Source organism: Amblyomma americanum, chromosome 3 (genome assembly GCF_052857255.1).
Source record: "Amblyomma americanum isolate KBUSLIRL-KWMA chromosome 3, ASM5285725v1, whole genome shotgun sequence".
In the NCBI taxonomy this organism is placed as follows: Eukaryota; Metazoa; Arthropoda; class Arachnida; order Ixodida; family Ixodidae; genus Amblyomma; species Amblyomma americanum.
In genome coordinates, this window is record NC_135499.1 from 194,316,298 (window position 1) to 194,377,245 (window position 60,948).

Below are 60,948 nucleotides of genomic sequence, written 5' to 3' on the forward strand. Positions count from 1 at the left end.
ATAAAGCTAAAATTATCATCCTGCCTGTCATAGAAGTTGAGTTATAGAATTTTGAAGTCACTACAGAAACAGGAAGACAAATTTTTCCTCCCGTATGTGAAGTATGAAGTTCAAAACCCTGTAACTCAACTTCTGTGATAGGCAGGATAACAATTTTACCCTTATTACATAGCTTGTTGTCAAGATAAGCGGATGGCATACATTCTAGCAAGTTCCGTGCAGCGAAATTTCGTTCAAGCTCTCCACAAAAAGTTACATAACATATTGCATCAAGTCCACAAGGACTTGTTGTATATTAAATTAAATTCCATATTTGGGATCAGTGTGCAAAAATACATGTTCCCTGAAGATTTCATAATTGTGACTTAATTAATAAAAAAAAATTTCTAAGACCAGCTTCCCCCCTTAAAGGTACTGAAGTCAACTGCGTGAAACTATGAAGTTTTTTAGCTTGATTTTTTTTTAGAAGGGTGTTACTTTTCATGATCAAATCAAATGCTGAAAGAGTCAACTGGCACATTCAGTAGGAAGTGGACTGATTCAAAGAAAAATTTCTTTGGTGACAGGACCAGAACATTTCTGCTGAGGCATTTGCTAATGATTGTCCCCTTGCCATGTTTTGGTTGCCACCTATTTATTGTTATAGTGGTAACCTTGCTAATGCGACAGTTGCAAGTGAAGCTGATGTCAGCCATTGAGTAGCCAGTGCTCTGTCTTGATGAAAATTAGCATATAATTCCAGTGGGTCGGTGAACTAGTAGTTCGTGTGTTCCGGTGGCACCTTGCTTTCTTTAACGCTCTCTAACCTCTGTGTATGGTGGCATTAACCTTGCTTTTCCTGCATAACTGGACTCCTGTTTTTTTCCTTTCCTTTTGTTTTGCTTATCAGTTAAAGCTGTTCATTCACCGTCTTGTGTATGTGAACTCACTTTGCAGATATCTATCTCTAGACTTTGCATAACAGCTTTCTATTGTGGGCTGTCTGCTGATTTACAAATTCATTTATGCTGGAGCTTCGTATACCTTTTTAATGCACAAAGCTTTTTAAGCACATAGCTCCAAAGTTGTATAATATGTACTAGGTCTTATATGCCTTTTCGTGCTGGGAATAGCTGCAATATTCATCCTTGCCCACTTGCTTTATAAAAAAGGCACAGAAGCTGCTCACAAGTGTAACAATTATAAGTTTTCTATGCATGAATTCTGGCCATTGTGCCAATAATTCAGCACAATGCTTCTGATTTATTTTGTAGAAACCCATTTTATTTGTGTATATGCTGTGTCATATCTGTGTTGTTAGCTATTTCTGTACCAGTCCTTAATACTATTAACGACTTATTTTTCATGACTAAATTTTGGCTGGTTCATACAAATAGGTTATGCTTTGTGAGAATTGTGTTGTCCAAGTGCCAAATTTCCCTTCGGCTAAAAGATACAAAAGGTGCATACAAGAAACCTAGTATTTATATGCAGGAACACTGCTGGTTTTGTTGTGAGCCTTTAAGCATGGATTTTGTGCAAGACAGTGCTACTACTGGGATTTTCTGAATGAGTTGTCTGAAAGCAGTTGAGACATCAAAATTTTTTTTTGTGTGTAAACATGGATCGCAGTGTGAAATTTGTCTGCACTTAGTAAATAATATAGAATTTAATTTCTTCTTCCATACAATTTTAGTTTTGATTTTAGTAGCCGAACGATGGTTGCAACGTCACAAAGGTGTCTTTCACAGTATATTGTTTGACATGGTATATGTGTTAGCTTTTCAACGTCCACTGGTGTAAATTATGCATACATACTCTTTAAGATTTTACTTAACAGTGTACCAGACTTGACTTTTTTGGAATTTATTAAGTGTAGTTGACACTGGTGTTCCATTCTTTTGGTTCATTTCAGCTGCAGCTGTTAACAGAAGGGATGACTTCTTTCCACTTTCTGGCTTCCCCATACCAAACCTTGGCTTTCCTGACATCTTTGGTGGATTTGATGGGTGAGTTACTGCTCTTTTGCTGACCTCGAGCTAATAATAACCCTGTTAAGTGCACAGAATTAAGTGCACTTGCAGGAAGTCGCTCGATATAAGTGCACTCTGGCAGTGCCACACTGCCCATTTGGAGTGTCACTCACAGAAGAGCGCACTCTGGTTGAAGTGTGTTAAGGAGCAGACTTCGCTGGCCAAGTGTGTAGCCTTGCTGGCAGAATTTGCAAGGACCCATAATGTAATGTATAAATGAAAAGCGCACACAGGTTTATGTTACTTGTGTAATAGTTTTTTTTTTAATTTTGTGTTACTGCAACACACAAAACAGGGCAGCTAAAAAGCAAGATCAGATACAGCTCTTTTGCATGCTGCCATGCTCTTTATCAGGATTCTGGATATGCAAGGTGTTCATCTTGGATGGTCTTGGCTTGCAGTACTAATTGTTTATTTCTTGTCTTCGTTTTGTCAAACAGTCATTGCTCCAAATTTTTTGCTTTCTCTTCTCCTTTACAAAACTCCCACTCATCTGTTGCCATTTTTGCCACTACGGGTGACATTCAGCTTCCCTGTTTAGCACCACATGCACCTAGTGTCCTTAAGGGCCCATCCACACTTCCGAGTCGCAAAGGGCATACGACCAGCAGTCGATTGCGACCAGGCAGCAGATCGACAACACCGTTGTTCACACTTTGCAGACACGACCTGCAGGTTGCCTTCTCGTTAGCTTCTCATTTGAAGTGAAAACTCTTGGCAATGACGTTCACGCGCTTTCGAGAGTCATCTGCTTTGGCCACACCTCCTGCACTCGCACTCGGTCCTCTAAACTGCTATTCGCAATGTACTATGACAATCTGAGCGAAGAGGAGGATGTCGTGATGGCTTTGATGTGCATCGCGGCCACACAAGCGTCATGGCCACAGGGGTGCGCTTCTAGGGCCAGCCTGCCAGCCTGTATGCTGGCCGCCAGCGTCGCAAAATGAACTATTATTGCTTATTTGTACTCATAGCAAGCCCTGGGGTAAAGGTCGATACCGAGTTGCTGGCAGAAGTAATAACTGCGATACAACAAATATTCTTTCCATAGCCGTTTTGCTGCTGCTGCCCAGATCCACTCGCCTGTTGTCTGCTAGCTCCGCTGCTGAAGGCATCGCAGAAATTGAGCATATCTGTTTTATTACGAGACTGAGTTCATGTAAAGTGGCGACAAGAGTAGCACCTTTATTACAGCGCTGGCCAGTTCCAAAGTGCACTCAGCTGCGGCATTGAACCGGCTATGCTTAGCGACAACTAGGGCATCCAGGGAGCAACGTAGTTCGTCGGCCGACGTGCCCGCGAGCAACGTCATTGCCGAAATCTTGGCTCGCTTGCTGATTGGTTCAGCAGTTTGCGACTTGCAGTTGCAAGTCGCAAACTGAGCATCGAGCGACTAGCCTGTGACTGTTGCTTTTCGACCAGTGCGACTGTTTGCAACTGTTGCTTTTTGACCAAAACGGTCACACAACCTCTGCGACTCGCAAGTGTGAATGGGCCTTAAAGGTGCACGAGCGCACTGTCCGATAATGCACTTATCTTGCATGCTTGACAGAGCTATTAGACTAAGTTGCGCAGATCATTTGGTGGGCTGTGTATTTGCGGGGTAATATTTTCTTAGCATTCTATCCACACAAGTAAGAACCACTTTATTCGTACCATACCTAACAGTTCGATGTGTGGATGTGCAGTATATAGTTATGAGAATTACACTGATTTTGTTGTCTTTGCTTCCTGTGCTCTTTTGTCGACACCTTCACAGATGCAGCCATCCTACATGCCTGGTTAGTTTAAGGGAGCTGCCCTTATGAAGACGTCATCCTTTAACCAAATGTATGCAGTCTGTAAATGCTTGCTGATGTGATCTGCAAAACTAGAACACCCTCTGACAAGAAAGAGTCGTTAAGAGGATTATAAGGCAACAGGGTGTTGTCCTTATGGAATGTGCAATGTTGGCAGATGGCATACATAGACTAGGGCACAACACACTCAACTGACAGGACCCTACCAGCAACACACCCTGAACAAATGGGGAGCCTCATGTTAGAGGGCCTGTTTCTTATTTTCACCATATATGTGGTTTAGTATTATAGCTGTGCATGTGCAGCAGTATCCTAATGCAGCCTTTGCAGTTTGGTGCATACAAGGTGTTTCACCAAAAACTCGGGGATTTTTAAAAATAGGCTTTTTGAGTAAGTGTTTTTTCCGGCATAGCATTGCCAGCCATGTAATGCATCAGAAGATGGCTAAGACATGCTAACTGGCAGGCTGGTTAACTATTTCATTTCATTTCATTTTAATACCTTAAAGACCCACTGGGGGTATTACATAAGGGGTGGGTACATACAGTCAAATGAACAAGTGTTATGTTGAAAAATGGTTGGTAACAGCTTCGGCGAATGTGGATGGGCATGAGATGGTAGCGATGTCATTGGAGAGGTCGTTCCAGTCTACAGAAACACGGTGAAAAAAAGAAGCGGCACAGGTAACAGTACGGGCACGGGGGCGAAACACTTGGAAAGGATGACGAATGTGGTGGGATATGCCGGCTGGCGGGGCAATGTAGGGAGCGCAGCGCAGCGAACTATGGAAAAATTTATGGTATAGGCAGAGGCTAGAAATACGACGACGAAGTGAAAGGGGCGCTAAACTGGATTCCGCTTTTAAAGATGTTACACTGATATCGTGCGAATAGGAGGAATGAATGAATCTGGCTGCTCTGTTTTGAAGTGACTCGAGCGCATTGATAAGGTAAACTTGATGAGGGTTCCAAACTGGCGATGCGCAATCTAACTTTGACCTGACAAGAGTTTTATATGCTAGTAATTTTACCTGTTGTGGGGCGTGGCGAAGATGACGTCGTAAGAATCCGAGAGTTTTATTAGCCGAGGAAATGACGTTAGTAACGTGTGTAGCCCATGATAAGTTGTTATACAGTGTGACGCCTAGGTATTTGTATGATGAAATGGACTGCAGGTGAACGTTAGCGACTACATATGGGAAATCAAGCGGGTTACGGCGGCGGTGGAAGGACAAACGTTTACATTTATGAGGGTTCAGTTCCATTAGCCAACGGTCGCACCATTCCTGTATGCGGTTTAGGTCACCTTGAAGGTATGTTGGGTCGGAGGCGTTAGTAACTGTGCGATAAACGACGCAGTCGTCCGCAAACATGCGAATATTAGAGCACACATTGGTCGGTAAGTCATAAATATAAATTAGGAATAGAAGCGGGCCTAGTACAGAACCTTGAGGGACGTCTGATGTTACTGGTAGCGGATTGGAATTTTGATTGTTAACAACGACAAACTGTGAGCGATTAGTCAGGAATTCTTCTATCCATTTTACTATGTCGGGGGGCAAGTTCAAACGGGAAAGTTTTAGGATTAAGCGTTTATGAGGTACCTTGTCAAATGCTTTTGCAAAATCCAGGAAAATGGCGTCGGTCTGTAGGTTAGAATCGAGATTAGCATGTAAATCATGAATGAATAGGGCTAGCTGCGTTTCACAAGAAAAACCTTTCCGAAAACCGTGTTGAGACGAATGGAAAAAATTGTTTGAGTCGAGGAAGTTTATAATATGAGTATAGATGTCGTGTTCCATTAGTTAGCAGGGCACACTAGTAAGGGAAATGGGTCGGTAATTTAACGGCGAATCTTTGTTACCTGATTTGTAGACTGGAACGACCTTTCCAGTTTTCCAATCGTCCGGTAGTTGTCCTGCTGAGAGTGACTGGGTAAAAAGTAAGCATAAGAACTCGGCACAAATATCATTAGTGTTCTTTAGAAGTTTCGAGTTAATATTGTCTACACCAGATGAAGATGAGATTTCCATGTTTCTAATTAAGGACGCAATACCCAGTGAGGAAAATGCGACTACCGGCATAGCATGCTCAAAGAGTAAATTGTTGAATATTTGACGTTCTAACTATTACTGTTAGGCTCCTTGCTGATTGAGAGGCCTGTAGCACATCGTAAGTAAAGTCTAAGGCCCCTAACTTTCTGCGGTGGAAAATTATAAATTCTGCAGATGCAGAAGTAAGAATCCACGAAATTCTGCGGGAAGCATAACAAGAGACATGCATGTTTATTTTTTGAGCATTGCAACTTGCATGCTGCAAAGGCCCCTCTTCTAAAATTGAAGGTAGTCGTGTTGGAACTCAGCGTCAAGTAAGGTTTTCCTGTTGTCTTCACTCAAAGAATGGCGCTTTTTTGATGCTACATCTCTATAACGAATTAATGATCCCTCTGGATCAACAGAGTTGATTGTGACAGACGTATTTGAGAGTAACTGAAGATTGTTGCAAGAAAGATAGTGCATCGAAGTCCCCACTTTGTTCGTCTTGCTTAGAAAGAAACTGCGAGGTCTGTCACTAATTTCAGTTCATGAGCGGTTTCCAGATACACCTGCCACTCAGCAGCTAGGACCGATGATTCTCGGCTAAGTCCAGGCATGCTTGCAAACTCCAGCCATTTTCTGGTAGAAACCTGACCTGCAGCGAATCTTCCTTCGACTACGGTTTACCTGAACAGCTTGGAATTTCGTTTTAATTGTAATAATATTTCTTCAAAAATTTTCGTGTGGTCTCAGCTCCTCCCCTCCCCTCTTTGTGTTGTTTGTGAAATAAGGGTAAATTAGTCATTTTCTCTTTCCCTACTGAAGGCTGGAACACTGAAGTCTGTTTAAAAAAAAATGAGAATTTCGCTGCCAACACTAAATTTAGTGAAAAATGCTTAATTCCGTGATTTTCACGGAATCGCAGGAAACTAGGGGCCTTAGTAATATCCATATAATTTTGGATCTTTGAAAATGCCATTTTAGTCACCACTGTAGCAGAGCTATTTTTGGGCCACACATGGCTGAAACTAAAAGTATGTGACGGGGCGCTAGCCATGCCTACGAGCGTGCGTTATATCGCGGTGCGGGTGTCACATGTCACGTGCTCCTTCCACAGTGCCTGACTGGGGGCGGCGAGCAGGCAGAGAGCATGTGATGCATGCACCAATGTGTGATGCGCATTGGTAGGCATGGCTAGCAGTTTCAGTGTAGTCTTTGTGCAGCCCCAAAATTGTTTGCAGTGCAATGGCGGTAAGAATGGCATTCTCAATAAATGCCTCTCAATAAACAAGGACCCTAACAGTGATAGTTAAGAAAGTAACTATTCACTATTAGTTAACCACTTTGCTGGTTAGCACGTCTTAGCCATATTCTGTTGCACTACACCACTGACAATGCTATGCCAAAAAAAGCACACTTTTAACTCTATTTTTAAAAATCGCTGACAGTTTTGGGCGAGACACCCTATATATCTTGGAGCATTGCTTTATTTGGTCAAGACTGTGTGCGTGCATCAAGGGTTTGGAATCATTACGCCTGTTCCATGTTAGCGCGCAGCTTCTGTTGGGTGTAAAAGAATCTTATGTTTGAAGCATGACAGCACCTGTGGATTAGGGTTGTACAGTAGACATGTGAATCTTGCCTTAGTAAATATGTACCTTGGTATTTTACAGCTTCACATCGGTAACAACGTCCACATTCAGCACAGATGTGGGAGCGATGCGGCCAGGAGTGCGCAAGACGACAACCTCTACACGATTTGTCAGTGGCAAGAAGATCGAAACCAGAAAGTGAGTTGAACAACTGACCTGGCATTTGTTTCTGACTAGGCTGCAGCAGGAGGAGCATCTTATGTCTAGACGGGAGCATTCAAAGCCTGTGTAATGAGCATTTGATTGAACTAGTTGTTTGTGACACTGGCAGTGATGTAAAATCGTAGCCAGATTTGGTCAGCACGCTTAGCTCACCTGACAGCCATTCTGTGTTCTGCAGGTGACATTGGGAAAGTGTAGAAAGAGTAACCTTGCTGTTCAGGAACAGCTCAATATAGGGCTGTATCTCGGTCCTGCCAGCAGCCTTGGCCACTGTCTACTGAGCAGCGTTATCGGTATAGGCTAGTAATGCAAGCCTAAAAAGGCACCAGTAAAAATAATTGCAGTATATGAAACTTTACCATCGTGTTTGTGCCACCTTGTTAGCGCACCTTGTTGTTTTTTGTCTCTTCATACTGCTCAGCCCTGTGGCGGTTGTACGAGAAGCATTCTATAAGTAATGCAACACATTTTTTTCTAGTTAAATCTTGAAATTTTTTGCGGGTCATCCTTAAACCTTCCCCTCCAATAGATGCTCCAATAGATGGGAGCACTGTAACCAGCTTTCAAAATGGCATCTGTAACTGAGATGCATCCCAAACAGAGCTGTGATTTAATTCCTTTTGGTGGAAAACGAGACCAACACAAATACCCACAGGTACATTTGACGACAGATTTTTCGGGCTCTCTAGGGACCGTGAAAACGACCGAAAAATCAGGAAATTTCACAAAACACATCAAACTTATCAATATGCGGAGGAAGGGCTCAGTTGTACTGCACACATTCTAAAGCTCCTCATGACTAAATTTTGCCGCGTGACATGTGCACAGACGACGGGCGGCGACTGCTTTCACGAGCTCGGCCTGGCTGTGCTGGCCTTGTCACGTCGCCGATGAACGCACGGGTGGGGGCTAAGTCTAAACGGGAAAGTGAATTCACCGCTGTGAGAACTGCGCTGCGCCCGCAGTACGATGGGCCCGGAATGAGAACGCGAAGATGGCGAAACAATAAGAACCAAGAAACAGCCGAAGCAATCGCTTTGTCGGCGGTGGCCTTCGCCATTAGGCCTAGTGACTAGAGCCAAGATCGGCATCGTATTCGGCGATATGCACTCTACGGTGGCTTGCGCATAATGAGAGGCGTCTTGCCTGTCATTGAAACACTAGTTGTTCACGGTTTTACGATAGAAAAGTCAGGGTTGCAGTGCGTTTTGCCCCGGTACGCTGACCTCTCTTTAAATTGCACCACCGTTTCCTCCCGCGCTCACCGTCTCCGTGAAGCCGTATGCCTCCCACGTGCTTCGCTGCTACCTCTTTCCGTATTCAGGACGAAAGACTCGCCACAGATGAGTTCCGCGAACTCTGACTACTATTCAAGTTCATGCGGTGGAAGACATTCGAGAACAGTACGAATTCGAATCCACGTGGGTGCAAGGTACCGACTAGCGCAAAATTTCAGCATTGCAAGTTAGGATGCTCTATTTAAGTTTGAATTTCATTTTGATCATGTTTTCGATCTCTCCTGCAGTTTGAATTAATGAGGTTCCACTGCACACATTATATGGCGGCTTGGGTACTGGCGGTGAGTGTGATCGTGGTCCGAAAAAGTGAGCAGTCAGTTGCGGTGCATTCGAAATTTCGGGCGCTTTTATACATTGACCCCATGGGCCATGTCGCGGTGCCGCAAAAAAGTTTGAATAATCAAGCATGTCCGAAAAATCAGGTGTCCGAATTGTCGGTCGTCGACTGTACTTGCAGAATGTCTACAGAGACCTAGCAGTGGATAAAGGTACCGTAAGTTGTTCAGTGAAGCGTCTGTCATTATCAGAGCAAGGAAAAGAAAATCCCTCTTCTCTTATGCACCGGCCGGCCACACACAGCTGTGACTCCTGCAGCTTTGCAACGTGCGGACTCTTATTCCTAGTGATAGACAAATCTCAACTTATTGGACGAGTATACAACACAACTGTCCAACAGGAAGGATAGGTTTGTGCCCACTGGGTCCCTCGAAGCCCAACAAAGAATCTTTAAGAACAGAAGGACCATCTGTGCCGAATTGCTTGCTTGCTACGAGGCTGATAGTGACTCTTTCTTGTCAAAATTCATCAGGGGCAATGAAACATGGGTTTATCACTTCTAGCCTGGAACAAAACAGCTATCAGTGGAGTGGCACTGCAGTCTCCCCAGAACAAAATGGCACCCTCCACTGGCAAAATCACGGCTACAGTCTTCTGGGACTCTGAGCGGTCTGTTCTGATCAATGCACTCTATCATGGTGAAACGGTTGGCTCCAGAGCTTACTTGTCAGAAATTGAAGAAATGATTCATGCTCATGTGGCGCCACAAAAATGTGAGCAACCATTTCCTTCTCCATATCAATGCGAGGCCGCAAACAAGTCTGCACATCCTAGAGAAGATCGCAAAACTTAAGTGTTCTTTTCTTTTTCCCCCATCCACTGTACAGCCCAGATCTTACACTTCTGACTTCATGTTTTGGCCTAATGAAGGAGGTACTCTGTGGGAAACAGTAGCGCATGGATGAGGAAGTTGATGAAGTAAGACGTTGGGTGAGACACAGACCAGTAGAGCGGTACATTGAAGGCATACAAGCTCTCCCAATCAGGTGGTGTAAGTTCATAGACCTGAAAGGAAATTATGCTGGTTTTGTAATCTGGTTTTGTAGCCAAAGAGGTGCAGAATGATATGGTGCATTTAAATTTGGGCTAAAAAAATCCTTTTATAAAAAAGTGTTGCATTACTTGTTGAATGACCCTCGTTTTAGTAACATGAATGTGGAATGCCATTACATGCGCTCTTGGAACAGAACTTCTTATAACCTTTTGATTTGATTAAAATACAACTTTTTTGATAGTTGCTGGCATTTTAAAACTTCTCTGTAGGCTGTGAACCAAACATTTGCTAGAACCTTGGAGACTTTCTTGCTTACAACAGTAATGGCGAATTCACTGGTCTACCCAGAGCAGTTTTTTTTTTTTTTAAGGTGTGCACAGTACTAAGGCTTTTTTCTTCCTTTCCCACAGGGTCATGGAGAATGGTGTAGAGACAGTAACAGTGCACGAGGATGGAGTTCTAACAAAAAAAACTGTCAACGGCCAGGTTCAAGCCCTTGGTTACAAGCATAAGTGAACGGAACTTGCGTACATGCAACGTGCTTTGTTGGCCCTTTGTGCTGCACCACACCTTTTGTTTTTGAGTCTCTTCTGACAAAAGCAGTACGGGCAGCACCATGCAGCAGTTGGACTTCAAAGCCTCAAGAATCTGTGTCAGACTGTGCCCGTCTCTTGGTGTGTGCATGCTCTCCGGTTTTCTTCCTTTTTTTGCATCTGTTCATTTTCTTCTCGCCTCTGCAGAAATTTTTTTTCTCTTGGTACTGTCGTACTCGCTTAAGTAACAGCATTGAAAATTGTCTGCAGTCACCTCATATTGTATGGTTCATTTTTGTCTGGTTGATTTCAGGGGACCAAGATTTTCCCTGTTCTTTTTTTCTTGTAATTTTGTTTTTGCACATTTGAGTGCAAGCCTTAAAAGGAAAGGTGTGAGCCGAATGCATCTTGTACCAAGCTACACCCACAAAGGAAAAAGTGCTCCTGTGCATTAGTTTTTCTGTTCTGACATGCTGATGGTCTGCATTACTAAATGTGAGTGAAAAATTTATAGGATGTCAGCTTTTACTGTAGCTTCAAATGCCTAGGCAAGGCACCGCTACAGTGATCTCACACTGTCTTGTCTCCTTGCAAGGCAGTACCTAAATGTCGCTCACACAGTGTAGTAGCAGCAGTTGCGCTTGCTGCATTGGTGTAAAAGCTTTGCCTATATATCTGGTTTCTAGTCCCGGATAGCCTTCCACTGTCACTAGCAACATAAAATTTGAAATGGATTTGGCGTTCAAAGTTGTTAGGTGTGGCTCAAGTTTTTTTTTTTCACTTGCCCTTCCTCTACCTGTACAAATTCTGAGATGATCTAGGGTTTTGAACCTGTTGTAGCTTGTTGAAAAAAAAATAAAGCTGCTTTCATTTACTTGTCCTCAGTGTGGATGTTAGTGCATGGTATAGGAAATGTCCCTTGTGCCTAGCTTGCATGAGTGGAAAACTACTGCGTGCACTTTGGGTTAGCTGCAAGACAAATGTTTGAACAGTGCTGTTTTCAATTGGAGCTAAATGAATGGGACCATGCTTTGTTGTGGGCTTCATTCATTGTTGTAAGGACATTTGATCTTGCGGCTTGTTTCAGAGTAGGTGACGAATTGGTGGATGTGGTTCTTATATATGTCCTTATTCTTTGTCATTCGTTTCACGCTTTGTGTTCTGACTGGTGCGTAATGTGTCACAAATGTTGTAGTCTCATGGTCCCCTTTTATTTTGTCTGGTGCTTTGTAAGCATCCCTGAAATTGCCTGTCTGAAAACATTCCAAACTGCTCCTTGTCTAAACCTTGTACGTGCTTTGTGGAGCTGCGTGTCTACACTCTGGGTTTCTTGTAGTCAGTGACATATTTCGTTTGTGATTGTAGTTTATTTTTGGAAAGAGATGTGGGGGGAGATTGCGAGGGCACATTTGTTGAAATTGTCCTTGTGTGTGTGTAAATACGTGTGTAACCTGTGTGAAACTAGCTGCTTTTAAATTATATAATGCAGTTCATTGTTGCACACACCACTCAACATGTATGTTTTAGCCTTTTTGTCAGTTGGAGGTGTGTTCAAAACTGTAAATAAAACTAACATGCCATCCAAGACTGAAGCTTCCTAGTTCCTCATTTGCATTCTCTGGTGGAAGCCAACTCTCTTCTACAGTTTAAAAGGCTTTCTGGTATGTTTCAAGGAGAAAATTCCTGAGCAGTGATAACATAGGATATAAATAGGAGTTGGACTTTTCAGTTTTAACATTGAAAGTTTGGTTGTCTATTTCAGAACAATTTTTTTTCTGCAATTATTTTCGAGGAATGAAATACTGACGACATCATTTGACAATCCTCTGTTGTCAAAAGGCATGTGGTTGGGAGTCTATCTCTGTGTTTTTGTCAGCATAACCAGCTTATTTTGCAGTAATTAACGTACAAATGATAGTACTTGGAAATGTGCTTGTGGAATGAATTGCTATTGTCTTTGAAAAAGTAAGGTAAATGAGAGAACTGGCTGACAAAATTGTAAGTGGAAGGTTACTTCTAAGGACTATGTTGACAGTTACCTTGGGGTTGTCACGCTGGCCTGACAGGGTTAGGCCATCACTTGGTTGATGGCAGCAATGGAACGGCCATTGGGGTTGTCACGCTGGCCTGACAGGGTTAGGCCACCACTTGGTCTGCGTGTTGATGGCAGCAATGGAACGGCCATTCAATCGTCATGCCAGCCATAATATACTTTTTTCATGACACTCCCATGCATGGTTTCATGTGGGCTGTCTTCGTGCAGTTGATGAACGTGTTTATAACTTCTTTAAGCAAGTGATGAAAGTGAACAGTGTTTGTTTTAGCAGGCAGTGAGGAAGTGGTGCTTCCCGGTCTGCAGAGGCCTATAAGCTAGAAGAGCAGTACCTCTAATCGCACAGTTGCACTGCTTAACAATACCACTGTCTTATTGTGCCTCTGGCTTCCCTACTTTTTTCATTTTTAACTTTGAGGGCATAACTCGTCTTCAACAGCCAGCAAGCTATGCCTTGCATGCCAAAGAATTCAGACTTCTTTCGGAAACAAAATTTTAAATCAATTCAACTCACTTATATAGTTTTTTTTTTTTTTTTCAGTTTCAAGCCATTAGTTCAACCCTAGGGCTTTGTGTGTTTCAAGTTTGCCAAGGGAGATTCTGTGTGGTCAAAACTTACGGTTGCATGTTGTCTGTATCATGTACTATAGGGCTCCAATGAAACCTTAATAGGTTGCCCTTTCCTGTAAAACTGGTGTGGTGCTTACCTGTGCCTGAAGCTTAGTGCTTGGAGCATATTGATCAGATTTCAATGCGTGCAACAGTGCTGTACCACAGGCCGATACTGTTTTACATTGCAACCCAACCCTGCAGGTTAAGGCAGTACCAGTAATATATTTAGGGCAGGCTACTTTACATAGATAGGGACTGTTCAAAAGTGACTGAACTTATTCAGGCAAATCGATTTGTGTTTAAAATAATGGTGGAATTTGACAGAGGTGGTTCTGGTGTTGCTGAGAAAGGTCTGTTGCTACTCAAGATTTGCTTTTGGCTGGAGGTTTATATCCTTTATGAAAACTTCTGGCCTATTAGCACCAATGTATTGTGGACAGATTAGCACATAAAAGGCTTGAGAAGTAATATAACATCGACAATAGCCAGGATTTTTTGGAATCGAGAAACTGCTGTCGGCTGCAGCTTTCAACGGCGAAGCAAGCAAAACGGCGGTATGGCAGGACGGATGGATGGATGTGTGCATGGGTGGGTGGATGGACGGATGGATGGAAATTTCCAATGTTTGCAAGGCTATGGAGCGCAGTTGGCCGTGGCAGTAAATTTCTCATCCCTTTCAAGGGAACAGTGAGTGAACATGAATGTGAGTGGCCATCAGCGTGAGTGAGTGGTTGTGATTTGTGAGTGTGAGTGACTGGTTGTGAAAGCGAGTGGTTGTGAGTGCGAGTGCATGGTCATGAGTGTAAGTGAGTGGTTGCGAGTGTAAGAGCCACCTCTCGTGGTGCCGAGGTATGGCTACACATCCATCGCCATCATTTGAACGGTTGGTGAAACTAAAACCGCGTCAAGAAATTCAGTTATAAATCATTTTGCAGTTGTAGGTGGATATCACGCAGTTATCTATGTGTACTGATGTCTAACACATCATTTGAAAGAAGAAAACACACAAGCAAAAATGCTCCAGAATTTTATACGGTTGTGAGCCATCAAATATTTTGCAGTAGCCCTCTCATGCTGAGAAATATATTGTGTCAATTTATGGAACTGGCATGCTAATTACCACAGGTCTGTCTGAAATGGCTGCATTTCTTGCCTATTGATGAAAAAGCAATCAATACCCGTTTTGTGACTTGATCCTTCAGTGAGATGTGTTTTCCTCTGATATGCATATATAGCAGTGTGTGATGATAATGTCCTGGATGTCATAACTAACAACTGTCCTGTTGCAATAGTCCGGGTCTTTATTTAGTGTGTCACCTCTTCTGCGTTCACCAAAAATTTCCCATCTGGCCCACCCCCAAAATTTGGCAGTTGGCCCACCTGACATGGGTTAAGTGGACTTGCAGTTTTGGTGTGAATGGAGTCATGTGAAAAGGCCGGCGTGTCAACTGGTTTTGGTGGGAAGCGGTGGCTTATCTAAAGACTTTTAACACATTTTCCCTCCTCAACCGCTGGCTGGTTTAAGGTGAAACTGCGCACAGAGTTTGGGTATTGAGGTAACTTTTTTCTCCTAGTAAGTTTGACTACGGCACTTACCTGATTCAGCCACCCTAATTGATGCAAGCCTTTAATTGTCTGACAAACCAAAAGCCACAAATGCCGTGTTTTGTTTTTTTTTTTCTGCTAGAGGGCGATGGTAGCGCTATTTGTTGCCTGCAGGTGAAATCGCCACAACGCGAAACGTGATGCGAGCGTTGCAAGGCGCGCAGGTCCTTTGATGGTGCCTCCACCTCCCCGCTTAGTTTTACTGCAAAGAGCTAGCCGTTGCAGCGGAAATTTTTGAAGCAAAAGCTTTACCTAGCCTACACTAGGCAAAGCAGTCGTCGCGTAAGACCTAATAATGACCTTGAACGACCTTCAGCCCAACCACGTTAGCTGTGTACGACCGTGGTACGGTTATGGTGTCGAATCCTTAACCCATGACCTTTAGCTGACTTTTGACATTGTGACCTTTGGGTTGACCTTAAGAACATTCGATAGGATGATGCGAAGCCACGTGATGTCATCCGTTGATGACATCTGATGGGGGTGTCTTTAGACACCATGTGATACCACATCATAGCCACGTGGTCGGCGTGTGGGTATATATAGAACGGCTGTCGCGAGCGTGTAGCGGAGCTGCCAGCATGACGAGCTTCAGATAGCAAGCGTGCTTGCTTTTCGCTGAATTCAGGGTTAGCCAATTGTTAAGCCCACTGCAATTTTTTTTAGAAGTTTTCACGATAAAGGTGCACAATGTACCGACTGTTGCATAAATCGAGAAAATCGAAAAAAATTCCCTTGGCCTAACTGCTCCGCTCGTTAGCGCTCAAAATTCGCACAAAGGTATGTGTCATTTGGCAGTCACTTTTGTTTTATGTTGCGTTTTGGGTGGAGTACCTGCCTGATTCGGGTCAAAATTATTCGGAAATCTTCATCGCCTGTTGCGACGGCGAACCAAAACTGCGAGCTTTCGCAGATGATGATGTATTGACTCTACCCTTTGTATTGGGTTGTAATTATAGTGTACTAGAATGATGCCGGTAGCGCCATCATGTGCCCTCCAGACGAACGAGCACTCTACCGTGCAGGAAGGTTGTGGAGAAACGCAAGGTGTGGGGAGGGGGGCAGTTGCTTGCAACCCTTGCAACAGCCTTTTTTTTTTAGGCCAGTTTTAGAAGCGAAAAGCTTCACCACGCCAGCTTTTCGAGCCGTCAGTGGGGCCGCAAGTTCGACCTTCAATGTAGCTAGAGGTCAAAACCATGAGCATAACTGGTGGTAGCCAGGTTCGGCACCAATTAAGGTGGTCCATATATGGTCAAGGTCAAAGTTGAGATAGTTGTGTAATAGCCGCTGGTGTCGCTGCCGTAGCTGACATGGAATAAATAATGGTGCTGAGTATCTGACAGAGCATGAAAATATGTAATGAATAAAGCTAGTAGGAATGCAGCTGTCATAAAAAATTGGGCACTGTGGAGTTACAATAGGTATGAGGTGGAAAGAGGGATCTGGAAAGGGGTGATGGTTCCTAGCCTGACTTTCAGTAATGCGGTCCTGTGCATGAGACCAGATGTTCAAGCAAGGTTAGAAATTAAACAACATGGCGTAGGGAGGCTAGCTTTGGGAACACATGGCAATACACAAAATCCGGGGCTACAGGGTGATATGGGATCGGCGTCGTTCGAGACCAGAGAAGGTAGCAGTAAGATAGCATTTGAGGAACGAGTGAGAAAGATGGAGGAAAAGCAGTGGGCTAGGAAAGTTTTCAGATACCTGTATATAAGTAATGTTGACACGAAATGGAGACAACGAACTGGAAAACTGGAAAGCAAATATCTGACAGCAGCAGGGAGGCAAATCAGCAATTATCGGTCAAGAAAAAGTTTACAGAAACAGAGAGAGCTCTGTGAAAAACAGGGATGCTGACGAAATCGGCAACTGGGAACATACACCATCTTTAAGCAGGTAAATTGTCAAAGAAAATATCTACGATAATTGTAGGGGAAGCTCTTTGTTGTTTTTGGACTAAGACGTATACAGTCAGGTACCACGACGATAGACACGTTGTGCGTTTGCGTTGCGGGGAGAGGAGGTGGAAACGGCTGAACACTTGATACTTTTCTGTAAAGGGCTTCACCCTACAGTGGAAAGCAGCGGGGCTGATTTATCCAAGGCATTGGGGTTTAAGAACAGTGATGGGAAAGTAGATTTTAGAGCGGGTAGAAGTAATCAAGCGAAGGTTATCTGATTGGTGGCAAAAATCAATACGGGAGTAAAATTTCATAAGTCATGGCTAGGTGGCTTGAGCCACTGCCCGATTTAAAGGTTCAGCCGTATCAATCCATCCATCCATCCATCCATCCATCCATCATATAAAAGAGGAGGAGCAAGAAGTGGGGTATATAAGTCGATATATAAGCGTTACACGCTCGCGACAGCCGTTCTACATATGGGCTCCGTGCGCTGGTATGGTGGCGCCAGCAGCGACCACATCGTCCAGCGCCGCCTCGTGGCACTCGCCGCGTTAACCGGACGCTCAGTCACGGACGGTCTCTCGAAGGGAGAGCACGCGCGCCCCCCTCGAGACTGGCCGTGGTGGCCCTGCGCCGCATAGCAGACGCGCACTGACCGCGATGCCATTCTAAGTCAACGCCTTCTTCTCTGCGGATTTCAACGCACTGAAAGCCTTGACGCCACCACTGCTGCATTTCGTTTCAATTGCTTTCAGGTTGGGCTGATCACCGATTCCGAGCAACCATGATTGTGTTGCAGTCCTGACGGCACTGCAATATCTGCCAGCGCAGTTCAGCTTATTGAGATTAATTAAGTACCTTTACAGTTTGAGAAACAAGGCTCTGATCCAAATAATGAAATCAGCTATGTAATTTACATCCACTGTGACATCGACTATGTGAATGGTCGGCTAGAAATGCGAAAAACACAAACTTACTACACATATATATCAGATGATAGTGCTCTACATCCTGCAGGATCGACACTTCTTTACTTTGTGTATTCCTCTCAGAGAAGCATAGCTCTAAGCATACAGAAAGACGATGGGTTTCTTGCTTAATATCTTCCACAGGACTTTCATTTCAGGAATTTCATGAAGACACCAATTACATGAATTATTTTGGTCGCATTTCTCTTTTGATAAATATTTAACTATAGAAAGGCCGCCGCGGTGCTCAGTGGTTATGGTGCTCAGCTGCTGACCCAAATGACTCGTGTTCGATCTCTGGTTGCGGCGGTCGCATTTCGGTGAAGGCAAAATTCTAGAGGCCCGCGTACTGCGCGATGTCAAACTCCAAGTGGTTGCAATTATCCGGAACCTCCTACTATGGTGCCCCTCATAGTCTTCGTTGCATTGGGACGATAAACCTAATTAAAATCAGAAGATTAATTCCCGAAATTAAGGTTTTAGTGATGTTGTGAAATCCAAGAAATATATATAGAGAGAAATTTAAACCACTCTCTATTTTTCTTTTTATTCGTCTAGAACAGGATTTGAGATCTCATAAATGCAACAAATAAAGATACAAAATTTTAAACCACTGAAGGAAATAAAATGATGCAAATAAATACACAAAATCTTAGGTGAAACCTTGAGAAAAACGACATAAGCACTCTCAGAAGTACGACGTCGCTCCCACTGCATACACACACGCACGAAAAAAAAAACTAGAAACAAAATTGACACGCTGAACCACAGATGAGCATAACAAACGAAGACAAACTTCAGATGCTAGCTCCAAGAACTTCACCGTAGACCATTTCCTGTGACTGACTGAACGCATTCCTTCGCTCTACATAAAGACATAAAGCAGCTCCTACCAATGATGTCACGTTCGAAACACCCCAGTCAATGTAAACCCTTTCCCAGTTCACTGTCATGAATTTAATTCCACAGTGCACTCATTTCCAGCGTACCCTCTGTGCATGAGCGAGCATGCACGATGTCCAAGAAAAGCGTTTAAATATATTCGGTACTTTGACTGCAGTGTTTTTATAGCTGTTATGACATTGAGTAAACACAGCAGTAGGTAGAGCACCCATAATTATCCAAGTTTGTTTTCGCCTTCGGACGAAACACCTCACCGCTCGCCTCGCTCACTGCAAATTGAACCAGAGAACTGCGTTGGCTGCGTCCGCCTTTCGCCACCGCTGTTAACCAGGTGGCGCCACTCGCGCGCGCCAAACTGCAGCGCACGGAGCCCATACCAGTGCTGTGGCATGTTGCAAGTTGCGCGTCCGCGCCATAAGTGTCGCCACGGTCGGAACGATTGCAGCGATCCTGGTATCTGGCAGCAAACGCGGCTGGAGTCAATGACACAACGCGTCTGCGCCGCCAGTGCCGCCGCGGGCAACGCTGCAGCGCAGTGGCAGCAGACGACAGCGACCGGCGCAAGCATAGCGAGCAAAGTTTTGAGCAATTTATGTTTTTACCGCCAACTCCCAGGCACCGCCACCGTCGCATTTCAAAATCGTCCCCATTGGCTCTACGGGAATGTCACACCCTTGCCCATACCCACACGACCACGTGGCTATGATGTCACATGGTGTTTTACGACACCCCCATCAGAGAGGCGGAGTGCTTGGCTTGAAGCACTTAGTGTTTCTGGGAGCATATACAGGAACACTAGAAGCACTCTGGCACGGGTCGGCCCGGCATTGCACTGCCTCTGGGATCGGCCCGGGGCATATTAGTGCGCGCCTTTTCTTTCTATCTTTGCTCTCCCATCCTTTAACTCTCCTACTTTCAGCACGCGGCAACGAGCGTGGCTCGGCTTGAGCCAGTAGGCAGGCCCGTGCACTTTATCTTTCTTTTCTTCCTATCAGCAACAGCAGCAGCAGCAGCGTCGCAACAACAACAGCAACAACTGCACCAGACGCCTGTGGCGATGAACCGAGGAAGAACATCCTGCCGTAGCCGCACGCCGAGAAATCTATGGAAACCGCCAGTCGCTCGACCACATACGTAGCCGGGAAGATTAAGCTGTTCGCTTTCGACCAGGGTTAACCAGAGCTAAACCACCAGAAATTTTTGATAAAATAGCCGACAAAGCGCTTTCAAACCAACCGCACAGCACTGTCGTTTCGCACATGTTTCTCCATGGAGTGCTCGTTCCTTCGGCAAGCACAGACGGCGCTACGGGTACGATTGCTGCGAAAGCTTCTCGTTTCGGTCCGCCGTCACCGCAGACCATAGAGTTGCTAAATATAACCTAAGGAAGTCTATGCCGCAGACAGTGGAGGTTTTAGATGAATTCTGACCGAAGCAGGCAAGTACGCCACCTAAATGTAGCAAAAAACAAAACTGACCACCTTGCAGATGCCTTGAGCTGCCTACTGAGCCGACACAAGTTGGCAGTAGCACTGGTAGGTAGCACTCCTACTCCTCCAGCACGCCAGAATTTTTCACAGAGGTAGCGGGAAAAAATAGAGGGTGCTATGACCAGAACCTCACGGAACGGGAGGCCGCATGTCGGTGCCTCTCTAAGTGATTATTTGTGTTAATTTAATCGCAGAAACGATATTGGAGTTATAACCTGCCAGAAAAACCGAATACCTAAATGCTATCGCATTTTCTTCGTTGTCAAGAAGACTCCAAATTTTCTGGTTTCAGTTTAGTGGATCGATTTCTGACTTTTTGTAGATGTGTACTTCATAATTAGCTCCTCGTGAAATAAAGGGTCTTCGTCTACCACTCGACCGGTGAGCATGGTAGAAACAGCGCTGACACACAGGACGAAGCAAGAATACGCACAACATATGCGCTGCGTTGTGTTCTTTCTTCGTCCAGTGTCAATGGTGAGGCTCACCGGGCGAGTGACACCTGTGTTGAGTTCTTACTTCGTCCTGTATCAGCGCTGTTCCTACCATAATCTTAAACCAACAAGCCCAAATCTTGGAGACCCTTCTGTGAATTAATCTCGCCTCCGTTCTTCGAGGTCCGGGTCCCGGGCCCCAATTCTACAGAAAACTGACCAAAACTCATGCCAAGACACTGTACCGTGCTGAACAGGCGTACTTTAGCGCCAGTGCCAGATAGTGTTCCGCACATATACAAGAACACTAGCGCCAGGGTGCTTGTAGCGTTTTCACCCTAGCGGCAAAGAAAATGAACTAGTACTCTGGTCTGGCGTGCTGGAGGAGTGGGAGTAGTGGGAGTGCGGCTCAGTAGGCAGCCAGAGGCAGCTCAAGGCGACTAGCGCGCGTGGTCTGCACTCTGCAGCGAGTGTTCTCGTGTGATCGCCACCGAGAGGCCTACGCATGCTGTTGTGTCATTGTGTTGTAGTGAACGCGAAACAGGTACTGTTTTATTTAGTGCTGTCCGTCACCTGCTGAGCAGTGTCTGTGAACATGTCGCTGGTAGCGGAAGTTCTGCAGCCTAAGGAGCCTTTAGAAAGGGGCGACCTGAAGGCTGCCGTTGCCCAGCTGTCGCGTAAAATTGACGACCTGAAAACGGATATGCAAAAAGAGCTGGTCTCTAAATACGACTTTTTCTTGCCATACTATCGGGACGCCGAGCACTTGTCGCAGTCCCTGCAGGCTGCCGTTAATGAAGTGGAGGAAGTGTTTAAGAAGATTGAGAATTACGTCAAACCACGGCTTGCCCAGTCCACGTCTGAGTTCGAGTTGCTGTCGCGCGAACTTGACACGATAGAGCAGCAGTCTGCGCAAGTACGTCGTTATGCACGCCTTCACGAACTGCTGGAAGAGGCGGAAGCTCGCTTCGTCGCGGAGGATCTCCTCGCGTGTTCACAGCTCTTAGAGGAAGTCGGCACCGTTATGAGCGAGCTCGAAGGTGGCCCTGAAGTGCAGCTTGTTGAAGCACTTCACACAGAGCACATAGTTCGCAGCGAGCGGCTCATCTACAAGCTCTCGGAGGTCTGGAAGCGCTACATAGCCTGGAAAGTAGGCCGAACACCGCATGTCACCGAGGTGACAGTGGCCACAGTGCGTGAGGAAGATGCGGCCGCGTTTGCTAGACTCGTGGACGCTGTTCAGAGGCAAGGACAGCTCCGTGAAAAAATGTCCCGATTCGGCCGGTCACTGTTAGCCGACATGGTCACGCCGATGGTAAAATATGAGTCTGTCATCGTCACATCGCCGGATTCCTCGACGTTCCGCGTCGAGTTCAACGAGTCGAAGGCCCCACTTGTGAAGGACGTGCTTGCGAATTTGTCGACGCTCTTTACTTTCCTCACGAGCCGTTTGCGTGCGCACCAAGTTGTGTCTGTAGACCTGATGAAGGTTATGGGCAGCGTAATCGGCACGGAGTTCTCCGACACCGTCGCCAAGTGCTGCCTGGAGCCTGCTGTGCCGAGCGATGGAAGCCGCCTGGACAGTTATCCGGCCAGCGCCTTGCTTGACTTCCACAACCAGCTCGTCGCAGTGAATTTTTTATCAGCGGAGAAAACTGGTTTCTCCAACCTGATCACCAACCTAGAGGCACTGTGCATAAGCAAGCAGAGCCAGAGCATTCTTCTGCAGGCAAGAGCGATCATGAAGCAGGAGTTGCACGCTACTGTTGTGGTGGGAGAACCGCCTTTAGATAGAAAGGAGATGATGTCATTGGAACATTGTTTGGATGGAAGCCCATTCAAGTTCCCCAAATGCCAAGTGAGTAAATTTATGGAAGAGCTGGCCGGTTTGCTGAAGACAATGGTCGACGAAGCCAAGGACAGTTCTGATGGCAGCTGCGCTGAGCAGGCATGGCAGGTGGGTGCAGTGCGTGATGTTTGTGAGCTTTACTGCTGTGTGGCTCCTCTCCATCACCAGCATGCCATTGAGACTATCCCACAGCAGACAGCAATACACCACAACAACTGCCTGTACTTGGCACACGAGTTACTCTGCTTAGGAGTGTGGTTTCACGGACGTACTACACTTGTGGATGTGGCCTCAAGAATCCGTTGGATAGGAAGGGTTGCTTTTTGCCAGCAGATTGACAGCCAGCGGCGATACCTCTTGGACTTTTTGAATGAAGTGCCAGTATCAGAAGACAGTGATAGCCTTGATGCAGCATTGCGGCGTTGCTTGTTTCACTTGGAGCAGCTCAAGAGAGTCTGGGCAGAAGTCCTGCCAGTCACAAGCTACTTGGAAGCTGGGGGCAGCCTCCTCAACTCCGTGCTTGAGCATGTCATCAAATGTGTAGTCAGCATGGAGGACATTGCATCCACACTTTCAGAAGAGCTAGCTCAAGTTTTTGAAAAGGTTGCTGATCAAGCTGTTAACATATTTGACATACCAGGTTGCTCATCAGATGCGAGGATTCTTGCCTCAGACTATGTGCCCAAGTGGAGGAAATTCTGCGAGCTGAAAAACCTCCTGCGTTTCAGTTTGAGAGAAGTAATGGACAGATGGGCTGATGGAAAGGGCCCACTAGCATGCTTCACACCAGAGGAACTGAAGCGGCTGATCAGGGCACTTTTTCAAAACACTGACAGACGGGCCGCTGCACTGGCGCAGATTCGCTCTGGAAATGTATACCTGGAATCTTAGTCCATCCCATCTAACTAAAGTGACATTGTTTCATTTTTGTTGTGGTAGAAATTTCTGTTGAGTGCATTGGAGAGTGTTATGAAAAACACTGGTGAAAATGTACCAGGAGCGTGTGCACTGTGCTTTCACGGTAATTTGTTTCTGTTTGGGGCAGAATGATGAAGCTTTTCGGTGCCTTTTGTGGTTACCACATGTTGGGAAAGTGCTCTTCATTATCAGTAGATGTGAATAGTCTTTGTAGTTGCTCATACATGTTCAAAATTTATTATTTTTTCATTGTACTTTTCATCACATCAATTAAATTGCCTTAACATCAACAGTTAGGTGCTTAACACACATGGCTGAGCATGGGAAAGCGTAATCAGTGTTTTGTATGGGTACCTGTTGTTAAAGCCTGATATTTACTGCAAGAAATCTGTTCTCTGCCTAAATGCTAAGTGCATTAGCAGTGCCTTTGAATAGCTGTTGTATATGAACTGTTCAAAGACAATCTGCACATTGCAAAAACTTAGCTGTGACAAGAATAAACAATATTTAGTTTTGTACCAGTTTTACTGACAATAATGTGAAGCAAAAATAAGCGCGGAAATTCTTGGCATAGGATTCCTGTGTCTGTGTGGCATACTGTCCAGTCTTCCTCCCGAGATTTTGTGTGCATGCATGAACTGCTGATGGTGAAGTGGGCGTATTCCTTTAGCTAACTAAAGAAAAGTGCCCTCAGGTCAAACCAGTCGAGGTTGAGGCACATGTGTAAGGTACGTATATGCATGTGGCGTGGATCCGTTCTCTGAAAGACTCAGCAACACATAATTGCACAATTGTAGTTATGTTGTTCATTGGATTAGCACTACTTGTGTGATGTGCATAATACTGCAGTTTGTCTTCGCTTGCTAGGCTTTTGGTTTTGTTTTGTTCTTGGTATTGGTTTTGTTTTTGGTTTAAAAATTGTCAACGCATTAATTATCTCTAGTGTGTATTACCATTTTGGTTGACTGTTAAGATGCTTTTGAATCTAAACTGCGTATGGAAAGCTCTGAGAAGAGCTGCAAGGCATAACAAAAAGCTGTGGTTCTGTGTCTTTGAGAGAACAAAGTTATATATGCATGTTTGTGTGTGATGGTGGTGTTTTCAGCCACCTGCTCAAACATGTAGATATGCAGAATGGTGCACTACCTTTTGGCAGTTTCCACTTATGTTTTGTTGTGCCAGGCAACAACTACTCCATCTAATTTTCGTTCTCCATAAAATTGATGGCTCTTTCTTGCCATATTGACATGCATCCGACAGCAAAACACTCATTTATTTATTGCCGAGAAAATTGGACTTAAAATCTGCCAAGTGTTTATGCTCAGCTGCATAATGCACTAAACTCAGTGAAAGCTCAAAGGTAATGCATTACTGTGCTGCCTTGTGTAGAATCTAGAACAAGAGGGGCCTTGTGGTGTGTGAAATGAACACTTATGCATTCTGTTGTGCGACACACTATCCCACCTTGCCAAATTTGAGCTAAATTAACAATACGAGGCCTTCGGTGTCATACTGTACATACCTGAGGTGCCATGCCATTAATTAAGCCATTAGCCATGTCCTCATTAATGTTTTACATGTGAGGCTTTCCTGTGCAGATCATTATGAGTGCCCCATGCGGCCTATGCACTAAGCCGTGAAGATGACAAAACAGCCACGGGTGTACGAGGTTTGCTTGGCCTAGCCTTATAGTCTTGCTTGAACAACGACGCTCAACAGGGAACAAGTCATTAAAAGCATGTGCCCTGCATGGGCTCTACTGTGAGCCGAAAAGAAGACTGGCGCATGATGAGTGCTCAGTCTGTGCTGCCAACTGTGCTGATGGGCTGCAATAGTACTCCGCTGGGTTGGGCTGCATGTAACAGCTTTCATTGCAAAATTTTCCCGCCATGCAATTCAAATTCATGAAGCTGAGACCAAGAAGGACACCGTGATCGCCGTTTGGAAGTGAATGCGGGTATAGCCTAGCGTCTGGCATCCGCACACAAAGAACTCTTGATGCATCATAGTTCGCTTGTGAAAATGGTTGGTGGTGGTGATAGCTGTATTTAATTTTTTGCCTTTTATAGTTTATAAAAGCTGCATTTGCAGTGAAAGTGGCATCTTTGCCATTAGAACGCGGTAATGTATCGGTACAGGCAAACTTCGGTTCATGCTTAGCGTCCCTTTATATGTGGGGGTGGGGGTGGGGGGGAGGGGCTTTCAAATCATGAAAATCTAGCAGAAAGCATAACATCGTAATGGCTTTATGGATTTTCATGCAGTTTGTTGCATTGTGTTCCTTGGTAAATTCTTTATGCAATGACGTTCCTATATTTCTGAATTTCTCATTTTTTCACTCTGTCACTAATTTCACGTGATAGTAATGTGTGCATTATGAAAGCAAGGGTATAATGTTCTGTGTAGAAACGACCCCGGTTGATAAAAAGATATTTGAAAAATGACACTGCATGAATGATTTCTTTGGCTATAACTTGAGAATGACTCTAGGCTCCTAACATGTTTCGTTGTCACGGCAGGCTTTCGGCAAGTTTGGTACAGCAGTGAGGCACGCAGAAATTTATAATCTCAAAACTACTTGAGATATATGAGTGAAAATTTGTATTTATTCGTTTAGAGCACCTCCAAATAATTGCCAAATTTCATTTCTCTATGCCAAAACATTTAAAAATTCACCTCCGAAACCCGTATCCCCTTTTAAAATATTCTGAGTTGCATTCAGTATACATGGCCTTCAACTGTAATTCAGAATAGTCTCAAGAATTGGTCTTGTGATTCCGCCAGTAGTCGGCAATAGCTGTTGCATACAGTCCTGCCTCGTTCACATGTACAGCTCTGGCCTTGCAATAAAGTACACACATAGCAGTCAAGCTACTCTTGTGTCTTGTCTTGCAAAAATAACGGATACGTAATGCATACGCTAACAAATGCTGCTGGTGCATTAGTATATAAGCCCTACAAACTTTCCTATTTCCTCTTCGAAGCGCATGAGGAAAGTTGAAATGTCGAAGTATGCTCCATATTATTTTAGCCGAACCTGTACCAGCCTTGGCGACATGCACAATGAACTTGTTTTGTGTTTGAATTGTCGGTGTAGTGTACAGAAGAGTAGAAAAGGACATGAACCTTGTGTCGGCATGCATTTTTCGTATCCGTGCATGCACTGCAAGGAATGCATAAACAAAAAACTTGTCAGGAAAAAGAAAACTGGAAGTATATAATAGGGCAACACCTAGGATATTCAACAGTGCCTTTGCTCTGCCTTCGAAGGCAGCAACTTGCTGCTGCTGGCACACTTCAGTCACCCCTGAAGAAGGGACCGAGTTGGTCCCGAAAGCTGGGTGAAGTTAAAAATATTCGTTGGTGTCGGTTTTCTCTTAACTATCTCAAGGACCCAACCAGACGAACTGCCGCGAAGATGTTTTCGTTCAAATGCTGAAACCATGCGAGGAAAAAATAACCCTGGAAGCATTGGTTTGGCACTGAATTTTGTAAACCACCAAAGCATGGTATAGGTGGCACGAAACAGTGGGATGGTAAGATCTACAGTGGGCCACCTACGCCAGTAAAGTTTATACACTATAGAGTAATTCATCTAGTATGCAAGCTCTGTGCATTTAAATTCTCCCAAACCAGGCTATCTTTTGTTGCTGCAATACTAAAATAAGATAATCATTGGTGCACTAGTGAGTGGTGAGAACAGGGCTGATCTTGGCTGCATAGTCTGCGCTGCCTTACTTTTACTGTGTCCCTGTTCTGCTCAACAGCAAAGATAATGAACACTAGAAAAGAATATTGTAAATTGTGGGGTTTATCACCCCAAAGCAAAGCGTGCACTATGATGGACACCACAGGACTACGGTGAAGGGCTCCGGATTAATTTAGGCCGCCTGGGGTTGTTTAACGTTCACTGGCGTCACGCAGCACATGGGCTCCTTTTGCGTTGTACCTACATCTAAACAAGGCCGCAATCAAACACGAGTCCTTTGGCTCAATAGTCGAGCACCTTAACTGCCAAGTTAAACTGAAATATATAGCATTTTACACCAAAACAAAAAAATGTCAAATGGTGCTGCTGAGCCCATGGTCTTGGGACCAAATACTGGTCGCGGCAGTAGCATTTTGATGGAGGTGAAATGCAAACAGCTACATTGGCAATGTTTTGTAACGTGCAATACCAGTGCATGTTACAAAAAACTCCAAGTGGTCGAAATGAACTAGGAGCTTTCCACAAAGACGTTGTTGAAAACTTTATTGTATACATAAATTCGGAGGGGAAGGGTGATGGGGGTCAGGCAGATGGTAGCCCAGGGGCTCCGGCGGCCTCCGCAGCCCATTTACAGGCCGCCGCTTGGACGTCTGTGTCTGAGCTGCACATCAGTGCCTCCCACTGCTACATATTTTCAACAAAAAAGACTCATTCTTTTCTATAAGATTATGAACAACATGGTACATATCGATAAGCAGCGATACATGAGCGAAACTACTTCACGTATCACTCGGGGTAAACATTGCAGACACGTAAAAGAACAAAAGTTTTCTAAGCACTGCTACAAGCATTCCTTCTTCCTGTCCACAGCGAGAGAATGGAACAGACTGCCAGAGAATGTGGTGCTCGCATTGGGTGTGGATGTGTTCTCTGCCGGAGTTCGTGATTGTTGGTATAGTGCCTGATATAATGCGCCTTGCATTTGTGTTGGGCATGGTGTTTTCACATTGTTTTCTGTTTCGTTGCAGCGATATTTTTGCGCATTTTTATTTGTTGCTTAGAGGTCAGTTCCATTTTTGATATGTTAAAACTTGGCACCGACTGGATGGTGCTGGTGTTTTGTTTGTCGTGTTCCGCCTTTGTAATCTGTACCCTGTATCGCTCCTATCTTGGTCCTGACCGGACTGATAGTATCTCTAATAAATAAATAAATAAATAAATAAATATTGCTATGTCTGTCTGGAAGATTTGAGCAACCTCATAACGAAGCTCACGTGCAGGTTCAGCGCTTCAGGAAGGGACGTCGTGTGATCCTATGTACTACGTCACATGATGAGCGACTGGAGTTCCACGGTTTAACCATCCATGGGTTCAACAGTTTAGTGCCGCTAGTTCGTGCTGACGTCCGCAAGGATTGTGCCATTCGGATAATCAAATGACGGGGAAAGCGACAATATTTTGAAGCGAAAAGTTTCACTAGGTTCGTCAACACCGGGCTTCGCGTGAGCCACACTACAGATTTGCCACAGCTGCGCATGCGCGAAACCGAGTGACGTCACGCGGAGCGCAGGTGGTCGCTGCTGCCGCAGCCGTCGTAGCCACCGCGCGCTGACTCCGTCGTCTGACCGTGAAACCGAGTGACGTCACGCGGAGCGCAGGTGGCCGCTGCTGCCTCCGTCGTCTTACCTTTCGCCATGGGAGGAGGAGAAGAAGACCCAGAAGTGGTAGCGTGGGAGTTGGCTCAAAAGCAGCGAATATATGAAAAGTGCAAGGCTAGACAAGCGGCTGAAACGCCAGAATCACGAGAGGCACGCCTTGCTAAACGGCGGCAAAAGGATCAAAAACCAAACAAAACAAGTGAGCCGACGGCGTTCATAGAGTTCATTGGCGTTGACAACTTTGCAAACTCCGTTCATTGTCACGAAACGAAAGGCGCAATACCGGCTCCGTGGGTCAGTGGAGACCTCAATCTCGCTTTTCGCTTTTGGACTAATGCACTAATCCATATTAATTTTTTTGTAACACATTTTTGTGGCGTGTGACCTCATCTTCAGAATGCGGGTGATGTTGATTTGTTTTTTGTCTCTTGTCCTATGCTATTGTATTCTGTGCGGTGCGCCGTAAAGGCTCATGGGGAAGAAAACAAAGAAAACGTGAAAAGAACATTGCTACTTGCTTTCGCGCCGCCCTTGCGCTGCCTGGCATGCTGGTGGTAACTGGTGGCGCGCTTGACCACCCTTTCCCCTCCTTTCCTATTTTGACGTGCTCTATCCTAAAGACGTCGCTCGACGTCGCCTCTTGCGCGCGGCGAATAGCGCTGCGTCGCTGCGTTCCGCGTTTGCGGAGTCAAAATCACAGGCACTTGGAAACGAGGGGCGCAATCACGGCGGCTTGAAGTGTGTCTCCAGCTGTTTACACGTAAGTGTGTCTTTCTACGTAAGCATCGTGCTTAGAAACAATGAGGTGCGACGCAGAGCAGCGCAGTGCGAAGTTCAAAATCCCGAGGCGTAAAAGCGCTTCGCTGCACCGTGGAGGTAGATGCACTTTTGACTGAAGAAGCGCTGACGCTTGAGCTGCTTGGTTGAAGCTCGTTGCTGGGCGCTACATCATTGTTCACCATCGTAACGGTAAGTTATGAAAACAGCGTTTATTGGTGAACGTTTTGTTGGGAGCTGCCGCAACGTTTCCAGATTTGTCAACGCCTCTGGTTTCAGAAAGCGCCTCAGTTGTGGTATCTCACAAATTTACACGGCTCTTGGCAAAGCCGGATGTGTGCAAACAAACAAAACGCCACTTGCTGATATGACAACGTTATTTGTGCTTGACGTACTGTTCGTATTGTACTAGGCATTGCGTAACGTTTTGTGATCGAAAGGTTTATTCGAATGTTTTTAATTATCATTAACGGTTCTTCTTGAGCCTGGAACTGTGCCGCGGTCTGTACTTCAGATTTAAATCTGAGTACACGAGCTGCAGCCGCGCCTTAAGTTAGTGACAAAACTATGTCGTCGTGACGAAACTCGCGTAGTTGTAGTATGAATTTGGAGACTAAACTCTTAAAGCTGTAGAGTGCTTACACAATCAGTCCTGCAGGCAAGCACGGGGCCCGGGCCCCGCCACCTGACGCACAATCCGTCACGAGGGCTGTTCCGCTGCTTTCGCGTTTTTTTTTATGCATACACGGTTTTGTTGCAGACTTAATTGGTAATCGCTCCATTGTCTCAAACGAATGTAGTAGTAGTAGTAGTAGTAGTAGTAGTAGTAGTAGTAGTAGTAGTAGTAGTAGTTTATTTATTTTTAAAAATAAATTAAAAAAAAACGGTAGGAAAAGAATGTTGCCGGCCGCGGCAATTGCTATCTAATATCCCGAGCTGCTGCCGGCGGAGGTGGAAGGGAAAGGGAGAGGATAGCTAGGAGATGTATAGAGGGGAGCGATAGCAAGTAAGGACAGGGGAGAGCTTTGTACGCTATTTACAAAATACATAAAGCAGTCAAGTCCGCGCCGCTCGCGCGCTAATGTTTAGGCTCTAAACGAATGTACCGTATGTCTGCATCTTTTTTTTTTTTTCTAGCACTAAAAACTTCAGCCTTTCCCTTCTCAGCAGAACTGGCCTTTGAAGTTCTCTTCATTTTCCTAGCAATTTTACCAGTGTGCTTGTTACTCGAGCTTCGTGTATGCATTCATGGCCCCTTTTGTTTTGTTACCTCTCTGCAAAACTCGCTCACATCTAAAACGGCATGTATCTGTAGTATATATTTGATTTCATGCCTTGATATGTTCCCTGCTTGATGGAATAAAGCTCTTGTATACCTGAAAAGGTTAGCTTCACTTCAGTGCCATTTGATTTATTCTTGATTGTTTATAATATAAAAAAAACTCAAACAAAATTGTTTTCTCCAGGAATAAAAAGAGTCCCCAGCCCTGCTAAAGGAATGCTGAGAAGAACGTTCTGGCTATGTCAGTGTTTGTCTGTCAGCAAAAGAGGAATTTATTGCTGAGAAAGTTGCATATAACAATTTTTCCACCACTTGATTCAGACTCGTGACAATGTTTTGAAGTCTGTGATGGTTAGTCTAGCGTGTGGAATCCGTGCTAAAAAGAAAGTCTACACACGCAGTTTACTTGAGAAATTGGCCAGCAATGGCGCAAAAGGGGGGCAGGGGGTGCAGCTGCCCAGGCCCCCTTAATCATCTAAAGGGGGCGCCATGTCTGCCTCATACCTTTACTCTGCTGGACCTGTCCCATCATTGTTAATGGTGCAGTGTTATCGCCATGCAGGTTTTTTGACAGTACTGGTGGCCAAGGACCTGTGATGTGTTCCAAGAACTGTTTACTTGCTGGGTTGCTTTCAGGCAGTTTTATGTTCTTTTTTGCAGTTAAAGAAAGACAGATGATTTATATATTTTCTGTGGTTTAAAGAGAATGGAGATTCCTTCAGAAGCGCATTGTTAAATTGATATGCCTCAGCGGAGCGTAGACTGCCTTCCTCTGCTGATGTTACTCATGAAACTAAAAACTACTGCTCAATAATATTTGACATATTTTGCAATTCCATCACATTCAAAGCAATTGTAACCATTCCTCTTCTTTGCATTGCGTTTTTACCGTAGAAGCTTCGTTGGGAGGGGTTTGTGTGAGGGTTGGGGTGGGGGGGGGTTTGCGCTGCGGTGAAATTTGGCTCTCCCTAATGGAGAACCGTGTGCATACCTGTGCCTGCATCTCATTTTGTTTTGTTTTAGAAGCATGTTTTCTTATTATAATTTGGTAATCCATTTATACAGACCAACTTCAATTTGTCTTCAATGTGCATTTAATGTTGTGCCAGGGAGAGTTCTGAGGAGTGGTGTCATAGTAGCAGACTGTGGAGCTGAAAGTTCACTCCGTACAGAACCAGACATTTGCCAGTAAACTGTGAAGGATCTGTCTCTTGTGACTTGAATATAGTCTCTGATTTTTATTATTGAATCACAGAATGCATTGTGGAGGCTATTACAAGATTTTAGTTGTAGTCAGTTGCAGTGTATTGCATGCCATTGAATGGCACTAAACATAGTTTTGTCAGGGAGAGAGGGCAGCTTTTTTTTGTGTGTGTGTTTCAGATGGACGGATAAGTGCTTCTGACTTGCAGGGTTGAGCAGGAGGAGGAAGTTGCTAGCATGGCAGAGCGGCTGGCATCACTTCCAGTGCTGGACCTGGGAACCACCACAGACCTGGACAAGTGGCTCATTTTCAGTAACCTTGACAGGACCTTTGTGTCCAAGCTACGCCTGGCATGTGTCTTTGGCAGCTCGGGCAATGAGGCCTTGATGGTTACTCAGGATGATGATGTGTATGCACTTGGCTCCAACTCGAGTGGCTGTCTTGGCCTTGGAGACACTCATGGAAGCCTTGAGCCTCGGAAAGGTATGGGCTTTTGTTGGTGTCTAGCAACGCCCTATGTCATCTGAATGGTGGTCTGTGTATGGTTGCTGCTTAGCATTTTCCACTAATTCTTGTTTTCGACAAAGCCCATTGCATACAGGTACTGTGGTGTTTTCTGCAGCTGTTACTGGGCAGAGATAGTCTTACATTTCCCTTCTTGTTTAGTTCTTTTCCTCAGTACATGTGACCTCTTTACTGTCTACTGATGTGTTTGGAGTATACATTAACATTTTTCTAAACGAGACTGATCAGCTGGCGGAGGTTTTTTTTTGTTGTATCCCTGTAATGTCTTCTTCCAGTTAATGCTGCCCACGTTTTAGCAACACGTCTATTGCTGCTTACCTGCTGCGTGACTTGTATTCCCACTGCAGCTGTGCTTCTGCAAGCTGCTGGTGGTTGCCAAGAGATGGAGTAGCATACTATCTGCATGTCTATATCTGGTGGTGGCAGAAGCAGCGACAGTGATTTTGTGCCAATTGCACTTGGCACACACTCATTGTGGTGTGCTACTTCAGGTTTTCTTTAATTTGCCTGCACCTACCATTTACGTAAACTGCTGTAAGGCATTATTACTATGTGAAAAGAAAAATGCATTGCATTCTTTTTTCAGTGGTTCAACTTGTGATCTGGTAAGCAGCAATAGCACATGATGAGCCCTTGTGAGATACATGTGGGTTCAGTATATTGTTCTATTACACAGCAAAGATGCATGCAGACTACATTGTGCAAACACATAATACCTTGTTGCAACACTACAAAGTAAAAGACAACTGGCTGAAGGAGCTGCATGAATGAAATGTGCAAGGTAACTGAAATAGTTCTTGCCATTTATGTCGCTCAAGAAAAATTAACACTGGTACAGAAACAACTGCCTCGTTTGCTAAAAAGGTGCTTGGGGCATTCGTAGAAACATTGGCCACGACTAATACACTTGTGTTGCACCTTCACAGCGGTCATAGCTTGAGCAGCAGCAAAGATAACTGGAACTCTTGCATGAGAGTAGCAGAGGTCTCCCGGTGTGAGGCACAGGGTCCTGTTATGACAGGCAATATCAGGCACAATAGGGAGTTTAATACAAGGCACACTTTATATCACTGGTGAGCACTAGATTGAATATGGATGAGTTGCAGTCCAGGAAGAGCAGTGTCAAACAGGTTGTTGTCGTTCATTGTGGCTTGTTGGCATATGGCAGTGTGTGGAGTACCCACTTGCTCAATTTGGATACCTTCCCAATGCAGTGCAGGCAAAGTCTGGTGATTTCGTTGGAAACTTGGACGTGTGTGGCAAGCTCACATTTTTGGCTGCTGTCCTCTTCTATGACCACCTTGAGGGCCTCTTCATCAAGCATGCATGTTCAGCTACTGTGGGATGCACAACTTTCGGAACCAGTGCTTGGCAGTGTATTCAGTAATTAACAGCATTATTCCTAGAGGCACGACATACTCAGACAGCTCCGAATGTGCTGTTTCGTTACCTCCATTGCTCTTTGCCACTGCTTTAGCTATATGGACGCTTTGAGGGTGCAACGTGCGTGTGACTGTCGTTCAATGCTCCCGTATCCAGCTTGTCCATTTTTTCAGTCCACGAGACAGTTATTTTGATATCAGTGTTCACTTTTTCCATGCAATATCGGAAGCAGCAAAAAGTTCCTTGGTTATATTGTAAATAGGGATTGGACTTTTGGTTTAAACGAAAAAACACATAAAAGTACACCAAATTCATTTTTTTTTAAATTTAAGTTTTAACTGAGAAAGGTTAATATTTCTAGCATGTATGTCGTAACTAGTTGGCTGGCTATTAAGGACTAGTTATAATGGGTCAAAGGAGAATATTAAGTGCTGGAGCCGAGAGCACGGTGAGATATAACAGTATTTTTGGTGTTAGAACCGTGGTCGTGAGTTTTCAGGCATTGCTCTGTGAACTCGGACACACCGTTGCAGATCGGGAAGCTCTCAATCATAGTCAGGCTTTGGTGGCCAATGTATAGCGCTCTTTGCTCAGACTTATCATCAGTGTAGGGCTATTGTTGGGTCAAGTAGGTCAAAGCGCTAGCTGTTAAGGTGAAGGGTCCGGGCCTTTGTGCTGCAGTCGTAGTTGTCAGCGTCAAGTGCTTGCACATAAACTAGATGTAGCTTGGGTGAACACTAGAGGAAATAGCGCGAGGAGGAGTAGAGGAAAGGGCGTGCCACATATGCAGGCGCCGAGTCACCCAGATGCGCCGAGGGATAGAGCAGTGGCGACAACAGCCAGGAGTGGAGACCGATTGGCGTCTTTCGAATTGGGTCGAACAAACGCGGTGGTGACGCAAACTTTCCCATATTGCATTGTATACAGGTGGTGCTTGTGAAAATTTTCATCCAGCGTTGAAGTAACATGTTAATATAAAGCGTGTAAGACAGGCTGTCGCTACGCTGAAAGTAAATTCTGGCATGCAGTGTTTGCATGCAGCGTCTGCATGCAACACAGTACAGAATAGGAAATATTACGTTGACACTGTGTTCATTTTACCTAGTGTGAAAGACATTAACGTTGGGTCCACTCCTGGTGGCTGTCGCTTCTTGAGTCTTATGGTCTAAATTCATGGTATTTAGGGTCAACCAAAGTATGGTGGCCTCACATAAGTGCAGAGTTCTAAAGCTGAGACCAAATGTAAGGCGTGTGTGATCCCCAAGGTGCAGGCGCGCAACCTCCAAGCCACCCGTGCGAGATGGCAAGATCTTCAAGTATGGGCTTGCCAAACAAGCTTCCCGTGAAGGCACTAGGATCCTCAAGTTCTGGCCTGTGAGACAGGAGCCACCTGTGGAAGGCTACTGAAGGAAATTTTGCAATTCGTGTAAAACTATAAATTGAAATTCATCAATTGGAAAAAGCACATGGGGAAACTAGCTAGCCGCTCATCATCCGCATTATCATGAATGTCCAGCTGCCATATTTTCCACTGCATCTCAGGACACTGTCAACATGAAACCATGCATAAACGGCACAAAAGTATCGCATCCTAGGTTCCACGAATGTTAAGTAGCATTTCCATCGCTGTCGTCAGGACATGACCATATAATGTGCAGTTCACTCCATCAACGCAGAGTTCAACTGGAACATAACAACAGTGTTTTAGAGCTAGACTTTCACTTAAGTATTTGCATCAAGGCCTTATTATTTAACATCGACACTTTTACTTTTTATTGCAACTGTTCGACTTCCTTCTTCAAGAAGAGCTTTTAAAGGGGCTCTGGAAGGGGCCCTCAATAAAGGTGCAGTATTCCTGGGATGTTAAAAGACGCCGCTTCATGAATATCCTCCAGCAAGGATTTTTTAAATCCGTTTTGTAGAAGCTGAGTAATCTGTAGTCGGAAATTGAATTTCAGCGTCTTCACGTCTTTCCCTTTTCTCTAGCCACCTTTTGCATGCTCAAATGTCGATGCTGCTTTGCCAGTCTAACCGCCGACGCAGGCAGGAATTTTCCAAGGGGTGAGGAGCGAGCTTTCTGACTCACCGGAGCAACGCTGCTGACTGGCCGGGGCCATGGTAGCTGCCTGATGCCTGAAAGAATCTAACCAATTGCGGTCTCTGAGCACATTTGCGGTCTCAGCACAGTTACACTGGAGCGTGCAACGGAGGAGGGTGCGAGCATGTAAAAGTCGCTGGAAAGGACTTGCCAACTTTTGAGCATAGTTGTGGGTTCTCTGCAGCATGTAGAAGTGCATTATTTGGCTCAGGTTTTCATGACGAGAGAATGGAGCGATTGAGCGAGTTAATGTACTCTCCTCAGAAGGTGTTTCAGAGCCCCTTTAATACTATTTGTGTTCAATTACTGCTACATAAGCTGCTCAAAAAGTGAAAGTTCTTGCGTAGAAAATAGTATTAGGCAAAAAAAACAACAACAAACAAACTAAAGTTTGGTTTTGAAATAAACAACAAAATAAGTCTGCCAAATTTTCAAAAAATAAAAATCGAAAAGTCCAACCCCTGCTCATAAAACAGGTGCCAGGGGGTTAGGAGTTATGTAGTTGCAAACTCCAAGTGTTGGAACTTGAGCAGGTGGAACTGCTACATAACGACAGAATGATTACTTTTCACTGGTATCCACCCAAGCGCAGCCATGCTGCTACAAAAGAAAGCTATGCAGCTTCCACATGAAATTTGTAGAAAGAAAAATTCGTTCTGGTCTGGAGTTGGGGTTGAAAGCCACATCCCCCCCTTAAACAAACCTGAGTGTGTTTGTGGTGTGTGTGGGCACGCAGTGGACGCACTCTGTCGGCGTGGTCTTCATTCCCTGGCCTATGGCAGTGGTCCACACGTTCTGGCTGTGACTGAGAGTGGAGAGCTACTGAGCTGGGGCCACAACGGCTACTGCCAGCTGGGTAACAATTGCAACACGCAGGGCTTGGTGCCGACCTCCATTTCAGCAGGCCTGTCTCACAGAGTGGCTCAGGTGGCCTGTGGTTCACACCACTCACTCGCACTCACCACCAACGGCGAGGTGAGCCACTGACAAGGCATTTGATACTCTCTTTCCTCTTGCCTTGTTGTAAATGTTTCATGGAGGGGCTTACCTGGCAAAGCTGCAGTGCTGGCATTACGGGGCCCACCTTAGCAACACTGATATTCATGGGACTGTCCATTTCTTAACATTTTAATCTGATTGTCCCCGACCAAACAAGATTTCGTCCAGCTCTCGACTTCACATTGGGAATACTGGGCCTTCAAGAGCACTGGAGTAAGCAATTAAATAGATTCTAAACCCCTCTTTCTTGCCCGACCTGACTTGGGTTGGAAGTCAAACTGAAGGGAACATCGCCTCCCCTTAAAAACGCCCCCGCAGGGGGGCGCCTGCAGCTTGCAGGCGTCGCGACGGTGATTGGCGACACCGCGGGTTCCCGAGCATCCGCAGGGACATCCCCGCAAGGGGATGATGGTGAACTGTGCATCACCACGGACCCGAGCACCCGCGCCTCGCCGTGCGTGGCATCGCCGTGTCCGGGGAAAAGGGGATCCTGGTGGTTGAGCTGATGCCGAGCGTTTGGACCCTTAAGGCCCCTTAGCAAAGGCAACACACCACTTTGGCCCCAGCTTCCTGCAGACGGCACCTCCGGCCTGACCCGACCGGGGGGAATCGGCAGTCGCCTTTTCCTATCCTCCTCTCCATCTTTCACTTTCCTATCTCTGTCTCACAACTCTCCTATATCCTACTCACTCCTTGGTTTTTCCTGTTTTCCTGGCGGCGAGGGTTAACCTTGTGTGACCAACTACCCTGTGTTGAGTCATATTTGGTTATAGTTGAGGTGTACAGCTGGCGTGGGCAGGACTTGCGTTCAAGTTCCAGTCCCGTCCCCTTGTTGGACTCCATGGTGGGTGGCTGGCACCATGACTGAAAAACTTCATTTTTTATGGCTCCCCCACTTTCAAAACCCGATCGCTCTCTCAAGAGAGGGCGGAACGAAGCAACAGACTTTTTCCCGAAAAAGAAAACAACCTTTCCAAAGTTCCATGTCATATATAGTACAGTAGAAGGAAAACAGGCAAGAATACTATCACCCTTTCTTGTGTCAAAGTGCCTAACAGATGCACTGGGCCCCGGATATAAGCTATCGAAAATGGCCAGTGGCGACTTATTACTAGAAATCCGTGACCATACCCAAAACTCCAAGATCTCAGACATTCTCTCTATTGGAGACATCCCAGTCTCCATAACAGCCCACAGATCCCTCAATACCGTCCGTGGTGTCATTTCAGAAAACGACTTCATTCATCTAACAGAAAAAGAAATGCTAGAAGGTCTCAGCGACCAAAATGTCACAGATGTCTATCGAATTAAAATCCGCAAAGACAACAAAGAAATAGATACTAAACACCTGGTACTCACATTCAGCACAAGCACATTACCTGAAACCATCGAAGTCGGATACCTTAAAGTTAATGTCAGGCACTACATTCCTAACCCACGCAGATGCTTCAACTGTCAGAGATTCGGGCACGGCTCTCAGAGTTGCCGCGGCCGCAAAGCCTGTGCGAAATGCGCTTCTAAGGACCACAATTCAGAGGAATGTGACGCAGCACTGCGCTGCGCAAATTGCGAAGGAGACCACGCTGCGTACTCCAGGGCGTGTCCGTCCTGGAAAAAGGAGAAAGAAATTATCACCATAAAGACCAAAGAAAACATTTCATTTAAAGAAGCCAGGAGGCGTTTTGCACTAAACAACACATTCTCGTTCACAGCGAAACCAAACTTCGCTGATGTGGTGCGCAGGGGCGTAGCACCACACAGCACTCCGGCACCTGCCGAGGCCACTTCCACCGAGCCTATGGCAGGGCCATCCACGCCCCAGGCAGGGTCAGCGAAAGCTGCCCTGCCATTTTCACAGCAGGGAGCGCCGGTCCATGGGTCGGCATCCCGCAGGACTTCCCCCCGTCAGGGGAGGCCTGAAACTAACACAACCGCGGCTGCGCGGTCCTCCAGCACCTCTGGCGAGGTGATGGATACAACTCCCAGTCCGCCCGCTTTGCAGCGGCGGAACAGCTCTCTTGAGCGAAAAAAAGACAGACCCCTCATAACGGGCCCTGAGCATAAGTAAACGCCTTAGCGTTCTCACCCCAAAAATTAACATGGCTTTCTTAATTCAGTGGAATTGTAGAGGAATTATGCGGAACTACAGCGACGTAACACATATTTTAGGGTCAATGCTACCCACAGTTTTATGTCTTCAGGAGACCAATCTTGGTCCACAACATGTGCATATCCTTAAACATTATAACATTTTTAGACGCGATCGCGAGCAGGCAAATCGACTCTCGGGAGGCGTCGCGATTGTCCTTCAAAGCGGCGTCCCTGCTCAAGAAATCAAACTTTACACAAAACTTGAGGCAGTTGCAGTTAGCGTCGTTACCTACAAAACAATAACAATTTGCTCTTTATATCTCCCCCCACACATCACATTAACAATACAAGATTTAGAAGGCCTGATCAATGAATTGCCGGAGCCATATCTGGTAGTTGGAGATTTTAACGCTCACTCCCCGTTTTGGGGAAGCGAACGCTGTGACTCTAGGGGCAAAATAATCGAAGATTTTCTACTCTCAAATAATGTCTGTCTTTTAAACACAGGAAAGGCCACATATTGTTGCCCAAGCTCAGCAAAAATGAGCTTCCTTGATTTAGCTTTCACATCACCGTCCCTTTTTACCGATTTTAAATGGGATGTTTTAAATGATCCTCTGGGAAGTGATCACCTACCCACTGTCATCACGCTCTCGTCTTCCACTCCACTCATCCCCACAAGACCACGGCGCTGGAAATTTCACCTCGCCGACTGGTCACTTTTTACAGAAAGTGCCACTCTAGATAAAGAATTTTCTGAAGACCTCAGCATAGATGAAATTAATGAAAGATTTACTACATGCATAATATCTGCTGCAACACTCGCTATACCACAAACAACAGGACTCGTACAGAAGAAACACAAAGTATGGTGGACAGAAGAATGTACATTTGCAAAAAAACAGCAAAATAAAGTATGGGGCACCTTGCGCCGGTACCCCACTGCAGAGAACTTACTCATTTTTAAAAGGGCCAAGGCGAGATCGCGGTACGTGCGCAGGAATGCTGAGAAAACCTCCTGGCAGAAATATGTGTCCTCTATAAATAGTTCAATACCATCGAAGAAAATGTGGGACAAAGTTCGTAAATTCACTGGTGACCATACTTCCTTCACACTTCCGCTTTTGACAACACCCGGTACTCAAACAACATTAGAAGAACAGGCCAACATATTGGGTGAGCATTTTTCCACAGTTTCAAGCTCATCCAACTATACACAAACATTTCAAAAGCACAAAACAATAGTAGAAAAACAAAAACTTCCCTTTGGAACATGCATACACGAAGACTACAATCAGGTTATTACATTGCAGGAACTAAACACAGTACTAACATCCGGTAAAATGACAGCACCAGGCCCAGACAATATACATTATGCCATGCTTGCTCACCTCTCTGAGACTGCCATAGAGGCTCTCCTAAAATTTTTCAATAAAATATGGATGAGTGGAGAAATCCCCCAAGCATGGAAAGAAGCAATCATAGTACCCTTCCTAAAACCTGGCAAGCCACCAACTACTCCCACCAGTTACAGGCCAATAGCACTCACTAGCTGTATAGCAAAATCATTCGAAAGCATTCTAAACATCAGACTAACCTTCATACTTCAGTCCCGGCAACTTTTAGATATACACCAGTGCGGTTTTAAAAAGACATGTTCCACAACCGATCACATCGTTCGCTTTGAGAACACAGTTCGGGAAGCGTTCATCCACAACCAGCACTGTATCGGGGTCTTCTTCGACATGGAGAAGGGTTACGATACCACGTGGAGGTTCGGTATCCTCCGTGACCTAGCCGACCTAGGTATCCGCGGCAGGATGCTGAGCTGTTTGAATGACTTCCTAACCAACCGCACGTTCCGAGTCCGCCTAGGTGCAACCTTCTCCAACACTTTTACACAAGAAACTGGCGTACCCCAGGGGTGCATCCTCAGCACGACCTTATTCATCATCAAAATGAACTCAATAGGAAAAGTAATCCCAAAATCCATAATGTACTCTGTTTACGTAGACGACCTCCAAATAGCATGCACGTCATCCAGCATACCCACCTGTGAGCGACAGATACAAATAACAATAAATAAACTGGCTACCTGGGCAGATAGAAACGGATTTAGATTTTCCCCTCAGAAAACAGTAGCGGTTCTGTTCTCTTTGAGACGAGGCCTACAGGCCAACCCCACAATATATCTAAACCAAACCCAATTACCTGTCAAACAAGAGCATAAATTTCTAGGGATAACTTTCGATAAAAAGCTCACTTTCTTACCACATATAAACACCTTAAAGAAAAAAGCTTCCCAAGCCCTCAATGTGCTAAAACTACTGTCAAGAAAACGCTGGGGATCTGATAGGGCATGCCTATTACATATATATCGTTCTCTGGTTCGCTCTAAGTTAGACTATGGGTGCATAGTATATGGCTCAGCAAGACCGTCCTACATAAAACGACTAGATCCTATCCACAATCTTGGTTTAAGGTTGTCTTCTGGTGCTTACAGAACTTCACCAATAGCAAGTCTGTATGTGGAAACGAATGAACCTTCCTTAGAAGATCGAAGAACTGCACTAACTTGTACATACATCCTCAAAATCCTTTCTCACCCCAAACATCTCTGTTACTCAATCGTCACGAAATGCCCATCCAGAATACTCTTCAACAACAAGCCTCACGCAATTAAGCCGTTGCTCTTGCGCTTCGAAGAAAAATGCCAAGCACTAAACATACTAAATGAAATTAAAAATATTGCCCCAAGATGCGAAGCGCTACCACCGTGGTACACTCTTCCCACAGTGTGTGACGTCACACTAACACGCCTCAGGAAAACTTGTACACCACACGACCAGATAATACAAGAACATCTAGCACTACAAGAAAAATACAGAAATTACACTCCATTTTATACTGACGGGTCAAAAACTCATGCTCATGTAGGAAGCGCAGTAATACAAGGAAAAAATGAAAATGCAGTACGACTTCCCTCATGTGCTACAGTTTTCACCGCGGAGTGTTATGCTATTAGTGTTGCGGTGCAGAAAATAACAAATGAAAACATCAAAAACAGCATCATCTATACAGATTCACTGAGCGTCCTTACAGCATTAAACTCTAAAAATGCCACGGAGCCACTGATTGGAAGCATCATACATAATATAGTAAAGGTCACAACACAAAAACATGTTATAAAATTGTGCTGGGTTCCCAGTCACGTTGGCATTCAGGACAATGAGAGAGCCGACATGTGTGCTGCACAAACCAGAATCATGGAAATAAAACATGTGAATTTGCCTCCTAGGGATTACATGAAGTTAGTGCATAGCAGACTAAGAGACAAGTGGCAAGCTTCTTGGGAAAATGAAGGACACAACAAGCTGCATACCATAAAGCCCATTATAAAAGAATGGAAATCATGCCACCATAAAGAGCGTTTTATCGAAGTAATTTTATGTCGTTTACGCATAGGTCACACACACATCACCCATAACTTCTTATTAACAAAAAAAAGACAAACCTGTGTGTGAAATGTGTGGTGAAGAGCTCACAGTAAATCACATTTTAATTTCTTGTTCGCATCTCGAAGAACTTAGACAAAAAGTTTTTACGGTATTTTACAATGAACACATTCCATTTCATCCCGCATTGCTTTTAGGCGAGCAAACACTCGTCGAATTTTCACTTGTTTGTAAGTTTCTAAAGAAAGCCAGTGTTTTAAATCTATTATAATGTAACCTCTGTACACTTGACATAGCATCATCTAACCTTGTGTTTGGCGCATGATAGCCATAGTTGCTTATGCGCCATAAAACCCCATACAACAACAACAACCTTAAAAACGCAGGAAAAGAATATAGTTAAAAGTTGGGTTTCTGGCTATTCCAAAATAAAAGTGTTAATTGATGCAGTATCTAAAAAAGGTCCCAGTGCTTTTTGGAAAGCTTATGCAAGTGACCAGCGCAGGATGCCTTGCAGCTGTGCAATGCTTTGCATTAACGTCTTTCAATCTTTCAATTTTCATGTTTTTTTTATTGTGCACCTGGCTTTCTAGGCCCACTACATTGTGGCAGTCATCTGCAGGCGCACATGGCCTAACAATTGGACCATTGTATCGTACCTTCTCAGTTGTCAACGCACTTATGTGGGCAGCGCTTTTGTGTCCACAGATGCTACACCTTCTATGAAATTGGTGGAAAGTCCGTTGTCAGCTTGAAAATTTCTTTGCTTGACATCTAGGAGAATGTAATACACTAGAAAAGCCCAACGTTTACACCAAGGTCAATGTGTCAGAGAGTGTACACTTAAGGTACAAATTTATGCCGTATATGCTATTGATGGTTGCAACTGCAAAACTAGTAACTAGCTGCTTTATTGTTAGGTGTATGCCTGGGGCCAGAACAACTGCGGTCAGGTGGGCTCGGGCTCAACCACAAATCAGCCTACTCCCCGCAAAGTGAGCTCAGGGATTGGTGAGTAGACTGCTGGTTTTCCTTATCTCCGATGAAAACTGTTGAAAACCTTGGCATTCTGTTGACCTTTACAACGTTGTTGTCATTTTCATCTCAACTAACAATTGCAGCAGCAAAATTTTTGTACACAATTATTGTGTACAGTTTCTTCGTTTAGGTAGACTTTCTTTTGTTGCACGAAATGAGCAGTGCCGTGGGCGCATTGTTATTAAACCTCATTCTAATGGGGGGTGAAGTAAATGTATCTGTGCTGTAATGACAGCACCTTGCCTCTAAACAGCATCCACCATTGGTTACTTATACCCATGACTAATTTAATAAAATTCGGGACTAAAGAATGCTTTTTTTGCATGTATTGCTGCGTAGCTGCTCCTTTATATAAGGACACCTTTCAAAACTGTTGCTGTGGTTTGTTTTTGTAGAAGCTAGTGGAAATAGCGCACAAACTGCCTCGAGCACTGTTTTTTGGCATGATTGCAACATTTTGGACTGGAAGATTGCTGTTTTTATTAAATATGGGTCTAGTATAGGCATAAGAGTTGCTGTGCTCAAAAAATTTGTACTTGGATGAAGCTAAGTTTCTTTCCTGAATGAAAAAAGCAAGCACTGGCATTTAGGTAGCACTTTGCATTGTGTCTTTCTGCCTTTATTGGTGATTAACAGTTTATGGTTTATGTGGTTTAACGTCCCAAAGTGACTCAGGCTATGAGGGACGCCGTAGTGAAGGGCTCTGGAAATTTCGACCATCTGGGGTTCTTTAACGTGCACTGACATCGCACAGTACATGAGCCTCTAGAATTTCGCCTTTATAGAAATTCTGCCGCCGGTGAATAACAGTGCAAATATAGTCAAGAAATCTTGTACAGTGATACTAAGTGGATGAAGTAGAATGTTTGTCATTTTGGATGTGGGCAAGCTATGATAACTTGGGTTAGTTTTTTGCCTTTTGACAGTGCCCTCTGTTGGCTTGAATTACAGCTTATCCCTTTCAGACATACATTCTGTTCTACTGTCGAGTCGAGAAAAATCTAAAAACTTGCATGTGTATATTTCGAACCCCCTGCTTCACAAAAATAACGTTAATGGCTCAAAAATTTCAGGAATTCACACAAGGCACACATTTTCCCGCTCACGAAATTGCAGCCCTATTCTGGCAAAAATTGTCAAAAACAGATTTATGCCCAATTAATTATTTTCTTTATCATCCGAAACTGCATGGAAAATTCAGCTGCACTGTAGTGTGCTTTAGTAAAACAATCCGCCGCGTTAGAGATGAAATAAGCTGCAACTGCAGGCAGCACTTCTTTGGTACATCATATAACTTCACAAAATCTATCTTTATTTCTTGTTTTTGAAAAGTGAATTTTTTTTCTAGGCACGAAATGGCCCTATGTCAGGCAGGCATTTCTAACGTAGCTGACATCACTGACTTTGTGAAAACATCTGTAGGTGCTCTGAAAAAAAAAAAAAAGTTTTAAGTTGCATGCGCAATCGCAGACGCCATGCCACAAAGGGTTATGCATTTGAATAGCTCATACCATGTCTTCTTGACGGTGACTCATCGGAAGCGTTCCTTTTAACTTATCCAAATAATTCATGTGCATCTTCTAGGTGGAAGACGTTGCATTGGTGTAGCCTGCGGGCAAACATCTTCCATGGCCGTCATGGAAAATGGTGAGGTAAGTAGAGAGGTCGGATGAGAATTGCACCACTGTTCCATAAAGTCAGGATTTCTGCGGTTCTAAATGTTACCTGCCATTCTTAGTCTTTGTCACATTAGTCAGCAGCTGTGTAATTGAAAAGTTGCTGCATTCACTTTTGTCGCTCCAACCATTAGGATTGCCTAGATGTGAGGTTCCCAGAAAATTTCTTTTGCAGAATTGTTGCGAGAATAGCCGAGTAGTACCTGAAAGACAGCACATAACTATGTCTGCTTGCTGCCTAAATTCGCTGCATGTTTTCATCTTGTGAAATTAGCTCTACCTACATTTGGCTCTGCTGTAGCACTTTTACACAGATGTGACCAAGTGCTGCAGTGATAACATTGATTTCATTGCAAACAGAAATAAGGCTTTTGTCATATTATGTGCCAGAATGGGTGAGATGCTATTGTGTTGGTTTTATCTGAGAAAGGGAAAAGCTGTCATTGTCTTCCCATTGTCTACAGGTGTTTGGCTGGGGCTACAATGGCAACGGACAGCTTGGCCTCGGTAACAACGTCAACCAAACCAGTCCATGCCGTGTCACTAACTTGCAGGGAGTTGTCATTCAAAAGGTCTGTGTGTAAATGGCTGCTATGTGGTTTACTGTGAAAACTACTTGTGCCGCTGTGTAAATGTGGGCATTTGTCTGTAGCCTCGGAGAGTGAAGCCTCCACCTTCCGTAAGCACAAGCAGTCTCTCCACTGCACCTTAGTTAGGGGGCTCATGTTTATCTTGCTAAGAACCTGTAGTGCTGTACATTGGTGTTCATTTCAAAATGAATAGGTATTGTTAAGCCACCATCAACTGGGATGAGTCCACTGCTGGCCAAAGGCTTTCCTCAATAAGCTCTAATTGTTTCTGATGCTTGTGTGATTGAGGAAAGCTAATCTTTATCACTGATGTCAGATGTCAATCTATCTCACCGCCTAAACAACCCTGAATTTTGACAGGTGCTGTGGCATTCCATTATGGCAAACTTAACAAGACCTTGACGATTTTTGGCATGAAATTAAATGATTTTTTTCACGTTTTAATGCTTTACAAACTTCAGGGCTCATTTTACAAATGGTTATTGGATGGTCAGAATTCACTTCTTCTGCCTTGCTTGTCTCTGATGAATTTCTTATAGCCTGCTGCAGTGCAGTGATCTGAGTGCTACCTTGTTTCTTGGTAAACTATTCACAATGACAGATTTATACTGAGAAACTCTCAGCTCAGAGTTTATATGCTATTTTCTGACTGTGCCCTGCGGAATATGCAGCAGTGAAGCTGTTTAGGGGAAATAAAATCTACTGCTAGATCTGTTGCCAAGAAATAAGGATGTAGGGCCGCATGCAAAATCCCAGGATGCCACTTTTGCTTTTCCGCAACAAATAAAAATACATAGAATGCACATGGGAATAAACTTTACTTGGCCACAGCACTAATTAGGTTGATGCTTCGGCCTGGTCGCTGCTGTGCAGGTTGTTTGTGGCTATGCCCACACCATGGCTCTCTCTGATGAAGGAGTCCTCTACACATGGGGCGCCAACTCTTATGGCCAGTTGGGCACGGGCAACAAGGCCAACCAAGTCAGTCCTTTCAAGATGGCCACAGACATTGGAAGGTTGGCTCTTTCATTGCCTGTCTCTTTGAGGGTTTTTCTGTAAAATGTTGTTCCAGCCTTTCCTTGTCTAAACTCGCTTTCGCATTTCCGCTCTTAAAGGGGCCCCGAAACACATTTTCAGTGCATTGTTTTGCCTGTTGGTTGCATAGAATGAGTTATAGTGATGATATTAGCATTGGTCGTACTGCGTATACTGCGGTTTTTAATATTTTAATTAGCTCGCAAAAGCAAATTCCTGGCGCTGACGGTGTCACCATACAATGGCGGTTTTTAGCAGCGGATATGACATCACTTAGTGCGAGCTTGATGATTGGACAAAGAGTAAATATACTGCAAATTCTATTAATAACTAGAGATACGTTTTGTCAAGTTTTTGTGTTTCATATTACATTAACAAAACCAACTTGTTTGCCTTAGATAAAAGCGTTGTAAAGCAAGTAAAACAAAAATACACCACCAGGTGCTCTGGCTACTTTTTGCATCGAAGGACTTTGCGCCTCTTTGTAAACATCCTACGACCTAGCACTCAACAATTATGTCTACCCACCAGGTATCTGAGAGTGGCTTTGCGGAATCGATCCGATCGAGCCATTGCACCTATAAGCGTTCGTTTCGGTCACAAGGACGGATGCGTTCGTTTCACATTTAGCAGACAGTGCGCATCGTCAGCTTGTAGAGGATCACCGGGCGGCGGCGCCAGATGGCGCCACACTCCCGTCAACAGCGCGCGCTCCTTGCTCGCCGAGACCAACGCGCGCTAGGAGCGACGGGCGATGGTAGGCGGTAAGCAGTAGCTGTACACGCTATGCTAAATGCGTCTGACATTTTGCGCAGGCCGTCACACCGTCGCAGTATCTCGCGCTCGAATTCGGATCCATAAGTCAGGGAACGTCACTGATCAGTTTTCCTTTCTGCGCCGTCGACGTGACAATGAAGCATCGCTGGGTCAGCTGGGCGTTCATATGGTTGTTGTAGTCATGCAAACGGCGCTGCCAGCTTTGGCATGAACGAGTTAGAGAACAGGCAACCATGGAGTGCAAACTTCCACCACGTGCTCAGATAGGCTGCTTGGATTGGTTGCATTAAGTGTCGTAGTGGGGAGAGTGAAGTGGGAATGGGAAGCTGTGCGAAAATCGAGTTGAGGGCAGCATTTTGTTTGCGTGTATTTTGAAATTTCTTCATTGAATAACTCCCGTTCTTATGCATCGATTCTCGTAATTATTTTTGAGTCAGCATCTGTGTGACATAAAGAATCCATTTGAAGTGCAACCGACATACGTTCAAGCAGTGTTTCGCAGCTCCTTTAAGCAGACTTAAGTGCAATCCTTTAATTTTTGGCACATTCATCGAAAAGAAAAGTCGCGCATCCTCCAGGCCCTTGTGTCGTACCTCTAGCGCACCGTAGCGTAGCTTCCAAAGCACTGCGCCTTGCAAATCTTCCCGATGACAAACGGCTACCGCTGGTCGCTGCCATCTATGCCCATGCACAGAAGCACGGTAACACGAAGCTCACTGAACATTTAACCAGCTCTAGGTGCCACCTTTCCAGGCATGCCTTTTGACTGCTGCATCTGTCAGAGTTGTATCATCATTCTATATATCCCTCATTTAAAAAAATTTATTTTTTTTGCTCTCTGGGTGGATGCATTCTTTTCTCAGAAATGGCGGGGAGGGTGTGTCACAACGGTTTGGAGAGGGGTTTTCGACTACGGGGGCCGAGTTTGCAGTGCCTCCTCGTTCACTGTAACCGAGATGAGCAGCCACACTTGTTTGTTGCATCTGAGATGCAGTGCCATTGCCCTAATACATATTTTGACAGTAGCACCACTCTCTTTCGTATAATGTGAACGCTTGTTATAACTGCGGCCGTTATAAGTGGGCTCGACTGTAAATACCAACTGCTGTTTCGTGTTTCGTAAACTAGATTTTTTTATGTCATAAGCTTAAAGATTCACCCTTGAGCACAAAATAGCTTGCTTACTGTTCACTAATGGGACAAACTTGAATATGCATGCATTGTTTGGGACCCGCTTACTAAACACAATATTAACAGCCTAAAAAAAAACTGCAAATGGAAGCTGTGAGGGTCATTTACTCAGTTCTCTGTATGACTCACCCTATGCTTGAATATGCACGCATTGTTTGCGAGCGCGTCTCTTCTTTCCACCCATTCAACCCTGAAGAAGGTGCCAAGTTGGCATAGAAACATTGGTTCTCTCATAAGAATTTGGTTGGAACATCACAGTTTTTTCTCTCTAATTCACGTTCCAAACAGTACTATCAGTCTTAAAAAAAATACTAAGGAAAGTTGTGAGGTTCATTTACTCAATTTTTTCGGTATGAGTCACTGTATTAATTAATGCTGGCTAATGGCATTCAATTTCTTGAACAGCGAAACACAAATTCACGTTTGCAATTTCTTTTCTGGCTTGGAATCAATATCTAGCAATTAACCCTTCATCCTATCTGTCTTCTTCAGGCATATTTACCACTGTGACCCTGATTCACTTGAACCGTTTTTTGCGCAAACAGATTTATTCAAGTTTTCATTCTTTCCTCTCACTGTAAAAAAATTGGAATGATTCTTTGCCTTTTGTCACATCAATAGAACAGAACATTGATGTTCTATTGACTTTGCTTATATTTGTTTTGTTTGCCTTTTCTTTCACCCTACTTGGGCCTGTACAAGGTATGTATTATTGAATACTGAATAAATAAATAAAATTGGACAAGGCATTTTTCTTTTCATTTAGTTAAGAAAGGCGAGAAGACAGATTGAGGTGCAACAATCAAAACTGCCGTTTGTGTCTAGATTACGGGGATGTTGACTGCCGCACTGTTGATAAAGTTAATGGCTTTTTTGAGGCTCCTGGCAGCGCATTTGCTGCAAAATTGCTTTGTGCTTTATGGAGTGCTTCTTTATGCAGTTTGCAGTGCTTTCTTGGCCAGTTCAAGACATGCATGTTGACACTTTTCATTTTGGGGTAAGGTTACTTTTTGCTGCTTCGCAGGATTGTGGAGATAGCAGCATCTCATTACAATCACATCTCGGCTGTGATGACACAAACGTCACGTGTGTACATGTGGGGGCAGTGTCGGGGCCAGTCTGTAACCGTACCAACAGAGACCCCCTTTCACTCTATCCACGACGTATTCGCCTGCTTTGCCTGCCCTACCGTCACATGGAAGCCGATGGTGCTGGGTAAGTCAGCCACTGCTCATTGACGAAAACACAGCAGTTGCAAGTGACGGGAAATCACTTAGCAGTTTCAAAGTTTCCAGGCTTGTTAAACTTGTTGTTTACTCAGATACGGCACATAATGTGGTTTGTTGCTAGCTGACAGTCATGGGGGTAATTTTGCTTTTTGTCTATACCTATTGAATACCAATTTCTTCAGTGTTAAGTGTGCTTGAGCTGGGGTTCCCTTGTTTTTTTGTTGTTGTTTTTTTCAGTGGAATCTGCTCTATAAGTTCGGTGCCATTGAAATACATCTTGATCAACTTTTTCTGGGTATTATTGTCTACTGTTATGGCATGAACTGCTCCTAATTTGCTTATTAACTGATATATGGTACACATATGGTATGGTGTATATATATACCCGGTGTTTCACCAAACACTTTAAAAAATTTTCAAAAATAGGATTTTGGGGTAAAAATATGGCTTTTGCGGCATAGTATTAGCAGTTTTGACGGACATCAGTAAATCGTCTTTAGTAAGCTCGTTAACACATTTTTTATAATTACCTTTCTAACTAGTGGAGTTAGGCGCCTAGTTGCAATTAGAGATTTGGAGCTGGTCGTTAGTAATAGCCATATCAGTTTTTAGAATTTTGAAAACGCGATAACCCTTGATGCTGTGGCTTGACAAGATTTGACTTTTTCGACTAGTTACGTGTGCTGGAGGAGTTGCTCTGCCTGCATGCTTTCGAAAGCACATGTATTTTTGCACGATGCAGCCAAATATTGTCAAGCCACAGCGGCGAGGGTAATCACGTTTTCGAAATTCTAAAAACTGATATGACTATCACTAACGGCCAGCTACAAATCTCTAATTGCAACTAGGCGCCTAACTCTACTAGTTAAAAAGTTAATTATAAAAATTACTTATTCAGCTTACTACTGAAGACGATTCACTGGTTTTCTGGTGTCCGCCAACACTGGTAATACTATGCCGCAAAGGCGACATTTTTACCGCAAAAACTATTTTCGAAAATTTTTTAAGGTGCTTGCTGAAACATCCGGTATATATGGCACCATCGTGATCAAAGTATTACGGGACGTGTTTTCTCGGAAAAACTTTTAGTGCAGTCCACCTATAACAATATTGAGAAAATTGGAAAATCTGATCGTTCTAACCGGTTATCTTTATATCTGGACCGGCAAAAAAAAAATGACACAAGAACATACCCTGTTACCCACTTCTTTCCCCATGCATGTAGGCATTTCCTCATGCATATAACTGCCACCGACGCTCCTTTCTAGGGGCTTTCTAGGTGGCCGCGGTAGCTTAGTGGTTAAGGCGCTTGGCTGCTGACCCAAAAGACACGGGTTTGATCCCGGCCGCGGCGGTCGAATTTCGGTGGAGGCGAAATTCTAGAGGCCCATGTGCTGTGCAATGTCGGTGCACGTTAAACAACCCCAGGTGGCCGCAATTTCCGGAGCCCTTCACAACGGCGTCCCTCATAGCCTGATTTGCTTTGGGATGTTAAACCCCCATAAGCTAAACCAAACCTTTCTAGGGTGCACAGTGTCTTAGCGCTGTGCCAAGTTCGTCAAGCGTTGTGAACTCCTTTGAACCAGTTCGATCAAGTCCAAACCGGTTCGAACCGGAACAGAATGTCGCTTTGGAGCCAAACCCGCCAAACCCGGAACTGAACCTGAAAGGCGTGAACTCGAACTGAACCTGAAAAAATTCTGGTTCGACACCCTGGTTACAACGCTTCTCTGAGCACCTTATAGTTGCATTTGTGGATACTATCAACAGTAAGCCTTTATTGCAACTGTGCCAACTGCATCAGTGTGCCATTTTGCCAAAATGTGCAAATGCCATTGGATATTAAACTTGCATCATTTACACACCTGCTTTGTGTCTGACTGCTTTTGTAGTGCTTCTCAGTTGTCATCTTTTTCTTGCCCTGCTCAGACATATGCAACCCCAACACAGTTGCCAACAGGCTCAAGCTGGCCTTCAATGACCCCGTAAGTTATTCTTTTTCCTAGTGGCATGCCAGTCATCTTTATGAAAGCATGGTATTTCTGTGGTGCACGAACTTTGTTTAATCTTAATGTGGTGATTGCTTTCCCTAATGGCTGAACGTGCAGACCTAGCACAAAGGTGGGGTTGGGGCCTGCGGTTGCAGCTTGTTTGCAGCTTGTTTGTTAGAGGTTGCAGGGCTAATTTGTAGCACATTTTTTTGATATTGCCTTTATTCCTCTTCACTGTTTCTTTGTTAAACATTTATTCGTTATTCTTGCTTGAAATTTTTATCAATTTTGTTTGCCAAATGTTTGATTGCTCATTTGGAAGCTTCACATTTTGCTACTTGCCATACGCATAGCTTTTATTTCTTTTGCAGAGCACCAGTGACCTAAAAATATGTGTAGAAGGCCGTTTGATTCATGTGCACAAGGCTATCCTCAAAATTAGGTGAGTCAGGTGGATGTTCTCCAGTTTGTGCCGGTTGCAGCAGCAGGTGTAGTCACAGACGGACACACACCCTGCACTTCGAGATGCCTGAAAATGTAGGTGTATCCTCCTGTGTTCATTGATCATTAAATACGCATGTATTCAGTAACGTAAAGGTCATTGGAGCAAGCTCACTCGTAATTTGTGGGCTAGCAGAAATGTTCACTTACGAGCACACCACATATATATATAGCATTGGACAGAATGCAGTTAAATTTTCATGTAGTTGCTCAGTTTTCTCTTGAACAGAAAGAAAAAGAAAAATTGGATTAGTGCTGCTTTTCTGGTGCTGTCTCTCCAGTCTGCAAGCCAGATGAACAGCAGAGGCAGTAGCGAGAGGTTAAACTCATTTTGGGAACCGCGCTAACACAGGACGGAGCGAGAACGCAAAACAGGTGCTGCTAACACAGGATGGAGTGAGAACACGACACAGGTGCTGCACAGGACGGAGCGAGGACACAACACAGGCGCTGAGCTGAGGGAGGTTACCACACTGCTCAACTTTTTCCAGTCCTGTGCCTTGTATTCAGCCAACGAAGACACTTGTAAAGAGTTAGTTTTGCTATTATTGCACATTCACTCAAGTGGCTTATTTCTGGAAAGATAGCTATTTCTGTGGCGCTTCCAATGAAATGGCATGCTTATTTCCGTCGCACTGATTGATGCTATTTAGTGTGCTGTGCACTAGGGTTGCCACCACACACAGCACAGGCTAGAGATGCCACCATCGAATGGTGCAGTGGGCATTCGTGTTGGTGACAGCGAAGCACGAACAGAGCGGGCTTGAGCGAGGGGAGACGCATGGGCAAGCTTCAGTAATTTATGCAGCAATAGCGTAAATATTGTGTAGTGGATAGTCAAGCGAGAGGGTACGGAGGTGTTTCGCAGAGGCAAGGGAGTAATGTGCTTACATTGTGAAGACTGCAGTGGAGGTGGGCAGAGGTTTGAGCATTTTATGTGCTAGCACTCCCTGTACCAGTGAGTCTGCAGACAGGCCTCTACGGCATACTGACGCCATGGCTTCAAATGCATGGTGTGAACCAGTTTCCATAGGTGCTGGTGCACGCTGCATGAACCATTCGTTAGAGTGGGCTAAAAATTAAAAAAATAGTGCCCTGCTCACACTGCCTATGGCAGAACGGGCTGCTACATGAACCAGCGGGAAGCAGTGTCGATATGACAGAGTGATGTGTGGTACAGATATAAGGAGCGGCGTGAGGCTGTAGACATTAACGGCCGCTGTGTGCTAGCTCTCTGTGTACCAAGCTTTCGCTGAGTTCCCGTAGTGATAGTGTAAAATGTTGTGTAATTTTATGCACGCTGGTGAAGGATGTCTCATTGTAGAAAGATTGCTGCATTATTAGCATTCTGTCACATTTTCAACAACTACCTGCTGTAATGGCCTACGGCATTCGGCTGCTGAGTCCAGGTTTGCATTTTCGTTTCGATAGAGGCATGCAAGAGCACCTAAGTACCAAGCTTCCACTGCGTGTAAAAGTATGCCGGGTGGTTGAAATTTGTCTTTAGGTCTCTGTTGCAGTAGGTCTTGTAGGTCTCATTTTTGCTTTGTAAAACTCCAACACTCAAATTTAATAGCAAGGTTTTTTTTACTATATGATTGTTTACGTGTGCCAGCTCCTCATTTGCTGTTTTAGAACCATACTGCTTCGATTAAAATATAATGGGAAAATGTTTCTAGAGTTTAGCACTTCAAAATGAAGTGAGCTGAACCACTAGATTTCTGAGCTTAGGGCTAAGCTATCTTGCAGATGCCCTGGCCTTTGTAAGAGAGAGAGAGAGAGAAACATTTAATACATAGAATGTTTGGGTGGGCCCTCATTCCAGGAGCCCATTGGCTTTTGCCGCCTTTCTTGCCCGGTTCACCAGTTAAAGCTGGTCGTCCGGATGTGAACTGGACAGCGCCGCCTCTCAGTTGTTGGGTTATTGATTCTTGGAACAGCCGGGTTTTTCTGGCATGCCCATAGTTCACCGCAGAAGGCGCAGTGCGGATCATACGAATTTGGAAACATATAGCTGAATTTCGCAGGATCTATATAAGTACTTGATTGAAATTTCCTTAAATTGACCCCTTGCTCCCTGTTTAGATTCTTGTGCGCTTCGACGTATACTTTCCTCATTAATCTCAAATGTTGGAGTAAATCCCTGTAGCTTAATAGTGGGTCAGAATAATTGTATTCCTGCGAATGTTGGGGGGACCCGGGGTAACAGCGCATGGGCAGCGGCATGAGCACCTTGTAAGGATTCGTATTAAACGTAAGACTAATGCTTAAGACGTGGACATAGAAAAGAATCGGACAGGATTAGCGCTCGTCCTCCTGTCTGATTCTTTTCTATGTCCACGTCTTAGGTGCTAGTCTTACGAATGAATCATAACCTACTAGCCCAGATTTCTGTTCCCAAGCCTTCATAAGCCACCATTGCATCATATTCATGGTCACATTATGTTCATGCAAATCTGGTATGTTCACATGTACAGTGGAATTTTCCACATCTGATGATTGATTATTTAGCATGGAATGCCATTGTGAGACGTGACTTAAGTGGATCCTGCCATCAAATGACATGTTTGTGTAAAATTTGATCGCAAATAGTGTTCTTGTGAAGTGTTGAGGAGAAACGTGGACTTAGAAATGTTGACACAGTTTGTGTGGTGCTCGTACTACTGTTTATATGTGCACCGAGTAGCCATGCAAAGCTGGTAGTTGATATTGCTGCTGTGAAGCTTGAAATCGTAGTAAGTGCTCACAGGAAGTGGTCATAATTCCTTGATGTTGTCAATGCACATGCAGCTTTGTATTGACAGCCGCCACAGTGGCTGAGTGGTATATGGTGCTCGGCTGCTGGCCCGAAAGACGCGGGTTTGATCCCGGCCACGGCGGTCGAATTGCGATGGAGGCGAAATTCTAGAGTGCCGTGTACTGTGCGATGTCAGTGCACGTTAAAGAACCCCAGGTGGTCGAAATTTCCGGAGCCCTTCACTGCGTCGTCCCTCATAGCCTGAGTTGCTTTGGGACATTAAAACCCCATAAACCAAACCATAAAAAATCTTTGTATTGCAATCAAAATGGACGATGGTCATAGTGTCCAGCACTGGTAACAAAAACTAGGTATCATTCAGGTCAGCTGTGCCATATAGAAAAAAAAAGTTCCTTACCCACTGTTCATTCTTCTGTGAGTACATATCTGTTGATTTTGAGTCACATTTGTCATTTTCATTATTGCATGAAGCATTGTGATGGTTCTTTAGTATCGCTCAAATGTTGCTTTAATTTGGTCCCAGGTGTGAGCACTTTCGGTCAATGTTTCAAGCACCATGGGATGAAGATGAAAAAGAGTAAGTGAGGGAGGTGGTGTTTTCTATAAACTCTGCGTTAAACGTTGGCAGATTTGATGGGAGGTGTATTGGCTTCCACTTTGGTGATTAGGTTCTTATGAAAATTTGGTGCATGTACTTATTTCATACTTTATAAATAGATCCCTTCGTTTTTCGGCAAAAAATTTTTGCATCTTGAGTGGATTTCTTTTATGTCGTGTTAATGCGAATTTCTACTCGAAAAAGTGCATCAGGAGAATGTAGTTTGTCAGTGAACAGAGCTGGAGGTACTGCATGTTCATTGTACTTATTCTAGAGTGATGTCTTTTGTAATTTGTTGCTGATTCTAACCTCTTTAGACACTTGTCAGTCATGGTGTGGCTTAAATCTAAGGAAGTGTTGGAAAAGTATGTTTCAACTGACCAGCCAACTTATTGGCGTCATTTTATAAAACAATACGCATGCTAAAACTTCCTGCTGCAAGGCTCTTGTGCATTGAAATGTCCACTGTGATGTAATTATAAGGGTGGTCTGTTGATCATTGTAGACCCTTTTTTTTTGTTGTATTAGTTGAAAGCTCCTTGCCCGAATAAAAAAAAATTCCAAGCTGTGACACAGAAGAAACACTGCAGAACAATTGAAAACCATGGCATCTGCAAACCCTGACATCAGGGACATATAACTTTATGCAAAGCCATGCACACAGCAACTGCCGTGTTGTCTGGGTGATGTGCAGGGCAGTAATGAGCATGACATTAAGCAAGATGCATAGATTTTGTTAAAACTAAGTTGAGAGCACTAAGGTGGTTTCAAAAATCCTATCAGTAAAATAAAACTGGTGACATTTGCCACAGATACTATCAACTGCTTTTATTGGCTGCAGCTGCACTGGCAGCATAGCAGCAGCCTGCTTTTCTGAAAACATGAGAAGAAATGATGAGAGAGCATTGTTTAACTGTGTAGGAAATGCCGACCAGTTGCGAGAGAAAAAACAAAACTAAAGCACCTGAAGTTCCTTCTAGTAAAAGTAACAAAAATAATTCTTTCAAAGTAATAATTTCGAAAACTCTGTTAGCCTCGGAGCTGTGGCCCAACAAATTTTGGCTACATCGCATCAAAATAAATGTGGCTTAGAGAAGCTTGCAGGCAAAGCAACCTCTCCAGTGCACTTAACTCGTCGAAATAGCCAAAATTAGTTGGGTCACAGCGCCGAGGCTAACCTTGTTTCAAAATTCTAAAAACTGATATGGATATTACTTACGGTGGGCTATACAACTCTCAATAACTAAGGAGCCTAACAGTATTAGTTACAAACTTAACTATTCAATATTAGTTAACCGGCCTGCTAGTTAGCACTTCTTAGTTGTATTCTGATGTACTACACCGCTGACTATGCTTTGCCGAAAACAGCGATCTAACTCAAGAAGTCTATTTTTAAAAATTGTTTAGTCTTAGGTGAAACACCCTGTGTATGGTCTGTTTGCTAGCAGTTGCTTGTTACGGTTTCAAAAGGTGTCAGTGCCCTCACATGCATGGTACAGGATAGGTCCCTTTGCTTGGACCACACAACAAAATGTGTCCTTGCATGCAGAAGAAAAACCTACTTAACAGAGTGACAGTGCTAAACCTGAGCAGACGGTGTTGTATACGCTAGGCTGCCACCCATATCTAAGAAATGGAGGCTCCAGACCTGCAGCAGTGTGTGAATTCAGGAATTAATTCATCGAAACTCATAACCATGGTACTAAATTCCAAGGATACCATTGTCTGCGTTCCTGATTCCAACACTAATTTTATTTTATGACCTGCAGTAACTGGTACTGAGCAGCCAGGTAATTTGGATATGCAAGCCAAAAATAGACTTTTTGGTTGAAACCGAAAATTTTAAAAATGAATTTGGCATTCTTTTGTCGGTTTTGTTCAGTTTAAACCAGAAAGTCAAACTACTACTAATATGTAATAGGGTTTCTACTCTAATTTGTGTGCACTGTGTTCGCTGGTTACCTGAACAATTTCAGTAACATTTTCGCACTGCCTACAGGTGATTATCAGTCATTCATTTGCAGCAACTCATCAGATCTACTGCTTGTGATTTATTTCAGAATTACAGCATAGAACAAAACTGCAAAATAAAATGACTTGTGGAAAGAAAAGATGTTCGCATTGTTAGTGGAACTTCATTTTGAGCCTTAATTTTCATTCTGCCTTCTCATTTACAAATGCAGCACAGTGGATGTGACAACATTTCCGTATGCGGTGTACAAGGCATTCCTCCAGTACCTGTACACGGATGAAGTTGACCTCCCGCCTGAGGATGCCATTGGCCTTCTGGACTTGGCCAACTCGTACTGCGAGGCTCAGCTCAAGCGCCACTGCGAGCGTATAATCATGCACGGTGTACTCGTCGAGAACGTTGCCATGCTCTACGCAGCTGCTATTAAGTTTGAAGCCAAGGTAAGTCTACGAGCTGGCCCTGAAGGAAACTGTGCACAGCCATGCTTACACAGTCTTTTCCAAAGACTTTGCACCGCTACAACTAGCTTTCAAAATATTATCTATGTGTCCAAAAAATTCGTAACACTGAGGTCGTTTGCAGGAGGATTTGGTTATCAGGGATTTTGCGATGCTCGCTAAGAAAATGTTGCGCACTGGTGATGTGTGCTCAGCGAGCACGGTAAGGAAAGAGTTAAGCATCTATTTCCTTCAACAAACAAGCTCTAATTTTTGTTCATCTTTTTGTTTGCCTTCATCGAAATGACTCAGTCAAGACATGCACTTGCTGGGGGCAGTTAATCTCTGGCTGCTTTGCCTTTTTGGTTGTGTTAAGCATTTTCTTAGTGACTGAGGGTTGCATACCTGCAACATTAATTGCTTTAATATAGCCACATGAAATAACAAGTCAGTCAATACAGCGAGATCAACTAACGTCTTGACTGTTGATGCATTTGGATTAAAGCTTTCAGGAAAAGTTTCAGAGAATTCATATAGGACTGCCAGCCTCAGTTGAATTGAGCTGCCATTAAGAGCTTGGTGGCAAATAGTATTGGCTTGTAATATTGACAAATCATGCCCATGTAACAGGGGTGCAACATCTTCAAGTGTGTCTTACAGTAACATGCCTTTTATTTTTTTGCAGGACCTAGAGGAGTTCTGCTTCCGGTTTGCCATGAACCACTTAACAGCAGTGGTGCAGACAGACGCATTCCACAAACTCGAAGAGTCTGCAGTGAAGAGCTTCATCACAAAAGCTGCCGTGTATGGAGCATTCAAGTACTGACAAGAGAAATGCTGAAAGTGCACTGGACTGTCCAAATTGCCACCAATGCTGTGATGCATGCCATAAACGCAGCAGTACACCATTCAAGCAATATCATGAGTGTTGGGGTAATATACGTCTGTGATATTTTTTTAGTTTTCTCATGCACCGAGTTTTTTAATAAATTTTAATAAGTACTTTCTCACCCTGTGCCTTTCTGTGATGTCAGTCTGTATAGTGGGGCATAATGCTCCATGTGCACCATAGTGCTTGTTCATGGATGCCATTTCATGCCTTGATGCTCCAGAAGCATCCTTTGATTTTTTGTGTGCTTGTAGCCTTCAACGAATAAGCAACAGGGCCCAGCCAAATACCTTAAGTGAAGAATGTTGTCCACCGTATCTTGCTTGCAGTTTAACAGTTGTGCGTTGCCGTGTCTGCTTGCTGCAAGTCATTTGCGTAGCCAGCGCCTCATGGCTGGCCTCATTACTGCATTTAGCAGATGATCTTTCACTCTAATATAGAGGCATGACGAAGCTTCGTGCCGAATGAGTAGCAAGCTCACCTGTACTTTATTGTGATGCACATTGGTGCAGGACTAACATACGCTTATTAAAGGTGCTGCGTTCTGGAGCGGGCTGTCTGTGAAAACTTCGTATGCTGTGTACATCGTGAGTGTGTGTACTTCTTATGCTGCCATAATGCAATGACAGGTACTAGAGGCAGAAGTGAAGGTGGAACTCCTGTAGATTTTGAGGCACTCAAGGAGGTATTATGGAGCTGCCTTTCCAATGGTCATCCACAGCTTACTGCAAAACTGAAAGCCAGAAAGGAATTGAAAACAGAGAAACAATGTACAAAACTATGTGCCTGCTCAAGTGGTGTTCTTTTGGGCCATGTGCATCAAATTTAACTTTTTTGCCGTTGGAGGAGTCTTTATTATTTTAGTCTGCTGATTGTGGCAGCACGTGGGTAAACATTTGGTCTGCAAGTTGTGTTGCGACTGTGTTGGAGCATTTCTGGAAAATTGTGAATTTTTTCTACACATCCAGTAGTAGTGATGTGTGCCGAGGCGCTCAAGGTTGCATTGTGATTGAGGCTTGTGTGAGCCGATTATGGAGAAACCAAGAAGCGAATGCGAGTTCTGTTTTTACAAAGTTTATATTCTGTACATAAGTTGCAACTGATGCATTTGCTTTTAAGTCTAGAGTATGACGGAAACCTGTCTGGTCGGGATGGTACCTGACAAAAGTAGAAGGCGCCTTTCTTTTGGTCGGCGCCTTCTACTTTCGTCATGCACTTACTTTGTGCCTTTCGAGGTTGACAGTTGTTTCTCCAACTGACCGATTTTCTACATACCCTTCATCACTTAGGCGTATACATACCACTAAATATAGCGACATGCCACGTGCAGCATTGATCTCAACGAAGGAATTTATTGGAACCAATACTTGGGGCACGCAAAAATAAATGGGGTGGGGCTTGTGATGGGAACACGAAGTCGTAAGGGGAGGGACGAAGGAGGGAGAGAGGAAGAGCCGCCTAGTGGAGGACATCGCCTGTGTCTGGACAGCTGTAAACGTGGCCGGCGCGAATGGGGTTTGAGCCC

The 60,948-nt window shown here is 44.4% G+C and overlaps 3 protein-coding genes across 7 annotated transcripts in view; all 3 read left to right on the forward strand.

The window, feature by feature from the left end:
* The window catches only part of LOC144125770 (dnaJ homolog subfamily B member 6-like), a 262,555-nt gene extending 250,147 nt beyond the window's left edge, over positions 1 to 12,408 (forward strand). For all 4 annotated transcript variants that reach the window (XM_077659454.1, XM_077659452.1, XM_077659451.1 and 1 more), the window contains 3 exons: positions 1,895 to 1,988; positions 7,520 to 7,636; positions 10,699 to 12,408. In XM_077659454.1, the coding sequence (XP_077515580.1) occupies positions 1,895 to 1,988; positions 7,520 to 7,636; positions 10,699 to 10,804 (317 nt within the window). In that variant the 3' untranslated portion in view covers positions 10,805 to 12,408. The remainder of the gene's footprint in view (positions 1 to 1,894; positions 1,989 to 7,519; positions 7,637 to 10,698) is intronic.
* An 8,814-nt stretch (positions 12,409 to 21,222) lies between these two features.
* On the forward strand, positions 21,223 to 26,530 carry Zw10 (Zeste-white 10 kinetochore protein). Its single transcript, XM_077659455.1, has one exon. It carries the CDS (start codon positions 21,389 to 21,391, stop codon positions 23,531 to 23,533), a length of 2,145 nt encoding a protein of 714 aa, XP_077515581.1. The 5' UTR covers positions 21,223 to 21,388; the 3' UTR covers positions 23,534 to 26,530.
* A 3,015-nt stretch (positions 26,531 to 29,545) lies between these two features.
* Positions 29,546 to 59,544, forward strand: LOC144125772 (RCC1 and BTB domain-containing protein 1-like). Of its 2 annotated transcripts, none has more exons than XM_077659456.1 (13): positions 29,546 to 29,687; positions 32,399 to 32,673; positions 36,933 to 37,171; positions 43,662 to 43,752; positions 45,364 to 45,431; positions 45,920 to 46,027; positions 46,919 to 47,061; positions 50,073 to 50,263; positions 52,207 to 52,262; positions 52,640 to 52,710; positions 56,051 to 56,104; positions 58,309 to 58,537; positions 59,220 to 59,544. In XM_077659456.1, exons 2-13 carry the CDS (start codon positions 32,427 to 32,429, stop codon positions 59,358 to 59,360), a joined length of 1,638 nt encoding a protein of 545 aa, XP_077515582.1. In that variant the 5' UTR covers positions 29,546 to 29,687; positions 32,399 to 32,426; the 3' UTR covers positions 59,361 to 59,544. The 2 variants fall into 2 exon arrangements, with proteins under 2 accessions (XP_077515582.1, XP_077515583.1); XM_077659457.1 differs by having other exon boundaries at positions 29,563 to 29,896.
* The last annotated feature ends 1,404 nt before the right edge of the window (positions 59,545 to 60,948 follow it).

Coding starts and splice junctions, on each gene's coding strand:
- Zw10 (XM_077659455.1), top strand. CDS start 21,389: ATGTCGCTGGTAGCGGAAGTTCTGCAGCCTAAGGAGCCTTTAGAAAGG.
- LOC144125772 (XM_077659456.1), top strand. CDS start 32,427: ATGGCAGAGCGGCTGGCATCACTTCCAGTGCTGGACCTGGGAACCACC. Junction 37,172..43,661: donor CACTCACCACCAACGGCGAG/GTGAGCCACTGA, acceptor CTTTATTGTTAG/GTGTATGCCTGGGGCCAGAA. Junction 52,263..52,639: donor AGCTGGCCTTCAATGACCCC/GTAAGTTATTCT, acceptor TTTCTTTTGCAG/AGCACCAGTGACCTAAAAAT.